Source organism: Sus scrofa, chromosome 13 (assembly GCF_000003025.6).
Source record: "Sus scrofa isolate TJ Tabasco breed Duroc chromosome 13, Sscrofa11.1, whole genome shotgun sequence".
Taxonomy (NCBI): Eukaryota; Metazoa; Chordata; class Mammalia; order Artiodactyla; family Suidae; genus Sus; species Sus scrofa.
Genome location: NC_010455.5, coordinates 160,955,795 through 161,027,883, shown reverse-complemented (window position 1 = coordinate 161,027,883; position 72,089 = coordinate 160,955,795). Strand labels below are relative to the sequence as shown.

General features: G+C 34.4%; 3 protein-coding genes across 3 annotated transcripts; all 3 read left to right on the top strand.

Annotated features, from left to right (window-relative positions):
- LOC106505477 (olfactory receptor 5H2-like) lies at positions 11,022-11,954 on the top strand. The gene has a single exon (XM_013981184.1). The coding sequence runs from the start codon at positions 11,025-11,027 to the stop codon at positions 11,952-11,954; it is 930 nt and encodes a 309-aa protein (XP_013836638.1). The 5' UTR covers positions 11,022-11,024.
- Positions 34,881-35,840, top strand: LOC100513883 (olfactory receptor 5K4-like). The gene has a single exon (XM_021069828.1). It carries the CDS (start codon positions 34,881-34,883, stop codon positions 35,838-35,840), a length of 960 nt encoding a protein of 319 aa, XP_020925487.1.
- Positions 58,065-58,991, top strand: LOC100513311 (olfactory receptor 5K3-like). Its single transcript, XM_003132720.1, has one exon. It carries the CDS (start codon positions 58,065-58,067, stop codon positions 58,989-58,991), a length of 927 nt encoding a protein of 308 aa, XP_003132768.1.

Below are 72,089 nucleotides of genomic sequence, written 5' to 3'. Positions count from 1 at the left end.
TGTGAATAATTATATGCCAATAAATTTGACAACCTAGAAATGGACAACTTTCTAGAGATATACAGCCCACCAAAACTGAATCAAGAAGACGTAGATCAATTGAACAGACCAATCACTGGAAGTGAAACTGAATATGCAATAAAAACACTCTCTCAAACAAAAGTCCAGGACCAGATGGTTTCAGAGAAGAATTCTACCAAACATAAAAAGAAAAACATATACCCATCCTTAAACTTTTCTTAAAGATTAAAGAAGGAATACACTCAAAGACATTATATGAAGCCACCATCACCCTAATACGAAAACCAGACAAAGATACTACCAAAAAGGAAAATTATGGGCAAACATCTTTGATGAATATAGCATAAAAATTCTCAAGAAAATTTTAGCCAACCAAATCCAAAAATACCTAAAAAAGATAATAGAAGAACCAGTGGAATTCATCCCAAGTTCATCAGGATGTTTCAACAACATCATCATATAACATGTTAACAAAAGAAAAGTCCAAAAACAAGAAGATCATCTCAATAGATGCAGAAAAAGCATTTGTCAAGATCCAACATCCATTCATGATAAAAAATCTTACCAAGATGGGTAGAGGGCACATAACAACATAATAAAAGCCATTTCTAATAAACCCACAGCCAACATAATACTCAATGGAGAAAAGCTGAAAGCCTGGAGTTCCCATCGTGGCTAAGTGGTTAATGAATCTGACTAGGAACCATGAGGTTGCAGATTTGATCCCTGGCCTCGCTCAGTTGGTTAGAGATCTGGCATTGCCATGAGCTGTGGTGAAGGTTGCAGGTGTGGCTCAGATCTGGTGCTGCTGTGGCAGTGGTGTAGACCCATAGCTACAGCTCCGTTTGGACCTCTAGCCTGGGAACCTCCATATGCAGTGGGTGCAGCCCTGGAAAAGACCAAAAGACAAAAAAAAAAAAAAAGACAAAAAAAAAAGAAAAGCTGAAATCTGGAAAAAGAAAAAATACTCTCACCACTTTTATTCAACATAGTATTGGAAGTCTTAGCCACAGCACTAGGACAAACAAAAGAAATAAAAGGTGTCCAAACTGGAAGAGAAGAGGTAAAACTGTCACTGTATGCAAATGACATGATACTATATGCAGAAAACCCTAAGGACTCCACACAAAAACTACTCAAAATGATCAATGAATTCAGCAAAGTAGTAGGATACAAGATTAACATCTAGAAATAGGTTGCATTTCTGTATTCTAAAAAAATGAAATATTAGAAAAGGAATATTAAAAATATATTTTATAATCACACCCCAGAAAATTACATGCCTTGGAATAAACCTGACCAAGAAGGTGAAATACCTATATTCTGAAAACTATAAAACATTAATCAAGGATATTAAAGGGGATTCAAAGAAATGGAAAGAAATTCCATGCTACTGGATTGGAAGAATTAATATCATTAAAATGGCTGTACTACCCAAAGCAATCTACAGATTCAGTGCAATCCATATCAAATTACCCATGACATTTTTCACAGAACTAGAACAAACAATGCAAAAATTTATATAGAACCATAAAAGACCCAGAACTGCTAAAGCAATCCTGAGGGGGATAAAAACACTAATCAGGAGACATAACTCTCCCACTTTCAGACAATATCACAAAACTACAGTAATCAAGGCATTGTGGTACTGGAACAAAAACTACATAAAACAATGGAACAAAATAGAGAACCTGTAAATAAACCCAGACACCAATTAAGCTTTGACAAAGTAGGCAAGAATACAAAATGGGAAAAATACAGTTTCTTCAGCAACTAATGCTGGGAAAATTGGTGAGCTGCATGAAGACCAAAGAAACTAGAACACATCCTCACACCATGCAGAAAAGTAAACTTAAAGACTTAACCATAAAACACCACAAAAATCCTAGAAGAGAACATAGGAAAAACATTCTCTGACATCAACCTTACAAATGTCCTCTTAGGTCAGTCTAGAAGGCAATAGAAATAAAAACAAAAATAAACTAATGGATCAAATTAAACTTACAAGCATTTGCACATAAAATGAAACCATAAAAAAGACAACCCATGGAATGGGAGAAAATTTTTGTAAGCACTGCATCTAGCAAGGGCTTAATCTCCAAAATATACAAAGAACTTATTTGAATCCAAAGCAAAACAAATCAACAAACAAAAAAACAAAAGCAAAACCAATTGAAAAATGGGCAAAAGACCTCAATAGACATTTCTACAAAGAAGACATATGTATGGCCAAAAAGCACATGAATAAATGTTCAACATCACTAATTATTAGATAAATGCAAATTAAAACTTCAATGAGGTACAACTACCTCAACTACCTCACACTGGTAAGAATGGCTATCATTAATAAGTCAACAAATGAATGCTGGAGAAGGTGTGGAAAAAAAGGAACCCTTCTACACAATTGGTGGGAGTGTAAATTGGAAAACAGTATGGATGTGCCTCAGATAATTAAATATAAAACTACCATGTGATCCAGCAATCCCACTCCTAGGCATATATCTGGACAAAACTTTCATTGAAAAAGGTAAGTGCACCCCTATGTTCATTGCAGCAGTATTCACAATAGCCAAGACATGGAAACAACTCAAATTTCCATTGACAGATGAATGGATTAAGATGTGGTACATATATACAATGGAATACTACTCACCCATAAAAAGAACAAGATGATGCCATATGCAATGACATGGATGGAACTAGAGATTCTCATACTAAGTGAAGTAAGCCAAAAAGAGGAAGACAAATACCATGTAATATTATTTATATGTGGAATCTAAAATATGACACAGATGAACCTAGCTACAGAACAGAAACAGACTCACAGACATGTGGCTGCCAAGGGGTGGGGTGGGAGTTGGACGGACTGGATCTTTGGGTTTAGCAGAGGCAAGCTATTACATTTAGAATGGATAAGCAATGAGATCCTGCTGTATAGCACAGGAAACTATATCCAATCACTTGTAAGAGAACATGATAGAAGACAATGTGAAAAAATGTGTGTGTGTGTGTGTATATATATATATGTATATATATATATATATATATGTAAAATTAGGTCACTTTTTGTACAGCAGAAATTGCCAGAACATTGTAAATCAAGTATAACATTAAAAAAAAAACTTAAAAGGATGACACAAACAGATGGAAAGATATACCATGCTCTTGGATTGAAAGAATCAATACTGTCAAAATTACTTTACTTCCTAAGGAAATCTACATATTCAATGCAATCCCTATCAAATTACCAATACCATTTTTTTTCACAGAACTAGAACAAAATATTTTACAATTTGTATGGAAAAACAAAAGACCCTGAACAGCCAAATTAATCCTGAGAAAGAAACGTAGAACTGGAAAAATCAGGCTCCTTGGCTTCAGACAACATTACAAAGCTACGGTCTTCGAAAAAGTATGGTACTGACACAAAAAACAGAAACATAGATCAATGAAATAGGATAGAAACACCAGAAGTAAACCCATGCACCTATGGTCAGCTAATCTATGCCAAAGAGGCATGAACATATAATGGAGGAAAGAAGTTCTCTTCAATAAGTGGTATTGGGAAACTAGATATCTTTGAATGAAAGAATGAAATTAGAAAACTATAACAGTATACACAAATAAAAGCTCAAAATGGATGAAAGGCCTGGAGTGCCACAGTGGCTCAGTGGGCTATGAACCCAACCAGCATTCATGAGGATCCTGGTGTAATTCCTGGCTTTGCTCAGTAGGTTAAGGATCCAGCATAGCTCTGATTTCTGGTGTAGGTCACAGATATGGCTTGGATCCATCACTGCTGTGGCTTTGATGCAGGCCAGCAGCTGCAGCTCCAATTTGACCCCTATCCTTGGAACTTCCATGTGGCTCAGGTACAGGCCTAAAAAACAATAAAAAACAAAAAGAAAGAAAATAAACAAAAAAAAACCACCTAAATGTATTTAAGACCTAAATATAAGACTGGATATTATTAAACTCTTTAAAACACAGGCAGAAGGCAGAATATTCTGACATAAACTGTAGCAATTTCTTCTCAGATCCACCTCCTGGAATAATGAAATAAAAGCTAAAGAAATGGGACCTAATTAAACTTAAAATCATTTGCAGAGCAAAGGAAATAAAAAAAGTCAACCACAGAATTGGAGAAAATCTTTGCGAATGAAGCCAATGACAAGGGATTAATCTCCCAAATATACAAAGAACTCATGCAGTTTAATATCAAAAAACCAAACAACCCAATAAAAAATGCATAGAATACCTAAACAGACATTTCTCCAAAGAGGACAGACCAATGGCCAAAAAGCACATAGAAAGATATTCAACATCACTATTATTAGAGAAATGCAAATCAAAACTACAGTGAGGTATTACCTCACACCAATCAGAATGGCCATCACCAAAAATCTACAAACAATAAATGCTGGAGAGGGTATGGTTAAAAGGGATCCCCTCTATACCACTAATGGTGGTAATGTAAATTGGTACAAGCACTATGGAGAACAATATGGAGGTATCCTGATTAACTAAAAATAGAACTATTGTAGATCCTGTAAGCCCAATCCTGGGCATATATTTGAAGAAAACTCTAATTTTAAAATTACATGCACCCCTATGTTCATAGTATAAAAATTTACAATAGCCAAGACAGGGAAACAACATAAGTTTGCATTAACAGATGACTGTCTTAAGGAGTGGTATGTATACACAATAAAATATTATGCATCCATAAAAATGAAATATTGCTATTTTCAGAAACATGAGTGGGTCTACAGAAAAATATATTTAGTGAAATAAGTCAGATGGGGAAAGACAAATATGTGATGTCACTTACATATGGAATCTAATAAAAACAAATAAACTTATTTACAAAGCAGAAAAAGAACAGACTCAAATTTTGAAAACAATCTTACGGTCAACAAAGAGGAAATGTGAAGGGGAGGGATAAACAAGGAGTTTGAGAATAACACATACACACTACTTTATATAAAAAAGATAACCAGCCAATGCATGGAAATAGCCTCAATGTCCATTGACAGAAGAAATGGATAAAAAATATGTGGTACATAAACATAATGTAATATTACTCAGCCATTAAAAGGAAAGAAATAACAGCATTTGCAGCAACACGGATGGACCTAGAAATTATCATGCTAAATGAAGTTAGCCAGACCCTGAGATACCAACATCATATACTACCACTTACATTTGGAATCTAAAAAAGGGACACAATGAACTTCTTTGCAGAACAAATACTGTCTCAAAGACTTTGAAAAACTTATGGTTTCCAAAAGAGACAGGTTGGTGGGTGGGGAGATGGGCTAAGGGTTTGGGATGGAAATGCTATAAAATTGGGTTGTGATGATCATTGTACAACTATAAATAAATTCATTGAGTATTAAAAAAATACACCAGTCCCAAATTACTAAAAAAAGAGAGAGAGAGAGAGAGTGATAACCAACAAGGATCTACTGTATAGCACAGGACACTCTATTCAATATTCTGCAATAACTTCTATAGGAAAAGAATCTATAATAATGCATTATGTGTATATATAACTGAATAATTTTTCTGTACATCTTATACTAATAGAACATTGTAGATCAAATATGCTCCAATAATTTTTTTAAATGAGCAAAAGATTTGAACACTTCCATAGAGAAGATTTAGACACTTCTCTAAACTAGGTATGCATATGTCAAATAAGGACTCAAATATATACTCAATATAATTTGTCACTGGGAATACGCAAATGCAGATTACAATGTGATACCATGACACACCTATTAAAATGACTAAAATTGAAAAGTTTACTCATAATGAAAGCTGCAGTGTAGACCTTTGTACACATACACAGAGAATAAAATGAATTAAAAGATAATTACACAAAAATGAATGGGGAATATATTTAGGTCTAGTTGGGTTAAGTCGAGGCTAATGATGTATATTATACTGCTTACTTCATCCTTCTGCTGAGTTTTCACAGTGACTTCTCTTTGATCTGGGTTGTTTTATCACCTCTTATTTAGCTTTGTTAGCATAATTTTAAGGACACAGGATAATTGATTTACATGTCTATAAAAAATAGGCTGTTTGCTTTCTCCCAGCTACTAATCTAGTTTCAGGTAAAAGTCAAACATTTTTCACCCTCTCATATATCAAAACATATGAAATATCTTCATATAATACTACTTTGACATAATCTTATTTTATTTTTTGTTTTTTTGCCTATTTATGGCTATACCCACGGCATATGGAGGTTCCCAGGCTAGGGGTCGAATCAGAGATATAGTTGCTGGCCTACACCACAGCTGCAGCAATGCCAGATAAGGGATCGAATCTGTAACCTCATTCGTAACCACTGAGCCACAACAGCAACTCCTTATTTTCTCAATTAATGTTCAACAGAAACTTCTCTTAGTAAATGAAGTCAAATATGAACATGTGACCACCATGTTCAGAATCTATTGGAGAGTTTTCCTTTTGGGGTAAAGAAAAAAGTTCCTGACCTAGCCTGCAGCTTCTCTGTGATCCTACCCATGCTGGCCTCCCTTGTCTGTACTGGCTCCTCTTTGCTTCTCTCTCTTCATGCCAGCTCCATTTGCCATTTATTTTGTTTCTTTAATGATCAGGCTCTTTGATAAGCTAGGCCTCAAGTGATAGGAGACCCAGAGAATGGCAACTGTTTGGAGGCATCACTTTGTTAGAAATGAAGTATCTAAGGCCCAATCCTTAAACTAATGGGAAAAAATCCATGTTTTAAGAAAATTTCTAGAAGATTTGCAAGGAATAAAATTTGAGAAACACTGATCTAGGCCACCTCGCAATATAGTCCTTGTTTTTTGTTTTTTTTTTTCCTCTGCTCCTCCCAGTGACCCCTGCTTAGTAAGATTTTTCATCAGTTTTCAGCTTAAGGTGGGAAGTTACTTGTAGGTCTGGAATGGGAGCTAAGATTGCACAAGGAGGAAATTCCTGAAGGGAATCTAGAACTTCGGCCCCAGTAAAATCATGCGTGATTAGCTCAGACAAAACCCCATTGATCAAAGCACTCAGCATTAAAAATTAGAGATAAACTGAAGATTGCATAAGTATGTTAGAAATGTACCTTTGTTGGAAAACGATGCAACTTCAACAGTTAAAATTAGAATTGCATACATCATTCCTCAATGTTTCTGATTTCACAGGCTGTAATGCCCTTTGGAACCACCTCGATTTGCACATGTTCAAATCTATAATACCCAGAGGAAGAGCTTAGTTTTGTCCTAAAGGGAATCTTTGCTGCTATCAGGGAATTTTAAGTCTTCACTCTTTCCTTTTTTGGCAGAAGAAAAAACAGTTGTATAATTAACTCTTGTATTCAAAGCAAATTTACTTAAGATCTTCCTGACCTTTGGAAAGAAAGACTCCAAAATGAATGGGTGTGCAAGGAATTACTACCTGTGTTACTACCATTCTGCTGCTGTTTTATTATTTTCTACTTAGAAAGTCTAAGCCTTTGAAAAGATCACAATTTCTTACAAGATATGGGTAAGAGATAAATTAATTCTATCATATTATTCTTTATGTAAAGTAGTTTAAATGCTGTATAATTTATAATATTTTGGATTGACTTCCAAGATGCCAAAAAAAACACTGGAGGAAAATGTAAAACAAAGGATAAATTATTTATCTTATTTTTGTGACTAAATATAGATAAGTGAAATACCTGTAAGACTGAATTGTTCACCTTAATGAAAATTCATTATCTTTGTGACATAACTAAAAATGACTTTATAATTCTGGTGAACTTGAATATTAAACAGTTTAAAATCGATTTAAAGATTTAAATATCAGGTCCTCAGTACATAAAAAATCTTACAGTTATTCTGATTAAAGATTCATTCTTTTTAATTAATCACAATCTCTGATTAAACTTTTTTTTTTTTTGTCTTTTTGCCATTTCTTGGGCTGCTCCTGTGGCATATAGAGGTTCCCAGGCTAGGGGTCAAATTGGAGCTGTAGCTGCCAGCCTACACCAGAGCCACAGCAACACACAATCCAAGCCGAGTCTGCGACCTACACCACATCTCACGGCAAAGCTGGATCCTTAACCAACTGAGCAAGGCCAGGGGTCGAACCCACAACCTTATGGTTCCTAGTCAGATTCGTTAACCACTGAGCCATGACGGGAACGACTCTCATTAAAATTTCAAGTTACTTATTTCCTCTATTCTTTTTCCAGCTGTAATATTAGTTTTATGAATAATTCAAATATATACATAATACTATATATATATATATATACACATATATATATATATATATATAAATATGTAGAAAATATCCCTCCTCTGCTCTTTCTGGCTATGTGACTTATTAAAGACCCACACAAATATTGAGTTTGAGCATTTTAAATTATCTAGTAATTTGGGGTTGCATGGAAGGGAGCCTAGTGCAAACAAAAGTTCATTCAACAACTGGAATTATTGGCATTTGTTATTATATCACTTGAATTTGGCTGCATCTTTGGCTCAGTTTTATTTCACTAGAAAAACTGATGGAGAAGAAAGTGTTCTCAAGTAAACCCAGAAGAATTTCTAGAGAAAGTCAGCTCTAGTCACTATAGTAACAAATATAAAGCAATTTTTAACTATGGAAAGAACTTTCCAGAAATGCTGGTATGTTTATGAACAAAGTTTCTAAGGTAAATTTCAAAATTAAATCTCTCTTTTATACACAAATTCCCAAGAAAATAAGCTTGGAATTTTGAATAAAATAATAAGATTTCCAGTGTTGACAACTTTTAATGAAAACCAGGTTTAGGACTAGTATTTACCTGCAAACTCTCCCCTTTTTATTTATCAGTCTTTATCTGAAACTACCTGCATCTTTACTGGCTTGTCTCTCCTACACTTATCTCTCTATGTCTCTTTATGCTCTTTCTATTTCCTCCCTCCATCTTTCATCCACCCAAATTTCTGCTTTCCATTACTCCTGCCCTGTTTATCTCCTTAATGCCTTCCTCTCCTAGTCTCATTTCAAAAGTTTGTATTTGAATACTCTACAGGAAAAAAAAAAAGATTTTGGCTATGGCCAGTAAACAAATTCCAATTGTGTAGCATTTTCTTAGATTACTCAAAACATTTCCCTCATGTTGTTTGTTCACCATGCTTCCCACCATTCTCTGATAGCATTTTGTTATAAAATGGAAAGCACTCTTACTAAAAACACTAAAAATCTCTCATTTTCTCACACTCAATGACCTCTGTTCACTACTTGTTCTACCAGAGCATTCATTTCGCAAATTGGTACTGCACTTCATTATGTCCTGTGTCTTTTTTGTCTTTATGTCCACAATGCTCAAATCTCCAGTTACCCTTCTGCTTCTCTTATTACTTTGCTTGGTGTTTTTTCTCTCTTTGGTTAGAGCCGGGAAAATTGTTCTCAACAGAAAACTAGTTGGTTGAATGAGAAGTAACTGTAACAAAGAAATTCTGTGGAGATTGGAGGAATCAGCTGAAAAGTAAGCAGGAGTAGAAGAAAGCAATACAATGAATCAAAGGCCAAAATAAAATCCCTATACCTGCCAAATAAGAGCTCCTATCACTGCAGCTGAACTTTGGATGCCACAGCTCACGCTGAAAATGCAGTTGGTGCAGATGTAGGGTGCATTTCATGGGGTCCTAATATAGATGCCTTGGCTGACTTTGCAACCAAAGCTCTTTTTCCTTGTCCCTTTGTTCTGGATATTACAAATCCAATGTTGGTGTGTTGAACTCTTCAAACCTAGGTCAAGTCTCCTTGCTCTAGGTGCAAGGGTGATGAAAAAGTGAATTTCTGGTTCTTTTGACTTCTAGAGTAAGTGGTAGCCTTTGCCTATACCAAGACTCATGTCATAGAAAAGAGGATCACCCTTTATCTATCTAAAAATGACATGTACTCACTTCAAAATTTCTTAAATAAAACCTCCTCAAGCTTCTCTCCATGCCCTTCTTCTTCTTTTTGCTGTATATACACCTTCCAGTGATTAGCTCATTTATAAGTGTCCCTTTAGCTACCCAAATAATCCCCAACTCACTGTTCCTAATAAGGTCTAAATTCATACTAAGTTATCTCACCTGGATGCTCAGAGGATGCTCTCTCCATGAAGTAGCCAAAGCATTTGAGTTCTCAAAATTGATTTTCGATGACCTTTTGCCTATCACCATGTGTCTCTCATCTTTCCTTCACTGACTATCCCCTTCACATCTAAATCACTGAATCCTAGGGACTCTACATTCTGGTTTGTTTTTATCTCTTTGTCCTCCGCATCACTCCCAATAATGTTATTACCCACTGACTAAGAACTTCACATGCATTTGAGTCAACTAGAAAACATATTTGTAATGAAGATTAGACTTCATCTCACCACCATTAAGTCAATATCTACAGTAATACTTCAAAATCTATATTTTGTACAAAAAGTTTCCCAGACAATTCTTATATATGTATTCTGGTTTGGGAAACACTGGATTAGAGTATCAGCTTTCCAACTATTATTCCTAACTCTGGTTTTCCCTTTTATAGAGTATTTTCTATACTAACAAATTTTTAATTTTAATATCTTGATGACACCTCTAGTCTAAGAGTTTTCAGCAATGCTTATTTCCTGAAAAATAAAGTAAAATATCTTTCAAATGATGTTCATTTTATAATAATTCAAACTTATTTTCCCTAGACTCTAATCCATGTTCCAGATGCAGAATGCTCCCAACACACTCAAGTATCCTTATAAATTTAGCTCATGTTTAGAATGTCCTTCATTTTATTCTAAATCTGTTAATTCACATTTTTTGAACTGAAATACTTGTATTTTCCATTATATCAATCCCCAAAATTAGTCTCCATTGTTATGGCAGTAGTAAATAAAATTAAGGGCTTTCTAATAAGTGTATGGCTTTATTTCAACTATGTATTCCAAAAGTCTTTGTAATGAATATTATTTTTACATTTACTGTATTTCATTTCAGGGACCATTCAGTAACAATATGGATATTAAAAATGCAACATCACTGACTAAGTTTGTTCTCATAGGACTTATCTATCAACCAGAGTGGCATATTCACTTGTTCTTGATGTTCTTGATGTTGTACCTCATCACTACTATGGGAAACCTTGGACTAATTTATCTCATCTGCAATGACCCTCAACTTCACATCCCCATGTACTTTTTCCTTGGGAGTTTAGCCTTTGTGGATGCTTGCATATCAACCACAGTGACTCCCAAGATGCTGGTCAGTTTCCTCACCGAGAGTAAAATGATCTCTCTCTCTGAATGTATGACACAGCTATTTTCCTTTGCATTCAGTGCAACCACAGAATGTTTTCTCTTGGCAACAATGGCATATGATCGCTATGTTGCCATTTGTAAACCACTATTGTATCCAGTGATTATGACCAATAGACTATGCTTCCAACTATTAGGCTTATCTTTTGTCAGTGGCTTTATTCACTCCACAATTCATATAGGTTTTTTATTCAGATTAACTTTCTGTAAGTCTAACAGAATACATCACTTTTACTGTGACATCATGCCATTGTTTAAGATTTCTTGTACTGACCCCTCGGTTAATGTTCTAATGGTTTTTATTTTCTCAGGGTCAATACAAGTATTTACCATTCTTATTGTCCTTGTCTCTTATACATTTGTTCTCTTCACAATCTTAAAAATGAGGTCTATACAAGGCATAAGGAAGGCCTTCTCCACCTGTGGAGCTCATCTCCTATCTGTCTCTTTATACTATGGGCCTCTTCTCTTCAGATATGTGCACCCTGGATCTGAAAAAGCAGATGATCAAGATATGATGGACTCTTTATTTTATACTGTCATAATCCCTTTCTTAAACCCAATTATCTACAGCCTGAGAAATAAGAAAGTCATAGATTCACTGACAAAAATGTTAAAGAGAAATGTTTAGCTCTCATATTGTTATCTGTTGCATTTTTATTAAAATAACATAATTATAAACATTAGATATACTTTCATTTTGGCCAGTACTCCAAGTTTTTTTGCAATCATAATGGCCCTAGTATTTTTAATGACTTAAGGTGTTAGCACTAATATACTCATTAAAATTTGTATATTTGTTCAAAAAATACAAAGAAGTTCAAATATTTAGATAATGATAGAATAATTGAAACAGAAAACAAATGAAAACATTTAAACTCGTATGTTCTTCAATGTAGCTTTATAAAATCATTAAGCACTGAAATAATGCAGTTCCTCTAATAGGACTCGATAATGTTGTCTTTGATAGTAATACAACCTTGCAACCTGGGGATTCATATAATATTTAAATCCATAGTAGGGACAGGTGTGTGTTTGAATGAACAGAACCAAATACCATGAATTCTTCTAGGGATCAAGAGGTTCTTTCATTCCACTCTATTTGTGGTATGATGAATTTAACTTCTTTTGGGGATTCAATAGTCATAACATAGAGAGAAATAAACAGAATTGGGAAAGCAATGAGGAAAAAAAGATAATGGAGTTAAGACAGTGAGGATTATCTGAACAGCAAAAGGATGTCCTTAGCCTAGTGTGTACTATTGAGTAATGAGAAAAGGAGTTGTCTTTCATCATATGTTCTGCCTTGAATGGCACTTTCCAGCTGTGTTTGTATGTTATGGGTAAACTGAAAAACTTCACTGATCCAAAAACCTAGGAGATGAAGCTTCAAAATAATTGGGATGGCATAGAGAAGAAAAGAGAATTAAGAGTACAGAAGAGAAATGGTTAATCATGCTAGTTTTTTTTTTTTTTTTTTTTTTTTTTTTTTTTTTTTTTTTTTTGGTCTTTATGTCCATTTAGGGCCACACCCGAGGCATATGGAGGTTTCCAGGCTAGGGGCCTAATTGGAGCTGTAGCCACCGGCCTATGCCAGAGCCACAGCAACATGAGATCTGAGCTGCATCTGTGACCTACACCACAGCTCACTGCATCGCCGGATCCTTAATCCACTGAGTGAGGCCAGGGACTGAACCTGCAACGTCATGGTTCCTAGTCGGATTCATTTCCGCTGCGCCACGATGGGAACTCCTGCTATATTTTTTTTAAATGAAATGATAAAGAAATTAGTAACATATAAAGTTTTTTGAATGTGTCATTTGCATGATAGCTTAAAATGCATATTACCAAAATTTATATAATGTTAAGATGATATGATGTCATAGAGTCTAGTGGATGGGTGGAGAAAACATGAAAATGGGCAAGGTGTTGGATGTTTTGTGCCATCCCCAAGCTTAAAGGTTAGGCTTCATTTCACTCCATGCTCTCAGTAAGGTGAGTACCCATCTTTAGGTCTCCTGCCTTTCCTTTCCCAACATTGAAATTCAATACACTTTCCTATTGATAGCACTAATATCCTTACCCTAAAAACTACTCACATTTGGGTAGTTAATTTATCTCCTGTGTCCTGCTGTTATTCATGTGTCCTAAACATATCTGACATATTATTTCACATAAATAGAACTACGATTAAATCATATTCCATTTTGATAACACTTTATGGGTTGACATTACTAATAGGTTATGTGCAAATATATGTATATATATATATATTTCTGTGTATGTATTTGTGAATATGTTTATTTGCTCATGTGTATGTCTAGATGATATACTATATATAGCAATATATCTACATATCTATGTCTATATCCATATATCCCTACGTCTCTCCCTCATCGCTGCCTCTCTATCTCTATCCCTATCTCTAACTTTCTCACCCTGATTTGTTTACCCTTGTGTTACTTGGGGTCCTTTTCTTTTTTTTTTGTCTTTTTGTCTTTTTAGGGCTACACCCATGGCATATAGAGGTTCCCAGGCTAGGGGTCTAACTGGAGCTCTAGCCACTGGCCTATGCCACAGCCACAGCAACATCAGATCTGAGCCGCATCTGCAAACTACACCACAGCTCCTTAACCCACTGAGAGAGGCCAGGGATTGAACCCACAACCTCATGATTCCTAGTCAGATCTGTTTCTGCTGCACCATGATGGGAACTCCCCTTGAGGTCCTTTCAAATAAAACCTTTTTTAACTCTGAAGTCTCTTCCTACACAGTTTTCCAGCAGACCCTATGTTGTACCCAACACATGTTCTGGACACCCTTTAGTCTCTCAGGTCCATGTTTTACTAATACAATCTCTCCACAGAGAATCTCCTCACTAGCAAGAGTTTCACCCATTTTTATTTACAGCTGAAATGGTTTCCTTTCTTTCAGATCTGTTTCAAATGTTATAGCATCCATCATGTATTTCCAGGTTATCCTGAAGAGGATAATAATGCTAACTCATTTGAAACATTAACAGTTTATTTATTGTTCTTAGGCCACACTTGGCATTGTGTAATAGTTATTTGATGGCTATAGACATTTAAAGTTTTATAAATTAGATGTCTTAGTGTCTTTTGATCTTTTGCAGTACACAGCACAATGGCTTACATGTGCAAAGTCCTGAATAAGTACTTATGAAATATTAGTAAAATTGAACTAAATCTGAAAGCACAAATACAGAGAATGCAATAAGAGAGAATGACTCATTTTCAATGTTGTAATGAGCCCAGGAAGATTATGGATTGTAGCATGACCACTGCATGCCAGTTCATTTTCTTAAGTTTCTTTCTTGACAACATTTATCATAAAAGTAAATCCCTTTTATTCTTTTTATCAGTAGGATTAGCTCCTGTGATAAACCATGGTTAAATATCAGGGATAAGCTATAGGTTTGATATAAACTTTCATTTGGTTTAAGAGGTGTTTTATTTAAAGTAGATAAGAATGCCATTAATATAATTATTTTACAATATGAAGATCCACTTCAAAGTTTATAGACTATGTCATCTGCCCTCTTTTCATTCCTCTGAGGATCCACCTCAAAACCATTGGAAAGGGAATAATGGATCATAGTACAGCTCCTCTTATGTTCTTCCCTAGGAAAACCTATGTCATTGTATATGTCTGGAGTTTTTTAAAAATAATTTTGTTGCTATATATTTTCAGTGTAATAATGATTTATCCTCAATTGTCTTGATGTTTTCCTTGTTTGTTCATTACTATGACACCAAAACTAGACCAGTAATATAAACAGCTAGTATATTCTTGCCATTGTTTTTTGTTGTTGTTGTTGTTGTTTTCTTTTTTTGTTTTTTTTGTTTGTTTGGTTTTTTTTTTTTTTTTTTTTTGCTTTTTAGGGCTGCAGCCATGTCATATGGAGATTCCCAGGCAGGGGGTTTAATTGGAGCTGTACTGTTGGCCACAGCCACAGCCAAGCAGGATCTGAGCCATGTCTGCAACCTACACCATAGCTCATGGTAATGCTGGATCCTTAACCCACTAAGCAAGACAAGGAATTGAACCTGCATCCTCGTGGATGTTAGATTCATTAACCACTGAGCCACGATGGGAACTCCATCTTCGACCACCTTAGCAGTCTAGTTACCTACTTAATTATTTCCCTTAATCATAAAGTTGACATCAAGCCAAGTTTGTTACCTGTCAAGTCTAACTTTAGGCTGGATGACTATGAAACAGATTGTTAGGGTTCTTTCAGAAGCACGGAATTCCTGTGTAGCCTTCACCTGTATATGTCTGGTCTATACATTCCTTTGCTGTGTTTTATCCTTTAGTGAAGTCTCAACTACTTTATGCTTTCCAGAAATTCACCAAAATTCCCCATCCACTGATACAATCCCATTATCATTTATTATAGATATTTTTGTACTTCTTTTTGTCACTTCAATGGCATATTGAGAAAGGTAAAATATATACACCTGTGATAATTCCTTTAAAAAGAAACTACAAAATTAAATATGTATTATTTAGTGGTTATTTAAGTATGAAGGATGATATAATAATGCTAAGTGTATTCAAGTGTCTGGAACACTGGTGATGTTTGATTAAACAATTACATGGAATTATTAATAATATACACAAAATACACTTTATTACAAAGGTATATTGAATTTCTTAACCTGGCTATTTAAAAAAAAGTCTAGTTCCTCTCTCTTTATACACATGTATATACATACACACATGTTTTATGGTATTGTTCAGAAAATTTCTGACTAAATTTTTCAATATTCAAAGAAACAAAAAAAATAGGATTCAGGAAAAAAATCAATTAAACTAGAACAGTATTTCTAAAGTCTGGTTTGTTGATTGATTATGGCAGAATTCAATAATATTAAGTGTATATTAGATAGGTGTCAAAACCTCTCTGTTCTAGGATTTTTTTTAGTTCTTTTAAAAAAGAGGTTGTCAAACTTTAGTGGGCTTAGAAGCATCTCTAAAGCTTGTTAAGAGACTGACAGGTTCTACGAATAGAGGTTTTGATTCAACAATGTTGGCTTAGGACAATAATGAATAAACTGCTGTTTTGGACTGAAATTGGGGTCCCTCTCAGGTTCATATGTTGAACTCCTAGCTTCTAATGTGGTGGTATTGAGAATAGGGCCTTTTGAAATAATTAGGGTTAGATTTTGTCATCATAGGGTGAGGCCTTCCTGATGAGAGAAAGAAGAGAAAGGAAGGTGCCCCCCCCAAGAGTACTCACCTAGGAAATGCCACGTGAATGCAGTGAGACGATAACTATCAATAAGTCAAAAAGGCTTTGGCCAAGTACTGTGTTGCTGGTACCTCGATTCTGAACTTCTCGTCTTTAAGAATTATAAAAAATAAATTCTGCTATTTAAGCCACTCAGAGAATGAAATTTTGTGGTAGCAGCTGAATAGACTAGGATAACCACTGTTTTAAAATACTAGGTAAAGCAAAATTTTTATAATATCAAAGTGTTTACAAAGAGGAATTTCTACACATCTTCTATTCCTTACATAGACATGCTATGCAAATATTCTAAAAGTTTCCACCCTTGTATTCTACTTCCTTCCCTGTTTGGGATAGGTAGATATATATGTCAATATGGCATCTGTTCAAAGGATGAAGAAATGTGGACCTTTTTTGACTTTATCTTGGAAACCAGACTGAGTGATGATAGCCTCATTGCCTCATTTCAATAAAGCAAATGGGAAGAAAATCTGCCCATTAGAAAAAAAAACTACTGAAGTAGACCAAATTCTATATCATCATTCTTTAAAAAAACTCATATACAATATGTTGAACTTGCTAAAATACTATGATTTTACCCTTTCAAACTAGGTACCTTCTAGGTGAGACATTTGACAGCAATGACTAATAATCTTATCATATTAGATACAAAATATATTCTCTATTTTTACCAAAAAAAAGAGAAATTGCCTATCTGTATTAGAGACTTCAAAATGTTTGAGGTTGTAAGACTGGGCCAAAAAGCAAGAGTCAACTATACATTGCATATAAGAAGCCCACTTTAAATATAAAGACTCAAATAAGTCAAAGGTAAAAGGGTGCAGAAAATATCTTAGGGAAATACTGGAAAAAAACCTGAAATGGCTTTATTTGAAACAATCAAATTGATATATTGATGTTATTGAAAACTCAACACAACAGCAGCAGAAAACATAGTATTTTAAAGTACACAAAATACATCTATCAAGATATAAGTCACTGAGTTGGATATGTTACTTACATGTGTTTTTTTGTTAGAAATATTTCATTGCACTCCAACATCTTTGTAGAATAAATTGGAGAGATATTTTAAAGAAGGCAAGTACATTTTTAATTTGTTATGTCATTTCTTTCTCAAGAAAGAATCTCAAACTCAGTGTTCTCACTGAAAAAAACACTTAGAAAAGACAAATGATTTATACCTCTCCCAAAATTTATTTTTACTAGAGACCAGTTCCTTTAAAACAAGGTAGTAAAGAATACCTAGATACAATAAGTGGTATTCTTTGGAGAAAAACTAAATCTGAATTTACCCATATGCTAAATAGGGATAATAACAGTCTCCAAGAGCTATTGGCAAGGTTAAAGGACATAAGAGAAAGTGGCTTTTAAACAGAAAAAAATCTTTGCACTTTTTTTCTCTAATCACCTTCAGAAAATATTTTTAGTATCATATTGTTTAGTCACCAAGTGTTTGTAGTTTATGAAGTTTTTTTTTGGTTGATTTCTAGTCTTACAGCATTGTGGTTAGAAAAGATGCTTGATACAATTTCAATTTTCTTAAATTTACTGTGGCTTGGTTTGTGGCCCAGAATGTGATCTATCCTAGAGAATGTTCTGAATGCACTAAAATGAATGTGTATTCTGTTGCTCTTGGATGAATATTCTGTAAATATATATTAAGTCCATCTGGTCTAATGCATCATTTAAGGTCTGTATATCCTTTTTGATTTCCTATCTTGATGATCTTTCCATTTCTGTAAGTGGGGTTTTAAAGTCTCCCATATTACGGTGTTGCTGTTGATTTCTCCTTTTATGACTGTTAGCAGTTGCCTTATATGTTAAGTTGCTTCTATGTAGGGTACACATATATTTATAATTGTTAAATCTCCATCTTAAACTGATCATTTGATCATTATATAACATCCTGCTTTGTCTCTTGTAACTGTCTTTATTTTAGTCTCTTTTGTCTGATATGAGCATTGCTATATTGGCTTTCCTTTGAATTCTGTTTGAAAGGAATACCTTCTCCCATTCTCTCAATTTCAGTTTGTATGTGTCTCTAGAACTCAAATGGATCTCTAGCAGATAGCATATATATGGGTCTAGTTTTTGTATTCATTCAGCCAATCTATGTGTTTCAGTTGGAGATTTTAGTCCATTTACAGTTAAGGTAATTTTTTTTGACTTTTTGCCATTTCTTGGGCTGCTCCTACAGCATATGGAGGTTCTCAGGCTAGGGGTTGAATCAGAGCTATAGCAGCTGGCCTATGCCAAAGCCACAGCAACACAGGATCCGAGCCACATCTGCAACCTACACCACAGCTCACAGCAACACTGGACCCTTAACCCACTGAGCAAGACCAGGGATGGAACCCACAACGTCATAATTCCTAGTTGGATATGTTAACCACTGAGCCATGACGGGAACTCCTATAGTTAAGGTAATTATTGATATGCATGTTCTTATTGCCATTTTTTTAATTGCTTTGGATATGTTTTGCTGGTCTTTTTTTTCCCTTCTCTTGTTCTTTTGTGGTTTGATGACTATCTTTAGCATTGTGTTTGGATTTTTTTTTTTTTTTGGTCTTTTGTCTTTTTAGGGCCACACCTGCAGCATATGGAAGTTCCCAGACTAGAGGTTGAATCAGAGCTATTGCTGCCAGCCTACTCCAGAGCCACAGCAATGCCAGATCTGAGCAGCATCTGTTACCTACAGCACAACTCACCTTAACGCCAGATCCTTAACCCAGTGAGCGAGGCCAGGGATTGAACCTGCAACCTCATGGTTCCTAGTCAGATTCATTTCCACTGCACCATGATGGGAACTCTGGATTGCTTTTTCTTACTTGTCTGTATGTCTATTGCAGATTTTTGGTTTGCAGTTACCATGAGGTTTTGATACAGGAGTCTCTCTCTCTCTCTCTCTCTCTCTATCTATATATATCATACAGACCGACAGACATATACAAAAGATTGTAATGAGTTTCTGGTCTCTTAATTGCAAATGCATCTCCAGTATTGTGCATTTGTACCTTCCTCTTCTCATGACTACTGGTTTTGGTATCATATTTGTGTGTGGATGACTTCCTACCTTTAATATATGTTGCCCTTACCAGTGAGCCTTCTCATTTATAATTTTCTTGTTTCTAGTTGTGGCCTTTTCCACCTAGAGAAGTTCCTTTAGAATTTGTTGTAAAACTGGTTTAGTGGTCCTGAATTCTTTTAGCTTTTGTTTGTCTGTAAAGCTTTTGATTTCTTCTTCAAATTTGAACAAGAACCTTGCTGGGTAGAATATTCATGGTTGTAGGTTTTTTCCCTTAATTACTTTAAGGCCACTCCCCTCTGGCCTGCAGAATTTCTGCTGAAAAAGCACCTGTTAACCTTATTGGGGTTCCCTTATATGTTATTTGTTGCTTTTCCCTAGCTGCTTTCAATATTTCTCTGTCTTTAATTTTGGTTAGTTTGACTAATATGTACCCCAGAGTGTTTCTCTTTGATTTTATTCTATATGGTATTCATTGTGCTTCTTGGATTTGAATGAGTGATTCCTTCCCCATGTTAGGGAAGTTTTCATCTATTATCTCAATAAATATTTTCTCCAGCTCTTTCTTGCTTCTCCTTCTCACACTCCTATAATGTGAATGTTGGTGTCCCAGAGTTCTCTAATATTGTCCTCACTTATTTTCATTCTTTTTTTCACTGATTTCTACCAGTATGTCTTCCACTTCACTTAGTTGGTTTTCTCCCACATGTATGCTGCTAATTGTTCATTTGAGTGAATTTTTAATTTACCATATTTTGCATCTATGCTTAATATTTAAATTTTCTATTATTTAATCAGTGTTTCTTATAATTTATTTATCTGTGCCTATTTTGTTCTGAGACTTTGGATCATCTTTATCATTATTACTCTAAAGTCTTTTTTCATGGAATTTGCTCATATCCAATTCACTTAGTTATTTTTTTTCTGGATTTTTGTCTTATTCCTTCATCTTACTCATATTTCTCTGTCTTTTCATTTGTATGCTATTTGTCTCCTTTTTTAGGCTAGAAGCTAGAGCTTCCCTTGTTTCTGGTTTATGCTACCTTGAGGGTAAAGATGATACAGGGGCTTGTTAAAGGCTTCCTGATGGGAGGGACTGGTGCCTGTCCACTGATAGGTAGAGCTGAGTCTTGTCCCTCTGGTTAGTGGGCTTTGTCTCTGAGAGTTATTAGAGGCAGCTGTGTGCCTAAGGAGGACTTTAGGTTGCCTGTTTGCTGATAGGTGAGACTGTGTTCCTACTCTGTTTGTTGTTTTCCCTTGGGAGTCTCGGCCTTCATGGGTAAGGCCATATTTTTTCCAAATGGCAGCCTCCTGGAGTGCTCATGCTTATGATTATTACCTGGGACATCAGTCTCTAATGCCTGGTCCCCACAGTGAGTCATAGACACTCTCTGCTTTCCCCAGAACCTCCAAGCACCCCAGGTACCTCAAACACATATTCCTATGTATTCCTTGCTTTGCCCTGGAACCCAGTACAAATGAAACCCTGTACGCACCCTCCCAAGAGTGGAGTCTCTGTTTTCCCCAGTCCTGTGGAGCATTCTGTGCACAACACCTACTGGCCTTCAATGCTAAATGCTCTGGGAGCTCCTCCTCCAAATGCCAGACACCCAGGCTGTGGAACCTGGGATTTGGAACTCTCACTGCTGTGGGAGAGCCTCTGCAATAAAGTTATTTTCCAGTTGTGGGTCACTCACCTGATAGATATGAAATTGTTTATTTCGTGAAAGAGCACTTTCTACCATCTCAACGTGGCCTATTCTTTGTCTCTGGGTGTAGGATATCTTTTATGGTAGTTTATAATTCATTTTGTTGATGGCTTTTCAGCAGTTAATATTAATTTGGTGTTTCATCATAGGAGATGAGCTTGAGTACTTCTACTCTGCCATCTTGTTTCTAATCTCCAGCAAAAAATTTAAATCCAAAAATACATATTGCCATAGAGTAGTTGTTCTGGTCTCTTGAGTCTATGACTCTTTTAATTCATTCTGAGTTTTGCTCAACTAAATGGTAGAAGAGGAAATCTGTTTTATATAAGCATGAACCTCATGAGATACTAAACATGGGTAAATGTTTCCATTTTATTTTTTGTACAAAATAATACTGCATAATAAGTTATATAAAATAATTGAAAGGAAAACAACCTTCTGTGTATTTAGTTATACCCAAGTAAATTTCATGATAATAAAGGCACAATTAATATTTGTTTCATTTAAATCATATACATAAAGAACATCCTATAATTTTTTTTTGCTTCACCTGAAGACATTGCTGGCTGCAATTAATTATTCTGACAGTGTTACTCTGATTTATTTGTATTATTTTGACTAAAATATAGACACACTTAGGTAAGATTTATTATAATACTAGGCATCTTAATAAACTGTTCAGAAAATTTACAAGTCATGTAAATGAAAAATGAAATTGTGTTGATTCTGGAAGATGAAATAAACTTTGAGGTGTATTCTATGACGATGCCACCTATAAGGTGACTAAGAAACAAAGGATCTCTTAAAAACAATGTAACAAAATCAAGAAACATCAAATGATCACCTATTTCTTATCAGAAACAATAGAGACTTAAAGATAGAACTTCATCTTTAAAGTGATAAAAGAAAAGAAAAGAAAATATGTCAACTGAAACCTCTATACCTGGTGAAAATATAATTCAGGAATAAAAGCACAATAAATATATTTTTAGATAATAGAGACTAAGGGATCTGCTATTAATATCATTGCAAAAAATGTACTTCTTAATGAAGGGAAATGAGTTCAGACAGAGACTTGGACTTCAGGAAGAAGTGAAGATTCCTGAAAATAATAGTTATGTAGATAAATACAAAAGAGTATTTTTCCATTAATTTATTTAAAATAGGATGTTTAGAGCAAAAATATGATTTATATTAGGGATATGAAATAAATATATTTAATATATACAACAATTACACCTTATAGGCCAGGAAGTGTATAAATAGATCCACATAACTGTAAATTGTTCAATTTTGTGATAAATGGTAGAATATTAAAACTTTGAAAAGTGCTAAGAATGTATATTGTAATCCTGAGAGTGGCACCATCATACCATCAGAGAGGTATAGAAAAAAACAGACGTTAAAAACATAAAATAGTAAAATGTTACACATAAGTCCAATCTTGTCAATAATTACATTAAAGTTAAGTGGAGACTAAATACACCAATTAAATTACAGAGATTCTTTCAATAGATTTTCAAAAAGCATGAGAGGATTCTAAAAAGATGGTTGGAACATCAGAAAACTTTCTCCCTACCTAAATAAAAATTGCACTGGCAGAATCTCTATAATAGAAATACTATGGAACTCTTAGGTCTATTGAGAACTTTTAACTTCCATCGGAGGTTTGGATAGCAAATTTGGTTAATTTTGGTGGATTTTAGCTCTTTGCACAGCTATCCATCCTCTACACCATACCCCATGGGAGACAGCTGTCATGTGCTCCTGGAGCTGCTGGCACACATGCTACAAGAGCCAGGGTAGCTGAAATAGCACCTATCATCAAAATATTGGGGGTTTTAACAGAAATTTCTGATCACTAATTCTGATCACAGAGCTGTAGACAAAGAAGAAAGAACCATTTTTGTTGTTATTCCTATCATTGTTGCAAACCGCCTCCCCCTACCCCGATTGAAGTGACTATGAGGGGATTTAATGAGATGGCACCATTTCCCCTTCATTAACTTTTCTGTTTTCCCCCACTTTGGGTCCAAACACCAAAGGCTAGTATATCCAAAAGCAACTACATGTATGGGAAAAATAAGAATGTTACCATTCACACCTAAGGAAACATTCAGGCTCAGGGAAAAAAAACCTGAATAGACCCTAAGTTTATACCTCAGGCTGATCCTTAGCAAAGAGACAACCTACAACAATTAAAAAATAAGAACAAAAACAAAACCCCAAAACCAACAACAGCAAACCCTAGAGAAGATGAAAGTTTAATTTCCAAAAATAGTACATTATTAGATCCAAATGTCCATTGTCTAACAAAAAATCTCAATCTCCAAACATACAAAGAAATATGTAATTATGACACTTTCAAAGAAAAAAGATAAGTCAACAGAAACTGTCCCTGAAATAGACCTGATAGCAGATTTACCATATAAAGACTTTTTTTTTTCTTTTTAGGGATACACCTACAACATACGGAAGTTCACAGGCTAAGAGTCAAATTGGATCTGCCACTGCAGGCCTATGTCACAGCCACAACAATGCCAATCCATATCTGTGAATCTACGTCACAGCTTTCAGCAATGCCAGATCCTTAACCCACTGAGCAAGGCCAGGGGTCAAATCTGCACCCTCACAGAGACTATGTCAGGTTCTTAACCCACTAATCCACAATGAGAACTCTGAGATAAAGACTAAAATAATTATCTTAAAGATGCTTAATGAACTATAGGAAGATGTAGAATAAGGCAAGAAAATGATGTATAAGCAAAATAGGAATATTAATACAAATAAACCTAAAAATAAATCGAAAATAAATTCTAGAGTTAAAAAACACAATAATCGATATTCACAAATAGGACTCAAAGCCACATTTGAACAGGCAGAAGAAAGAAATAGTGAACTTGAAAATAGGACAGTGGAAATTATCAAGTCTGAGGAATAGAAAGGAAAACACTTGAGAAATGTGAATAGAGCTTAACGGATCAATGATTTACCATCAAGAAAATCAACATACACGTGTGGAAATTCCAGAAGGAGATGGACAGAAAAGGCCATAGAGAAAATGTAAAGAAAAAATGGCTGAAGACTTCTGATAATTGATTTAAAAAAAACAAAACATGAATATAAACATCCCAGAAGCTCAACAAACTCCAAGTTGGATTACCTCAAAGAGTTAACCCATAGACACACATTAAAACTCCCAAAAATCAAAGACAAAGAGATAATTTATGTGAGGTGAACATCATAACCCCTTAACTACACAAACTAAAGACAGAATTTGGAAAGCAGCAAGGGAGAAGTGACTCATCACATAGAAGGGATCCTCAATAATATTATCAGCATATTTTTCATTAGGAAATTTGGAGGTGAGATGGCAGTGGGCCATTATATTCAAACTGAAAAAAAGAAGGATAAAAACTGTTAACCAATAATCCTGTATCTGATGAATTTCTTCAAAAGTGAGGGAGAAAGTAAACCATTCTAAGATAAATAAAAACTGAGGGAGTTCATTACCACTATACCTGTTGTGCAAGAAATGCTAAATTGATTCCTGTAGGTTGAGGTAAAAGAACACTTATATGGTAACTTCATAAGCTCTATGAAAAAATAAAGATCTCAGTAAAGGTAAATGCATAGGCAATTACAAAAGCTTTTATTATTGTTACCATGATGTGTAACTTCACTTTTTGTTTTCTACATGATTTAGAGACTAATATATTAAAATTACTATTCTAAAAGCTAGTATTATTATAACCTGACAATCTCACGTTTTGTTTTCTACATAATTTAAGGGACTAATGAATTTTAAAATTATTAGTTTATGTTTTTGGACACATAATGCATAACAATGTAATTTTGTGACATCACCACCAAAAAAAAGTGGGGATGGAGCTCCTGGAGAAGCAAAGTTTTGTGTGTCATTAAAGTTGAAATCCTGTGAAATTGGATTTTTATGAACATTATACAACTACAGATGTGATAAATTCATTTGAGTGATAAAAAAGTAAAGTTAAACTTGTATAAATTCAAATAAGATAGCTATAATTTTAGGATGTTAAATGTAATCTCAATGGTAGCTACAAAGAAAATAAAAATATATATGGACAAGGAAATGAATAGAGAATTTAAGCATTTCATTACAAAAAAATCAACGGGCTACAAAAGACAATAATGTAAGAAATGAGAAAAAGAAAATCATAAGGAATATAAAAACAAATAGAAAAATGACAGAAGAAAGACCTTCCTATCAGTAATTATTTTTAATGTAAATAAGTTAAATTCTCCAATTGAAAGACAAAGATTGACAAAATGCTAAAATCACATGATCTAAAATGTGCTGTCTGCAAGAGATTTACTTTAAATGTAAAAATAACAAGTTTAAAGTGAAAAGATGGCTCTTAGCTAGCTTGGGTTGTTACAGTGAAATATCGTAAATTGAATGGTTTATCTACAACAGAAAATTATTTGTCATCATTATTAAGTTTGAAAATCAAAGAACATGGTGCTATCATGGTAAGGCTCTGGTGAGAGGCTGTGTCATGGTTTGTAGATGACTGCCTTTTCACTGCATCTTCACATGATGGAGAAGGGAGACAGGAATGAAGCTCTCTCCTATTCCTCTTATAAGGGCATTAATTGCATTCATGAGAGATACACTTTCACAATTTATCTTCCATAGGCCTCACCTCCTAAAACACATTGGGGGTTAGGATTTAAGAATATGAGTCTTGGGGAACATAAACATTCAGTTCATAACATTGGGAGACTATACATCTGTATGTTATGGACAATTCATCCATAACAGAGGGGTCCCTTGCCCCACCAAAATCAATTTTCTTTTCAATTAAAAAATCTATCTATTCTATCCATAATTCCAAAAGTCTTGTCATTCCACCATCAAGTCTAAACAGTAAAGTCCAGAGTCTCATCTAAATATCATTTAAATCAGGATGTGAGAGCGATCTGGCTGTGACAACTATCACCCCACTAATTGCCAGGGTTGATTCAGCTGATCTGGCTGGGTAGGTGGGTGTCCCCTTTCTCTTTAACTGCTCCATGTGAGTCCCTCCTGAAGCTGCCTGCTCAGTTGAAGAGGATGACCAGCTCTGATAGAGAAGGACCATTCTTTGGTCAAGGGTGTATGAGTAGCTGTACTCCCCTGCTAGAACCCCCAAATGAGCTCTCAAGAGTTAGTTTTTTGAAAATATAACTAAAAGTAACAAGTTTCTAGGCTCCCAAGAAGAAAAGAGAGAGAACCCAAATAAACAAAAAAGAAATAATTTAGAAATTTATATGGAAATACAGACTATGAAAGCCAAAACAGTTCTGAGAAAGAGAACAGAGCTGGAGGTATCATGTTCCCTGACTTCAGACTATACCATGAAACTACAATTGTCAAAGCAATATGACACTGGTGCCAAAACAGACACAGATCGAAGGAACAGGATGGAGAGTGGAAATAAACCCATGCACTTATGATCAATTAATCTGCACCAAAGGAATTAAGAATACAAAGTAGAGAAAAGAGATTATCTTCAGTAAGTGGTGCTGGGGAAGTTAGACAGCTATGCCTAAAAGAACAAAATTAGAACATTTTCTCACATCATGTATAAAAATAAACTCACAATGGATTAAAAGCCTAAATATAAGATAGGAAACCATAAATCTCTTAGAAGAAAACAGGCAGGACACTCTTTGATATAAACTAAAGCAATAATTTGGGTGTGTGTTTCCAAAGGCAAAGGAATCAAAAGCAAAGTAAAAATAAACAATGGGGCCTATTTAAACTTAAAAGCTTTTGCACAGCAAAGGAAACCATCAGCAAAACAAAAAGACAACCTATGGAATGGGGGAAAGTATTTGCAAATGATACAACTGATAAAGAGTTAATATACAAAATATGTAAATAAATCATATAATTCATTTTCAAAAAACCAAACAACCCAATTAAAAAATGGGCAGAAGATCTGAAGAGACATTTTATATATAAGACCTACAGATGGCCCATAGACATATGAAAAGATGTTCAACAGAACTAATCAGAGATTCAAATCAAAACCATATGAGATATCTTCCCATACCTTGCAGAATATCTATCATCAAAAAGTGTACAAATAATAAATGTTGGTGAGGATGTGGAGAAAAGGGAACACTAGTATGCTGTTAGTGGGTGTAAACTGGTGTAGACACTGTAGAAAATACTATGAAAATTTATTAAAAAAACTAAAATTAGAAACAGAAGTTGATCCCTCAATTCCACTTCTGTACATTTCCAAAAAAAAGGAAAATACTAATTAAAAAAGATATACGCACCTCAAACTTTTTAGCAGTATTATTTACAATAGCCAAGATATGGAAAAAACCTAAGCATTCATCAACCTTTAAAAGATAAATGAATAAAAGATGTGGTATGTGTCTGTAAACACATACAAATACTCATACACAATGGAATATTACTCAGCCATAAAAAGGAATGAATTTTTGCCATTTGCAGCAATATGGATGGACATGGAGGATATTATGTTCAGTGAAATAAGTCAGACAAAAATACCATACATTACCACTTATATGTGGAATCTAATAAATAAAACAAATGAATATAACAAAACAGAAATAGACTAAAAAACAGAGAGCCATGTCTTAGATCTGGAGTTGCTGCGGCTGTGGTATAGGCCAACAATTGCATCTCTGATTGGATGCCTAGCTTGGGAACTTCCATATGCTGCCAGTGTGACCTTTAAACAGCAAAAACAAACAACAAAAAAGCAAAAACAAACAAACTAAAACCAAAACAAACAAACAAAAAAACAAAAAATGCACAGCATATGTTTAAGCCTATAAGACAGAATCCCATACTTTTAGGCTCTTATCCATAACTTACTACATGACTGATTTTTCAGAAACTCATTGAACATTTCCTATAGGCCATCTATTTCCAGGTGATGGAGTATGCAGGTTAATTGTATAGAAATAAGCCTATTCTGCACTTCCTTTGCAGTAAAATAAGTTTCTTAATCATAACCAATCCTATACAGAATACCATTCTGGTTTATAAGGCATTTTATGATTCTGCAGGCAGTGATGCTATCAGAAACTTCATGAGCAGGAATGGTAAATCCATATCCAGAACATGTTTCTGTTCTAAAGAGGATAAATCCATGTTCCCTCAATTATGGAAGCGATCCAAGGTAATCTTCGACAGGTGGCTAGGTAGTACTTAGGGAATATACTAGGACTAGTACCTAGCCAAATCAAAGGCTCAGCAAAATTCTAATTTTATATATTAGACATGCATCAGTACTCTTAGGTCAGTCTTTGTAAGAGGAGGCCATGCTGTTAAGTAAATATAGCTAAAATCACTGTCATCAGAGATAAATGGGCACTTTGCTCCTGATAACACTGAGAAAACAGTGGGTATCCAGAAAAAGAAGTTAATATCCACAGAGCTTGTCATTTTGTCATTTGGTCTACCATCATTATTAAGAGCTTCCCCTAAAATAAATGCCATTTGGTGATCATTCACCTGGAAAATTATCTTTACTCTTCCATCCTGAGTGATCTATAAAAGGTAACAATTCCCAGATCTCCTTATCTCCAAGCATATGTTCCTATCCTTTCCAAAAAGCTTATCATATAGCAAAGTATTTTGTAGAAAAGGACATAAATTTATTCCCAAAGTATAGAAGTTTCTGCTGTGAATTCCTTATTGTTGTTTTCAGAGGCTGTGCAGCACTGGATTTCCTGAATCAAGAACCTAAGTGGTAGAGCAGCTGGTACTACAAACTAGACTTGCTTTGGTGTCTTCTTTAGTTCTGGCCCCCACTTGGAGCTGGCTGACTTATAAATGGCTCTGTCACTGAGTCAAAGTAGCACACAGATGTTGTATAGGTAAACTCCAAAATAAAGAAAAATTTATCAAGCATAGTACCACTTTTAGGTGGTAGACGATGTGAGGTACAGTAATTGTTTTTCACCTTGAAAGGGATATCTCATTATGCTCCAGACAATCAAACTCCATAAACTGCAATGTTATATCAGGACTCTAAATTATAGGGGGGTTATCTTCTACTTTCTAGTACACATATGTTTTATATAAAGGCATCTGAAGTAATTGCTATTACTGCTCCTTAGTTACAGTTAGCAAGAGGCTGTGAATATTATAGACCATCATGATATTTGGTGAAATGTCAAAATGATCAAGATCTGGAGTTCCCATTATGGTGCATCAGAAACAAATCTGACTAGTATCCATGAGGATGTGGGTTCGCATGTGGGTTCGCCTCCCTCAGTAGGTCAGGTATCCTACGTTGCTGTGAGCTGTGGTGTAGGCTGCAGATACAGCTCGGATCCTGCATGGCTGTGGCTGTGGTGTAGGCCAGCAGCTGTAGCTCCAATTTTACCCATAGCCTGAGAACTTACATATGCTGTGGGTATGGCCCAGAGAACAACAACAGAAAAAAAAATATCAAGGTCTTTTCAGACCTCATGGTGGCAGAAAGAAGGATAACTGATATATCTCCGAGACAGAATGTAAAGGTATATGTTGGGCCTGCTAAGTTAAAAGAAGTTGATTTTGTTTTTCTTACAAATTGAAATGGAGAGGTGGCACTAGTTAGATCAAGTTCATACTCAGTACCAGGAGCAATGTCGATTTGGTTCATTCAAGTTAGTACCTCTGGAACAGCAACTAAAATGGAAGACACTACCTGATTTACAGTAGATCACAGTTATTGTCCAAAAATCCATTACATTTATATACAGACCAAACAAGTAAGTTAAAATGGTGTATCTGATAGGGATCACCATTCTTACAAATCATTGATAGTGCCATTAATATATGCAATTGAGATATGGATTTGTAATTACATCTGGTTTACTACATTGATAAAGAGAAGGAATTTAAGGGTCTTCTACTTAGACTTTCCTTCCATGTTTCTCACGCCATGAATCACAGGAACAACATAGGTATTCTTCTAATTGTCAAGGACATCCACTACAGTTACATATTTAATAACTGGGGAAATAACCACAGGGTATATTGATGGGCCAACTGGGACACTGTAAGTCATATCTGAGCTAAGGTAGCACCTGTCACATGACCACTGTAAATCCCTTCTTTGATTATTGGGTCATACTGGCATTTTTGGTCTTCAGGCATTAAAGTCAATTTAGATCCAGTGTCTAGCAATCCCTTAAATGTCAATTTTTGTTTTTCTCCAGTGCAATCATTCAAGTAAGTGGCCAAAGTTTGCTTTTGGAAAGTACTGGAGGACATTTGATGGTATATACATATGTGGGAATGCTGCAAGTTCCTTCCACAAGGAGGAAAACCACCCCTTAAATCAAGGCATATGAGTTAACTTAGGTTTATAAAATGGGTGTGAAGATATAACTTTCTACTCTAGAAGCTCAAGTCAGGTGTTTTGCTACCTTAAGTCATTTCTATTATAAGACTGTTACATAGATCAAGTAGTATGTTATTAAGTTACCTGCTCTCCTTGGTCTAACACCCTTAGAATTAATGCTCATACATGTTCTATGGATTTCTACTGATAAATATTATCAGTCTCACAATTTTTTTTCAAGTTTTAGATATTTCCTCCTGGGTATACCTATAGCCCTGTAATATGCTGAAGTATGTATCAGAGGGTGGTCAATAGCATCAACTCATATAGTTAAGTTAATTAAAATAAATGACAGATGTGTTTTGAATTTGGTGATTAGGAGAGAAGTCATTATCTTGGTGAGAGAACAGTGTCAGCAAAATGGAGGGTATCATAAGCAGAACCAGTTATAATGCAAACCTCTCAGCTCCTCCGACTCCTAGAATGCACCCAGACTCTGGTTTACTTTGGCAACCGTGGTTTACTATCTATTCCTTAAATATACCTTATCCTTTAAAACTCCCATGCCTTTAACCTTCAGCCATGCTGTTTCTTCCTTCTATGATATCTTATCATACAATTTTCTGCTTACTGAAGTCTAGTTTTACTTCAAGAATCATAGGAATGTCATTTCATTGTTAAGTCTTCCCTTAGTCTTCTAAGCTGTGTTCTTCTTGTGTTCTCATAAACTTTATTATAGTTCTATTTTTATTTTAACTCAGTCTGAGCTTCTGCATATACAGTTGTATAAGTAATTTTGCTCTCTACATCAGTAGCTCAATGAAGGCCGGATTATTTCTTATTTATCTATATAGCTTCCTTCCCAACCCCACTCCCAATGTGGGTAACTGTTTACAAAACATCTGAGTGACTTGTCTATTATTTTTGACTTGTTTGTTATTAACATACTATAAATATTGAATTTAATTTAATGGAAATTTTTGCAACTAATTCAATAAACATTCTTTGAGAGCCTACATCATCTAGAACTCTGAGAGGTTTGCAATGTGGAAGATCAAAAATAAAATTAATCCATCTGAGAATAAATAACACTTTCACATGAAGAACAGCTGGAAGAATATACAAGAGAAGCATGATTAAGAGCTCTTTGTATTATAAAGACAATAAGTATTTTGCAAATCAGAAATTTGAAAATATCTTAATGAAGAGAAACAGATATATAAAGATTGAACAGGATTTGGATAGAGGAATAGGGCAGAGAGGGCATTTTAAGTGAGGAGCACATCCAAAGTAAATATTCTGAATTTAGGTTTTAACTCTAGTGCACCAAAGAATACGTAAGTGATAGGTATTTCTTTGGAGATGGATTTTAAGGTGAATGGCGAATGGCAGAAAATAGAATCATAGGTAATAGAAGTATTCTAATGAAGCCATTGGAATACTATGATAAAGGACAAAGATTTGGTTTAGAGAGTAATGAGGATAAAAAACATTTCCAGTCCATAGGAACAGATCTACAGAGAAAAAAGGATTCATACAGAAGATTGAAAAGTTCTCTGATGATGCACAAGTGAAACCAAAGAACACAATTTTAGCTTTGTTCAGATGATAAGTCTGTTGGATTTGGTCAGATTCATCAAAGGGAGTGAAGAAAAATGCAACTCTTCCTGATCATACCATGTTTTTGCCTTTTTTTCTGCAAATCCAAATCTCTCTTCAAATCTTGGTTTAACACTCACTTCCTCTATTATTTAACCAATATGAATTTTTATTCTTTCCACTATAGTTTTCAAGTAAAGAAGATGAGAAAGAGAGAAAGGGATATCAAGTGTGTGAAAAAGCACCATGATCCTTAAGCTGGCTTTTGTGATGTCCCTTTGTTTTAACCTCAGAATCTCAAAGGACATCTATACTTAATTGACACTCTTTGGTTTACTAGTGTTTGGGGCTCCATGTCTCTCAGGTTTGGAGTCTCTGCAGAAATACTTGATGCAGATGCCAAGGAAATCCCTTTAGAATCGATAGAAAACTTTTAACTTTGCTCCAAGGCTAACATAATTACTGTCACTGACTTATAGGTAGAGTGTTCTAAATTTTCATAATTTATTCCCATATGCTTTAAAGACCAAGGTTTATTTTATGAATTTAACTAAAAACAATATCAGCTGGGAAATCAGCTACTATAAAAGGTTTGCAAGCGAATTAGAAATATGAGGATTTCTAATTTATTTAAAATGGTAAAATGCAGAAATATGCATTTTCCCAAAACATGTCAGCATTTTCAATTGGTTACTCATTTTGTCTAATTAATAATATTCCTGGTTTGTCTCTAAATTGAAGACACTGTGGAAGGTCATAATGAAACACCATACAAGTGGATCATTCTTACCTATTCTGAGTACAAATGTAACATTGTCTTATGAGTAAACATACAGGTAAGGCTATAAATGTAAAATAGTTCTTTGAGGTAAAGCAAATTGATTTCTAATTTAGTTGAATAATCTATATTTCAAACTGGGTAAGATAAAATTAAATTTTATTCATTATTATTCTGATCCTTTATTTTTTCTATAAAACATGATTATTGAAAACTAAACCACAGTCCACATGATAAAAAGTTTTTAGTTGACTGACCATCATGTATTGCTAAAATAATAAAAATTGTCTTAGTTTTACAGAGGTTTTCCAAAACACTCTATTTCTGGAAGATTTTTTAAAACTGTGGTAGGCCTAAAATATAAAAGGCAAACATATTTTCCTCATTTCATGACAACCATCCAATGATAAAACTCCAGAAAACTTCATGATGTTATGTGAACAGAAATAGTATATTAAATTCAGTACAGAAAAGGATAATGGATATAAAAAAAGCTAACTAAAGTGAATTTTTAAAATAAACTTTAAATAACTTTTTCTCTAACACTGTTTAACTGAAAAATACTGAAGCCAAAGACTTTTAGCAATTTCTGCAAGAAAACAAAAATGATTTTGGCATTCTTTAAAACTTATGTTTCTTGTGATGTTAACTGTACTTAGCTATAGCAAGTATATAATTAATTTGGGTGATCTTTGATTCCAATAAATATATAGTGCATTTGAGGAAAGAATGAGTTTATAAACCTAAACAATTATATAATAACAAATAGCTTCCATAGGATTCACCAAAATTGAGGACATTAGTTTCTATAGAACAGATGTAAGAAAGTACAAGATGGATATTTATTGTGAGGAATATAAATACTTTGAATGGAGACAAGGTGACAAAATCTCATAATGTTAGACATGCATGCAGGACACCTAAAACTAGAGAAAAAAATACTCGTATAAATAATTTAGAGCAATAACTTCTTGGGGAAATGTGTCATAGCAATATAGGAGTAGTATCCAGAATGTGTTGAAATATATATTAAAACAATATCAAGATTAGCCTATTAAGAAAATTTAAAAATTGTCTATGTTCTTACTCTGTCTTAAGTGACTAAAACTGTCTTTAAAATATCCCTGGGTAAAGGGATATCAAGGTAGGGAAACTTTTTTTTAGGGCCACACCCACAGCATATGGAAGTTCCCAGGCTAGGGATCAAATTGGACCTCTAGCTGCCAGCCTACACCACAGCCATACCAAGGCAGGATCTGAGCCAGATCTGTGATCTACACCAGAGCTCACATCAATGCCAGATCCCTGATCTACCAAAAGAGGCCAGGAATTGAACCTGCATCCTCATGGATACTAGTCAGATTAATTTCCTCTGTGCCACAAAAGGAACTCCTTGGATATTTTTAGAAATTATACATTTAGACATTTAGACATTTAAAATGTCTGATGTATTTGATTTTTAAATACCACAGCAGTCACATAGGATTGTATTTAAAACATCATTTCCTTAAGAAAAAGACACCATAAAATTTTATTGTGTCTTTGAATTTTGTAAATGTCACATTATATATACTGACCAGGAATTGATATATCAGTACTGGGTAATTGATACAGAAAATCTTTTCTGTCTTGGCAATTTATATAGGTATTTCCAGACTATCCCTTTGTACACAATTTGTGATACTTTTGTTCTTGCAGAATACATAGAATGATTAAAAATGAGCTTGTTTCTTTTTGTATGAAGGGAAGTTAGAGGGGAGAATTAGATATATTCTAATTGAGAATCTCCTTTTTTCTACAATTTCTATGTCAGCTAATAACCCAGGAATGGATAAGGAAAACCAGTCCTTGACAACTGAGTTTATCCTTGTAGGATTTACAGATCACCCAGTGCTGAAAACCCTTCTGTTTCTGGTATTCCTTACCATCTATCTGATCACCATGGTGGGAAACCTTGGTCTGGTGGCACTGATATTTACAGAGCATCATCTTCACACACCAATGTACATCTTTCTGGGTAACCTCGCTCTCATGGGTTCTTGTTGTTCCAGTGCCATCACCCCCAAGATGATAGAGAATTTCTTTTCTAAAGACAGAAAAATTTCCCTGTACGAATGCATGGCACAATTTTATTTTCTCTGCCTAGCTGAAACTGCAGACTGCTTTTTCCTAGCAGCAATGGCCTATGATCGCTATATAGCCATCTGCAACCCACTGCAGTACCACACCATGATGTCAAAGAAACTGTGTGTTCAGATGACCACAGGGATCTACATAGCTAGTAACCTGCATTCTATGATTCATGTAGGACTTCTGTTAAGGCTAACTTTCTGCAGATCTAGTCAAATTGATCACTTTTTTTGTGATGTTCTTCCACTCTATAGACTGTCCTGTACCAACCCTTATATTAATGAACTAATGATATATATTTTTTCAATGCCAATTCAAATCTTCACCATTGCCACTGTCTTGATCTCTTATGTTTGTATTCTTTTCACTGTTTTCAAAATGAAATCCAAAGAAGGGAGAGGTAAAGCATTTTCTACTTGTGCATCTCATTTTCTATCTGTCTCGATATTCTACATTTGTCTTCTCATGTATATTCGACCATTTGAAGAAGGGGATAAAGATATACCGGTGGCAATTTTTTACACAATAGTAATTCCTTTACTAAACCCTTTTATTTATAGCTTGAGAAACAAGGAGGTGATAAATGTTCTGAAAAAAATTATGAGGAATTATAATATTCTTAAATTTCATCTTCTATGGAAAACTAACTTTAATTGATTAAAATGGTCTATTATAAGGGGCACAGAAAATGAGAAATATGTTCTTATGTAAAATACTAAGTTTTAAATAATTACACTATGTTGTTTAAAAGATATATGAATGAAATTTCATAACTGGCTGGCAAATTTAATCCAAATTCAACAGTATCAGAGTAAATCAGAAGAAAACTCAGTGACAGTTTTCATTACTAAATCTTTGAACTGTTTCAGACTAGTCTTTTAAACATTAGTAAAACTACATAGCATCAAAATTTAAGTGCTTAAATGTATAGAAGAGTTGGCCTTAACCTTGTCTAGTTAATGGAAGACATTGTATCTTATTCTATATAGAATGTTTGAAACATTTAAAATTGTCTGGCAGGGAACAGAAATAGTCTTTATTCATAAAACTCATCTGAAGACACAAGTATATTGGTTTGAGAGAGAGAGAGACTAGAAGCAGCTAAATAACTGCAGTAATCTTTATTTAATGTAATGAAGTTTTATCTGAATAAGACTCCAAAAAAGGGGAAAAACAGAAAAATGAGGAAAAACGGAATTAGAAGGAATACAAACACATACACACACTTATACACACGTCAATTTTATAGAAGAATTAACAATGAATTATAAAAAGTTGGCTATAGTATATCAAAATAAATTTTAACCTGAAGTATGATTAAGGTCATTTAACTTTCTGAAGGCATCATGTTTTGTATCATGGAATACAGAATAGAAACTTACATAGTAAATACTCAATAAGCATTTTAAAACCACATTAATAAAGGTGATATTTATTTTTAATATTTTTGAGAAATACTGAAATATATATATATATGTATATATATATTTAATATACACATACATACATACATATTTGTCTTTTCTATGGCTACACCTGTGGCACATGGAGATTCCCAGGCTAGGGGTCCAATTGGAGCTGTAGCTGCCGGCCTACACCAGAGCCACAGCAACGTGGGATCTGAGCCATGTCTGTGACCCACATCACAGCTCACAACAATGCCAGATCCTTATTCCACTGAGGAAGGCCAGGGAGTGAACTAACAACCTCATGGTTCCTAGTCGGATTTGTTAACCACTGAGCCACAATGGGAACTCCTATTTTCTTTCTTTACTGGCAATGTTTACTTATATAAATTATCTGTTCACCAATCCTTTCAGTCTTTTTTTCTCTCATTTATTTTTACTACTGTTTATCAAGAAAAGATAATAAAATGATGTGGCTATTAGTGGCAATTAAGTTCTCTGTGTGTTAATTGTATTTTCAAATTGGTTTGTGTTACTTATAATTGATAAAAATATAATTTGATATAATTTGACATTTTCAGGGTCATTAATTTCTGTCTTATATGGTCTTTCATGCATTTTTATTTAGAACTTCTATTCTTAATATGAGATCTACTATTAACCACTTTTTCTGATTCTCTTTCTTCTAACTCTCTCCTCCTCCTCTACAACCTCAGTCTCCTTGTTTTCCTCCTCTTTTTTTGATAGTTTAAATTTTTACACTTTACCTTGATTATCCCTGGGATTTATTTAATATATAGCCTGAATTGAAGATGTAAATTTATTTGGCTTATTTAACCAAAAATAATATGCAACTTAATTTAAATCAAATAAACATTTAAGAGGACTTCTTTGGGAATGTGTCAGTATAATTCCATATTTGCATGGAAAAATTATAATCAATAAGCAAACAGGCTTGATGTATTAAATATTAAAATATATAATGATGTTCAAATTATAGAAACAATTTGGCTTTAAATCAAAAATCAGCATACAGATCAATGGAAATAAATGAAATTGTCCAGAAGTGAACTCCCACGTAGAACATCACAAATCAACCAGGAAAGAAAAGGTTGTTTAAAGAATCATCCTAAGCCAATTGTCTATTTATGTTCCATTGTGTTAATTTGTAAGTCCTCTCTCATTCAAAGATATTCCATAAACTTATTTTGTATTTTTTCCCATCTTAAATTTTTACACATAAAAATTTTACTCAAATGGAATTCATTTCAGAATGTTGCAAGGTGAAAATTAAAGTTCTTTTTTATTGCTAACCAACATTTATTAACTAATTCTTTTTATGCCTCCTTTTTGTTCATACACACACACACACACACATGCATACATGAAAAGGTCTATTTCTAGCTTATCTAGTATGCACAACAGAAACTGACAGTTCTAGAGTTCAGTTCAAGATGGCAAAGCAGGAAAATGTGAACCACGTCTCCCTTCATGAACACATAGAAAACACATCTACATGTGGAGTAATTCTCACAGAAAACAATCTGGAGACCAGCAGAATTCTTGAATAACCAAGGCTGTAAGAAAGATCCACATGGAATGGGGTAGGAAGTGAAGAGATCAGGAATGGCACCCCTAGGAAGGGATACAGAAGAAGAGGGGGATTCCACTGGTGGAGTAAACTTCTTCCCTGGAAAGTGAGTGGATCAAACCACATACTGCATACTCTATCCCTGGCATACAACACGGGGAAAAGGAATCCTCCTAGGTGTTCTGAAAAGCAGTAGAAATAAAAATGAAGGATGTAAGAATTCTAGACTCTGCTTATGAAGAGCATGCCTACACATTCTTGCTCCCAAAAGGTAGAGGAAGATTTCCCATTACTCCCTAGAGCTGAGCACCTGTTCCATCCATGTTTACACCATGGCATAGCTGGGACAAGGGTTATGCCACACTGGGTCAAGGGCTTCTGTGGCTGATGGGAAAACTCATTTGTGAGAGATGGAGAAAGCTTAAACCTCAAATACATCTAAAAGTGGTGGGGGCAGCCATTACTGGTGCTTATGGAGACAATTCATCAAGGTGGTCTGTGACTGAGGCCAAAAATGCCTCAGTCCATGCCAGACCCAAGCAGAGTACTTCCTATAGCCCCTCTAGCTCCAGAACTGCTTCCTCTCATGCTGGGAGGAAGAAGATTCCACACAAATGGGAGAGAGCTGCCTCACACTGATGCTTATACCTTCTGTTCCAGCTATTAGGGACCTGCCCCACACCCAAGATTGGCATGGGTCACTGAGAAGAGAAGGTCCTGGCTCACACCTGCCTCTGGCTCTAGCTCCCTCCATTTCTAGCCCTACCTGCTATGAAGGTGACAGCAACCAATAAACTATGAGAAGATGAGACTTATGCTCATGTCAGATTCAGCTCTCCCACCAAAGCCACTGGGTACAGGTGGATTGTATAGGCATGCTCCCATAAAAGGATGCCACTTTAAAAAAAAAATAAGAAGTTTCAAATAATTTCACAGAAGCAGAGAAATTTAAGCAAAATGAGGAGAAAAAAATTGTTTGAATTAAAATAACAAGAAACAACCATATATATATATGGACTGCTATACTAAAACCTCATGGTAACCACAAACAAAAGATATAATAGAAAAATAGATATAACACAAACAAGAAAAAGAATCCAAATACAACATAAAATATAGTCATCAAATCACAGGAGAAGAGAACAAAGAAGATGGAAGATACAAAGCCAGAGGAAAGAAAACGGCAATAAATGCATGTGTATTGATAATTACCTTGAATGTAAATGGATGAAATGTTTCATGAAAAAGGCACATACTGGCTGAATGGACACAAAACAAAACCCATATGTATGCTGTCTACAAGAGACCGACTTCAGACCTAGGGACTCATAGATACTGAAAGTGAGGGGATGTAAGAAAATATTCCATGAAAATGGAAATCAAAAGAATGCTATAGTAGCAATACTCACAGAAGACCAAACAGACTTTAAAATAAAGACTATTATAAGAGACAAAGAAAGACAGTACCTAATGACCAAGGGATCAAGCCAAGAAGAAGACATAGCAATTGTAAATATATATGCAGCCAACACAGGAGCACCTCCATATATAAGGCAAATGTTAAGACATAAAAAGAGAAATAGAAAAATAACACAATAATATTGAGGGACTTAAACATATAACATACATCAATGGAAAGATTATCCATACAGAAAATCAGTAAAAAAACACAGGCCTTAAATGACACATTAGACCAGATAGACTTAATTGATATTTATAGAGCATTTCATCTGAAAGCAACAGAGTACAAATTATTTTCAATTAGACATCAAACATTCTCTAGGATAGACTGTCTGCTGGGCAACAAAGCAAGCCAAGGTAAATTTAAGAAAAACTGAAATCTTACTAAGTATCTTTTCCAATCATACCACTATGTGATTAGAAATCAAGTACTAGGGGAAAAAACTGCAAAAAAAAAAAAAAATACACCAACACATGGATTCTAAACAATATGCTACTAAACAACCAAAGGAAAATTGAGGAATTCAAAGAGTAAATTAAAAAAGTAGATAGAAATGAAAAGGAAAAACCTGATAATTCAAAATCTGTGGAATTCAGCAAAAGAAATTCAAAGGAGGAAGTCTATAGCAATGAAATCTTACATTAGGAAATGAAGAAAACCTCAAAAAAATATAATCTTACACATAAACTAGCAAAAGAAGAAAAAAGAAAACCCAAAGTTAGTAAAACAAGTAAACATATAAAGGTCAGAGCATAAATAAATTTGAGACTAAGAAAAGAGTTCTAAGATGGTGGAGTAGCAGGATTTAAGGCTCACCTACTCCCACAAATACATTGAAAATACAAATACATGTGGAACTATTCACACAGAAAATTTGCAAAAAACTGACAAAATACCTCAAGATTATGATAGGGCAAGAAAAAATTCACAAAACTAGATAGGACATGAGAAAGAACAAAGAAGGCCAAGAGAAAAGTAAGTGACAGGAAAGGAGATGGGACCTGCTTTTCCAGGAGGGACTTGGAAAGAGGAATAATTCCTGCACCCAAGGAATTTCCCTCACCGGTGATGAGATTAGCCAAAAATAAAAGAGACACTCTAGAAAAATGGTGCAAAGCAATTAAAAAGGAGGCAGTCCTCCACAAACTATTAGTGCTAAGGGTAGCAGGCAACCATAGGCAGGTACCAGCAGGTGCTGGGAGCTAAAACTTTGCCTTAGAGATCAGACCAAAAGAGGGAGCTGGGGCCAGCTATATGGGGGAAAATGGGGTTGACCATGCAGAAACAGCTTGGAGGGACTAGAGTATAGGGTAACCACAACGGAGAATAACTAAGTGGAGGCAAACCAGTTGGGATTAGAGATTAGATGCCATTGTTTGGGGAGGGGGGAGGAAAGGAAAAGGGCAGGATCCACCATTACAGCTTTGTTCCCTGCACCCACTTTCTCAAGCTACAGGACACTGCCTGCATCAGCTCAGGAAACCACCTGGCAGTGGCTGGGGAGCAGCCCTGCCTATAGGACTACAGACTTCTTGGAGCAGGTGCACTAACTGCCTATAGGAACAGCATAAGTTCCTGGTTCCTACCAGTGGCCCCAGCATTAGTTGAACACAACCTGTGCCAGAAGAGCAGCCAGAAGTGCAGCCAGAAGCAGTGGCACCCATCCCCTGAGAGATCAGGTAAAACACAGGCAACTTGGCTCTGCCCAGAGTATCTGCAGAGGCTCATGGAATCAGCGCACAATCACTGCCAGAAGAACTACTAGTGGCAGCACCTAATCCCACAAGAGGCTGCCGGTGCCCATTCCCTGTCAATCAGGGAAAATGCAGATTCCTTGGCTATGCCCAGAGAACCTGAAGAGGTTCTAGACAGCAGGACAGTGCCAGAAGAGCTGCTGATATCAGACCATTCCCTGTGAGCTGCTGGGAGGAGCACCCATTCCTGTGAGAAGTCTGCCAGTGCCTGCTCCCTGATGGAGCTATAGGCTGACCCACTGGAGAAAAGCACAAGACACAATGCCCCTGCAAGTGGCCCTGAGAAGGATCAGGTCAGAGGCATTTTCTCCATGCCAAGGGAGCCAGGGGAGGCCCATTAACCCACATTCTGATCCAGAGGGCTTCAGAAAGCACTCCTATCAGCAGCAAGGCAGAGGGAGCGACTGCCAGAAACACACATACTTCAGCTACATAAAGAGCCTGTGAGCAACAATTAGGCAGAACCCCCCTGCCCCTGAGGCTTTATAGAGAGATCCTTAGAGTGGCTAAGCAAGGGGAGTGCTGGCAGAACAGCAGTACATGCTCCTATATCTACAGAGAATAGTCTCTAGAGCCTTCCAAGCAAAGGGAGAGGTGCCAAGAAGAACTGCTGACCCTGCAAGCTATAAAAAATAGCTCTCAAAACTACCTGCTAGCAGGAGGGCCTTTAGGAGACACTGTTACCACTGCAGGCTACAAAAGCAAACTGTAAATGGTTAAATACTGCCAACTGCCTCACAGACCATATCCCTATCCTTAGCAGTCACCCAGCTACAGGAGAAGTATGATACTGTTGTTCCCAAAACATGCTCTGGATACAAGAGTAGCAATACTCATATAAGACAAAATAGATTTTAAAATAAAGAAGGTCACAAATGACACAGAAAGACATTACATAATGATCAAAGGATAAATACAAGAAGAAATAATCATTATAAATATATACGCACCCAATATAGGAACAGCACAATATATATGACAACTACTTACAGCTATAAAAGGGGAAATTGACAGTAACACAATAATAGTGGGGGACTTTAACACCTCACTTCTAGCAATGGACATATCACCCATACAGAAAATCAATGAGGAAATACAAGTCTTAAATGATACATGAGACCAAACAGACATAACTGATTTCTACAGAACATTTGAACCCAAAGTGGCAGAATTTACTTTCCTCTCAAGTGCACACGGAACATTCTCCAGGATATACCATATCTTTGGCCACAGATCAAGACTTGGTAATTTTTTTAAAAAAATTGAAAGTATTTCAAGCATCCTCTCTGATCACAATGCTATGAGGTTAGAAATTAACTACAAAAAAACAGCAAAAAAATTGTTGGAAGCAAAACAATATGCTACCAAACAACCCATGAGTCACTTAAAATATCAAAGAGGAAATTAGAAGATACATACAGAAAAATGGCAATAAAGACAAAACAATCCAAAACCTATGGGACACAGCAAAAAAAGTTCTGAGAGGGAAGTTTGTATCAATGCAATATTATCTCAGGAAAGAAGCAAAAACTCAAATGAACAACATAACATTACAACTTAAACATAAAGAGAAGAAAGAACAATGCCCAAAATTAGTAGAAAGAAAGAAATCATAAAGATTAAGAAGAAATTAATCACATAGAGACAAAGAAAATAGTTGAGAAGATCAATGAAACAAGAAGATAGTTCTTTGAAAAGATGAACAAAATTGATAACTGTTAGACTCATCAAGAAAAAAAGGGAGAGGGTTCCAATTGACTAAATTAGAAATGAAAAAGGGGAAGTTACAATGGACACTGAAGAAATAAAAAGGATCATAAGAGACTACTATGAGCAACTCTATGCCAATAAAATGGACAACCTAGAAGAAATGGACATATTCTTACAAAGGTACAACCTACCAAGACTGAACCAGGAAAAAACAGAATATATGAATAGATAAATTACAAATGCTGAAATTGAAACTATGGTTAAAAAACCCAAAACACAAGTCCAGGACCTAATGGCTTCACAGCTGAGTTTTACCAAACATTCAGAGAAGAATTAACACCTTCTCTGGGGAGGGAGGAACACTCCCAAGCTCATTCTACGAAGACACCATTATTCTGATACTAAAATCAGACAAAGATACCACAAAAAAATACAGGCCAATATCACTGATGAACATAGATGCAAAAATCCTCAACAAAATATTAGCAAACCAAACACAAATCGATATTAAAAGATTATATACCATGATCAAGTAGGATTTATCCAAGTGATGAAAGGATTATTCAATATTCACAAATCTATCAATGTGATACACATCAACAAACTGAAAAATAAAAACCATATCATCTCAATAGAAGCAGAAAAAGCTTTTGACAAAATAAAACACCTAATCTTGATAAAAATTCTCCAGAATGTGGGCATAGAGGGTGACTACTATGAGAAACCCACAGTTAACATCACTCTCAATGGTGAAAAACTGAAAGTATTTCCACTAAAATAAGGAGCAAGACAAGGATGTCCTCTTTAATGTTATTCAACATAGTTTTGGAAGTCCTAGCCACAGCAATCAGAGAGGAAAAATAAATAAAAGGAATCCAAATTGGAAAAGAAGTAAAACTATCAGAGTTTGCAGATGACATGATACTACACCTAGAAAATCCTAAAAACACTACCAGAAAACTATTAGAGCTCATAAATGAATTTGGTAAAGTCACTGGATACAAAATTAATACACAAAAAATTATTACATTTCTATATACTAACAATGAAAGATCGATAAGACACATTAGGGAAACCATCCCATTTACCATTGCACCAAAAATAATAAAATACCTAGGAGAAAACCTACCTAAAGAGACAAAAAACTTGCACTCTGAGAACAATAAGGCACTGATGAAAGAAATCGAGGAGAAAAATAGCTGGAAAAACATACCATGTTATTGGGTTGGAAGAACCAATATAGTCAAAATGACAACACTATCCAATGACTTCTACAGATTCAGTGCAATCCCTATCAAATTACCAATGATATTATTTACAGAACTAAAAAAATACTTAATATTTGTATGGAAACACCTCGAATAGACAAAGCTATATTCAAAAGCAAAAATGGAATTGGAGGAATTAGGCTCACCGATTTCAGACTCTACTACAAAGCTACAGTCATCAAAAAATTATGGTACTGGCCAAAAAACAGAAATATAGATCAATGGAACAGGACAGAAAGCCCAGAAATAGACCCAAATACCTATGGTCAAGTAATCTATGACAAAGGAGGCAAGAATGTGGAGGGAAGATAGTCTAGTCAATAAAAGGTGCTGGGAAAACTGGACAATGACATGCACAGAGAATAAATTTAGAACATTTTCTAATGTCATACAAAAAAATAAAACTTGAAATGGTTGAAAGACCTAAATGTAAGGCCAGATACTATGAAAACTCCTACAGGAAAACAAGCAGAATGCTCTTTGACATAAATCACAGCAGCATCTTGTTTGACCCACCTCCTAGAATAAAGACAGTAAAGACACAAATAAAACAATGGGACCTAATTAAACTCAAAAGCTTTTGCACAGCAAAGGAAATTATTTTAAAAAGTGAAAAAAACAACCCACAGAATGGGAGAAAATTTTCGCAAATAATCAATAAAAGTTTAATCTCCAAAATATACAAAGAACTCACAAAACAAAACAAAAAAACAACGCAATCGAAAAATGGGCATAGAGGAAAGGAAGAAGGGAGAAAAGAAGGAAGTGGGAAGGAAGAAGGGAGAGAGGGGAAGAGAGACAGAAGAAAAAAAAACAAGAAAAAGTTCGGGGAAGGATCAGGATGGCAGAAGAATAAGACGTTGTGCTTACCTTCTCCCACAAACACATCAAAAAACACATCTACATGTAGAACTAGTCACACAGAACATCTATGTAACACTGGCAGAAGAACTTACACCTCCAAAAAGGGCAAGAAACCCTTGACATAATTGGATAGACCAAAAGAAAAACAAGAGGAGAGAAAAGGAATCAGGATTGGACTAGCATTCATGAGATAGAGCATGAAAGAGAAACAGAAATACCAAAAACCATAAGAGAATACTATGACTAACAAATTTGACAACCTAGAAGAAACAGATAACTTTGTATTTCTGCAGTATCCATTGAGATTTCTCCTTTTTCATTTCTTATTTTGTTATTTGGGTTTTTCTCTCCTCTTTGATAAGTCTGGCCAGAGGTTTGTCAATTTTACCTTTTTGAAGAACCAGCTCTTGGCTTTATTGATTTTTTTTATTATTTTTCAAATCTCTATTTCGTTGATTTCCTCTCTGATCTTTATTATTTCCTTCCTTATGCTGACTTTAGGGGGCTTTTTTCTTCTTTTTCTAATTCATTTAGTTGGTGGGCTAAGTTCTCAATTTGAGATATTTCTTCTTTTTTGAGGAAGGCATGTATTGCTGCGAATTTCCCTGTAAGCCTGCTTTTGCATCATCCCATAGATTTTGAATGTCTGTCTCTTCTTTATCATTTTTTCTTGAAGTATTTTTTAATTTCCCACTTGATTTCCTCATTGACCCTTTGGTTTTTTAGTAGCATGTTGTTTAGTCTCAATGTAGTTAATTTTTTCTCATTTATTTTCATGAGGTTGATTTCTAGTTTCATGCAATTGTGGTCAGAGAAGATACCTGAAATAATTCCCTTACTCTTAAATTTGTTGAGGTTAGTTTTGTGATCCAGTATGTGATCAATCCTTGAGAATGTTCCATGTGCACTTGAGAAGAAAGCATATTCTTATTTTTTGGATGAAATGTTCTGAACTGTAAATTAAGTCTAAATTTTCTATGTGTAATTTAGGATCTCTGAGTCCTTATTGATTTTCTGTCTACAGGATATTTCCATTCATGTGAATTGGGTGTTAAAATCTCCTGCAATGATTGTATTTCCATTGATGTCTTCATTTATGTCTGTTTTTATTTGTTCATATTTGTATCTGGGTGCTCCTATATTTGGGGTATATATATTGATGATCAAAATATCTTCTTAAATGGATCCTTTTATAATTAAATAGTGTCCTTCTTTATGGCCTTCCTTTTAAGGTGTATTTTGTCTGCTATGAGTACTGCAACAACTGCCTTCCTGTTTTGTCCATTGGCATGAAATATCTCTTCTCATTCCCTCTCTTTCAATCTATATGTGTTTTTTACCCTAAGGTGAGTTTCTTGTAGGCAGCAAATTGTAGTCTTTTGCTTTTTCATCCAATCTTCCACTTTGCATCTTTTGATTTAAGCATTCGGTCCATTGACATATAAGGTAATTATTGATAAATATGCATTTATTGCCATTTTAAACCTTGTTTTTCAGTTGATTGTGTTTCTCCTTTCTTCCATTTTTTTTTAGTTGGATGATTTCCATTTATATTATGCTTATATAACTTTATTTTTAGTTTTCATGAATATAATGGTTGGTTTTGATTTGAAGTTTCCCTGTTTAACTTTCAACATAAATCAATCAATGTTATATACCACATTAACAAGAGAAAAGTAAAATACCACATGACCATCTCAATGGATGCAGAGAAAGCATTTGAATCCAACACCCATCCATGATAAAAATTCTTAACAAAATGGTTATTGAGGGAACATAACTTAACATAATAATAAGCTATTTATAATAAATCCATAGCAAATATAATATTCAATGGCGAAAAGCTGACAGCCTTCCCAGTAAAATCTGGAACAAGACAAGGATGAGCACTCTCACCACTTTTATTCAACATAGTATTGAAAGTTCTAGCTGCAGCAATCAGACAAACAAGAGAAATAAAAGCTATACAAATTGGAAGACAAGAGATAAAAGAGTCATTGTATGCAGATTATATGATACTATATATAGAAAACCCTAAGGACTCCGCATAAAAACTACTTGTACTGATCAACTAATTCAGCAAAATAGCAGAATACAATATTAACTTTCACAAATTGGTCGCATTTCTATAGACTAACAATGAAATATTATAAAAGGAATACAAAAATACAGTACCTTTTAAAATTGCAATCAAAAAATTAAATACATGGGAATAAACCTCACCAAGGAGGTGAAAGCTGTATATTTTGAGAACTGTAAAATATTAATGAAAGAAATTAAAGAGGATTCAAAGAAATGGAAAGACATTCTATGCTCCTGGGCCCAAAGCAATCTACAGGTTCAACACAATCCCTACCAAATTGCCCATGTCATTTTTCGCAGAACTAGAAGAAACAAAACAAAAATTCATATGAGACCGCAAGAGATCCAGAATTGCCAAAGCAATCCTGAGGAACAAAAATCAAGCAGGAGGCATCTCTCTCCCAGATTTCAGGCAATATTACAGAGCCACAGTAATTAAGAGAGTGGGGTACAGGTACTAAAACAGACATACAGACCAATGAAACAGAATAGAGAACCCAAAAATTAACCCAGACACCCATGGTCAATTAAACTTTGACAAAGGAGGAAAGACTATAAAATGGGAAAAACACAGTCTTTTCAGCAAGTGGTGCTGGGAAAACAGGACAGCCACATATAAATCATGAACACAAATAAACTCAAAATGGCTTCGAGAAATCAGCATAAGGCAAGACACCATCAAACTCCTAGAGGAGAACCTAGGCAAAACATTCTCTGACATCAACCTTACAAATGTTTTTCAGGGCAGTCTCCCAAAGCAACAGAAATAAGTGCAAAAATAAACCAATGGGACCTCATCAAATCGATAAGCTTCTGCACAGCAAAGGAAACCATAAAAAAAAGACAACTTACAAAATGGGAGAAAATGGTTTCAAATAATGCAACTGACAAGGGCTTAATCTCTAAAATATACAAACAATTTATACCACTCAACAGCAAAAAAGCAAACAATCCAATGGAAAAATGGGCAAAAGACCTGAATAGACATTTCTCTAAAGAAGATATGCAGATGGACATCAAGCACATGAAAAAATGCTCAACATCACTGATTATTTTAGAAATACAAATCAAGACTACTATGAGGACCACCTCACCCCAGTCAGAATGGCCATCATTAAGTCCACGAATAACAAATGCTGGAGTGGGTGTGGAGAAAAGGGAACCCATCTGCACTCTTGTTAGGAATGTAAAGTGGTACAACTACTATGGAAAACAATATGGAGGTACCTTAGAAAACTATGCATAGAGCTACCATATTACCCCACAATCTCACTCTTGGGCATATATCCAGACAAAAATTTCCTTGAAAAAGACACACACCCATATTTTCATTGCAGCACTATTCGCAATAGCCAAAACATGGAAACAACCTAAATGTCCATCAAGAGATGAATGGATTTGGAAGATTTGGTATATATACACCATGGAGTACTACTCAGCCATAAAAAAACACAAAATAATGCCATTTACAGCAACATGGATGGAAAAAGAGATTCTTACACTAAGTGAAATGTCACAAAGATAATGACAAATACCAGATGATATCACTTATATCTGGAATAATACATGGCACAAATGAAACTTTCCACAGAAAAGAAACTCATGTACTTGGAGAACAGACTTGTGGTTGCCAACGGGGAGGTGGAGGGAGTGGGATGGACTAGATATCTGGGGTTAATAGATGCTAACTATTGTCTTTGGAATGGATAAGCAATCAGATCCTGCTGTATAGCCCTGGGAACTGTATCTAGTCATATATGATGGAGCACGATGGCGGATAATGTGAGAAAAATAATGTATACATGTATGTGTGACTGGGTCACATTGCTGTATGTAGAAAATTGACAGAACACTGTAAACTAGCTATAATTGAAAATGAAAATCATTTAGGAAAAAAAAAGAGGAAAAATGGGCAGTAGACCTAAATAGTCATTTCTCCAAAGAAGACATACAGATCATTAGCAGGTACATGAAAACAATGCTCAACATCTCTAATTATTAGAGAAATGCAAATCAAACAACAAGGTGGTACCAACTCACACCAGTTAAAGTTGCCATTATTAATGAGTCAGCGATGAACAAATTCTGTTCAGGATATGAAGAAAAGGGAACCCTCCTTCACTGCTGGTTGGGATGTAAATTGGTATAACCACTTGGATACAGTATGGAAGTACCTCAGAAAACTAAATATAGAACTATCATATGACCCAGCAATCCCACTTCTAGGCATATATCTGGACAAATCTTTCATTAAAAAAGTTACATGCAGCTGTATGTTCATCACAGCACTATTCACAATAGTCAAGACATGAAAACAGCCTAAATGCCCATCAACAGATGAAAAGATTAGTAAGAAGTGGTACGTATGTACAATAGCATACACTAAGCCATAAAAAATACAAAATAATGCCATTTGTAGCAACATGGAAACAATAGAGACTCTCATATTTAGCTAATTAAGTCTTAAAGAGAAAGAAAAACACCATATGATATCACTTAGAAGTGGCGCCTACAATATGGCACAAATGATCTATCAAAAAAACAAAAACAGGAGTTCCTTTCATGGCTCAGTGGTTAATAAATCCTGCTAAGAACCATGAGGTTGTGGGTTCAATCTCTGGCCTCGCTCAGTGGGTTAAGGATCTGGCATTGCATTGGGTTGTGGTGTAGGTCATGGACATGGCTCATATCTTGTGGAGCTGTAGCTCCGGTGTAGGCCTGGCAGCTATAGCTCCAATTAGACCCCTAGCCTGGGAACCTCCATATGCCATGGGTGCTGCCCTAGAAAAGACAAAAAGATAGATAGATAGACAGATAGATAGATAGACAGACAGACAGACAGACAGACAGACACAAACAGATCATGGACATGGAGGACAGACTTGTGTTTGCCACGGGGGAGGGAGAGGGAGTGGGATGGATTGGGAGTCTGGGGTTAGTAGATGGAAAGTATTGCATTTCTAGTGGATGGGCAATGGAACCCTGTTTTACAGCACAGGGAAATATATAATCACTTGTGATGGAACATGTTGGCGGATAATATGAGAAAAAGAAGGTGTAAATATATATGTGTGTGTGCATGGACAACTGGGTCACTGTGTAGTACAGCAGAAATTGACAGAACATTGTAAGTCAATTATAATTTAAAAATTTTAAAAAACAAAGTAGAAGAAACTATAAAAAATAGAGACTAAGAAAACACAAAAGATTAATGAAACTAAAAGCCGATTCTTTGAAAAGATTAACAAAATTGATAAATGTTTAGCCAGACTTATGAACAAAAAGACATGACCAGAATCAATAAAACTAGGAATGAGGGGAGTTCCGGTCATGGCGCAGTGGTTAACGAATCCAACTAGGAATCATAAGGTTGCGGGTTCGGTCCCTGCCCTTGCTCAGTGGGTTAACGATCCGGCGTTGCCTTGAGCTGTGGTGTAGGTTGCAGACACAGCTCGGATCCTGCGTTGCTGTGGCTCTGGCATAGACCAGTGGCTACAGCTCCGATTCGACCCCTAGCCTGGGAACCTCCATATGCTACGTGAGTGGCCCAAAGAAATAGCAAAAAGACAAAAAAAAAAAAAAAAAAAAAAAAAACTAGAAATGAAAAAAGAATACTACATAAAAGAATACTACAAGAAGCTAGATGCCAATAAGTTGGACAGACTAGAAATATTGGACAAATTCTTACAAAGGTACAACTTTCCAAGACTGAACCATGAAAAATAGCAAAATGAATAGATCAATCACAAATACTAAAATTGAATATCTGATGGAAAAAAACTCCTAACAAACCAAAGTCTATCACAGGATAAATCTATTAAAAATTTTGAGAAGGAGTTCCCATCATGGCGCAGTGGTTAACGAATCTGACTAGGAACCGCAAGGTAGTGCATTTGATTCCTGACCTAGCTCAGTGGGTTAAGGATCTGGCATTGCTGTGAGTTATGGTGTAGGTCACAGACACAGCTTGGATCTTGCATTGCTGTGGCTGTGTTATAGGCTGGCAGCTGTAGCTCCAATTCAACCCCTAGCCTGGGAACCTCCATAAGCTGCAGGTGTGGCCCTAAAAAAATCAGAGAATTAAGTCCACCCTTCTAAAACTATTCCAAAAAAAAGCAGATGGAACACTTCCCAACTCATTCTACAAGGTCACCATTACCCTAATACCAAAACCACACAAAGATATAACAACAACAACAAAAATGACAGGCTGATATCACCGATGAACATAGAAAAATCCTCAACAAATCACTAACAAACTAAATTCAACAATACATTAAAGTATCATACACCATGATCAAGTGGGATTCACCCAATGGATGCCAGGTTCTTCACCACCTGCAATACAATCAGTTTGATAAACATTAACAAACTGAAGAATAGAAACCAACTGAATGGATATGGAACAACATTTTGATAAAACTCAAAATGTTTTTAAATAAAAATTCTAATAAGATAGGCATAGAGGGAACATATCTCAATATAATAAAGGCCAAACATGACAAATCCACAACTTAATACCACAATCAATGATTAAAGCTAAAAGCATCTTCTAAGATCAGGAATAAGACAAGGAAGTCCACTCTAAAGAAGTCCACTCTCACCACTTTTATTCAGCATATTTTTGGAAGTCCTAGCAATAGCAAAAAGAGAAGAAAAAGAAATAAAAGATATCCAAATGTGAAAAGAAGCAAAACTGTCCCTGTTTGCAGATTACATGAATCCATACATAGAAAATCCCAAAGATTCTACCAGAAAACTGTTAAATATCATCAATGAATTTGATAAAGTTGTAGGATACATAATTAGTAAACAGAGATTTCTTGCATTACTATACACTAAAAACAAAATATCAGAAAGGGAAATTAAGGAAAAAATCTCATTCACTATAGCACCAAAAAGAAATAAAGTACCTAGGAATAAACCTACCTAGGGAGGCAAAAGACCTGCACACTGAGAAGTAAGTTGCTAATGAAAGAAACTGAAGATGATACAAGCAGATGGGAAGATATAATATGTTCTTGGATTGTAAGAAACAATGTCTTCAAAATAATTATACTACTCAAGCCAATCTACAAATTCAATGCAATCCCTCTCAAATTACCAGTGGCATTTTTTTCACAAAATTAGAGCAAAAAATGTTAAAATACGTATGGAAACAAAAAAAGATCCCAGATAACCAAAGCAATCCTGGGATAGGGTCAGAGGGATTTGGAGGATTTGGGTTCTCTGACTTCAGACTGTATTACAAATCTTCATTAATCAAAACAGTATAGTACTTGCACAAAAACAGAAATATAGATCAAAGGAGAGGACAGAAAAGTCAAGAAAAAAGGAAGGAAGAATATACAATGTAGAATAGACAAGGTCTTCTATAAGTGTTTCTGGGAAAACTGGACAACTACATGTAATAAAATGAAATCAGAACATTCACTACCACCATACACAACAATTAAACTCAAAATCAATTAAAGACCCAAATGTAGAACCGTATACTACAAAAATCCTAGTGGAAAACACAAGCAGATCACATTTGACATAAATCACACCAATGTCTATTTGTATCCATCCCCTTGAATAGTGGAAGTAAAAATAAAAATAAACAAATGTGAGCTATTTAAACTTAAAATCTTTTGCATAGAAAAGAAAACCAGTGGTAAAATAAATGGAAAACCTACAGAATGGGAGAAAATATTTGCAAATGATGCAACCAATTACACAAACAACTCATTCAGCTCAGTATCAAAAAAACACAACCAAATCAAAAAATGGGCAGAAGACCTAAATAAACATTTCTCCAAAGAAGACATACATATAGCCATTAGGCACATGAAAGGTTGCTCAACATTTCTAATTATTAGAGCAATGCAAATCAAAACTCCAGTGAGGTATCATCTCACACTGGTCACAACAGTCACCCACAAAAAGTTTTAAAATAATAAATGCTGGAGATGGTATGGAGGAAAAGGAACTCTGCTACACTGTGGGATTGTAAATTGGTATTGATACTTTGGAGAGCAGTATGGAGGTTCCTTTAAAAACTAAAAGTAGGTGAGTCCCTGGTGGCCTAGTGGTTAGATCTAGTGTTGTCACGGCTGTGGTGCGGATTTGATCCCTAGCCCATTAACTTCTGCATGCCATGTGCAAAAACAAAAAAAATTAAAAATAGAACTACCAAAATATCCTACAATCCCACCCATGGACATATATCTTAAGAAAACCATAACTTGAAAAGATATATTCACCACAATGTTCACTGCAGCACTACTTATGATATCATATCAAAGACATGAAAACAACCTAAATGCCCATCAACAGATGAAGAGATAAAAAAGATACACAAACACACACTCGATGGCATGTTACTTAGCCATGAAAAAGAATGAAATAATGCTATTTGTAGCAACATTGATAGACCTAGAGATTTTCATACTGAGGTAAGCCAGAGAGTTAAAGGCAAATATAAGATATTGCTTATATGTGGAATCTGAAAAATGATACAAATGAATTTATATACAAAGCAGAAATAGACCCACAGACATAGGAAAAAAAATTATAGTTACCAAAGGGGAAAGAGAGAGGGGAAGGGTAAATTAGGAGCTTAGGATTTAGCATATACACAATAACATATGTAAAATAGATAACAAGGACCTACTGTATAGCACAGCAAACTATACTCAATATTTTGACTTTTGAGAGGGAAGTTTATGGTGAAATAGGACTTCCTCAAGAAACATGAAAAATCTCAAATATATATTTTTTAATAACCTATAAGGGAAAAGAATCTGAAAGTGTGTGTATATATATAAAATATACATTAAAATATATATATTAATGAACATTTATTCATTATATTTATGAATAAACTATTCATTATATACAATTATATTACAAATATAATACATTCATATATTGTAGAAGTATATATTAGTAACCTAACTATATATTATGAATATAATAAATGAATAAAAGTCATATTTATAAATATAAATGTATTATTCATTATATTTATTTTTTTATTGATCGGACAAAACATGTTGAACACTACAAAGTTCCACATATTGTTCAAGGTGTTGAAAACACAGAATGAACACAACAAACAAATCACTCCCCTAGCTGGGTAGTAGGTGACTAATTATAAATGTAATAAACATATATAGTATATTGAAGAGTATTAATAAAATGAAGGGAAAAAACAAAGGAAGATAAAGGCAGCTGAGGTAAACTGAAAAGAAAGGAGAACCATCTCAGTTACTCATATGTGGGATTAAAAATGATATGAGAGTTTCCAATAAGGTTTCTGCAACACGCTGGGACAAACCAATTCACAGATGACCCTGTGATGAGCCTAGTGTACATTTTCTCTCCTTTAAAAATCTAATAATCTTTCATAAACCATACCACTTCCTCCACTAACAATTCAAAGTAACAGGCTACTCTTTCCTGATCATTTCACATTTATGTAGAATAAACCGAATTTTTAAATTAGATCGGTTACATAATAAACAGCAAAGTGATCATCAAATGACCTAGGTGACCGTAGTGAAGGTAACTTGTTTTAACCTCATGTCAGAAGGCATTTTTACATGTTTTTGTGGACTGAATTTCCCCAAAGAAATATATGGATGTCAGTGCAGGAAATCCCTTAAGATTGACGGAAGATTTTAATTTTGCATCATAAAAAAAGTAATTATTGACTCTCACCATTTGTACTTTCCTATATTTTCATTGTTTTAATCCCAAGTGTTTTAGATCAAGGCTTATATTATGAAGTTTTTTGGGTCCTAATACCGTAAGCAAACATGAGGTGCAACAAAACACTTCTCAGTGAGTGTAGTTAAGAGTATTCTAATTGATTTTTAATTTAATATTAACAACCAGTAAAAATTATTTACTGAAATATTTTTTAATGATTTTTCAAACTTTAATTTTTTCTGAAATCTGAAGGCTATGGTAAGCTAGGATAAGACTCAAACTTCAATTCATGCTGACTTTTTCTGATTAATATAGACTTCAAAATAAACAGGTAAGGACACAAAGTTACTCTGCTAAATATTTCAGGCACTTACAGTGAATATTTTTTCTAACTTTGCTAAATAATTAAGTGGTTTTTATTTAATGTTTTGAAATGAAAAAAAGAAATACAATTTTTAGTTCTGGCCTGTACTTTGATATTATAATAAAGGAAAAATAAAACAATTTTGATTATAGAATTTATATGATTATATGCATGTTTAAGTATGTCCTAGAGAACCACTAAAAATGGTAGAAGATGGCCTTTCAAAGAAAATCAAATGTTGCTCTCAAAAACTGCACTAAGATGTAAAGCATTTCTCTTTTTCTTTCTTTTAGGGCCCCAACCACGGCATACGGAAGTTCCCAGGTTAGAGGCTGTATCAGAGCTATAGCGGCTGGCCTATGCCACAGCAAAGCCAGATCTAGGATGCATTTGTGACAGACACCACAGCTCACAGCAATGACAGATCTTTAACTCACTGAAAGAGACCAGGTATCAAACCTGCACCTTCATGGATACTAGTCTGGCTATGTATCACTAAGCCACTGTGGGAACTCCTGGTATTTGCTTCTTCTAAGTGTTAGAAAAAACTAAAGCATAAAGGCAAGCTTACTTTTATTCATTACCATTTAATTTACTGTGATTACTTCAATATTACACAATTTCCTTACAAATGGACAAATAGTAGATGAGTCAATTGAGATAAAGATACCTAATTTTTAAAATTTATTTTTATATATACATATATGCGTAAGATTGAAATACATTTTGTATATAATATTGTGTAAGTTTAAGATACACAACATATTGACTTGAGGCATTTGTATTTGGCAATATGTTTACCAATGTAACATTAGTTAGCACTCTATCACATCACATAAATGTCATTTCTTTTTGTGGTGAGAATAACTGAGATGTACACTCATAGAAATTTTAATGATTATAAAATTATTTTTGTCTACACTCTATTATGCATTAGAACTTCAGGACTTATTTATCAGTTGCAAGTTTGTACTCTTAAACTACGTTTCTCTTATTCCCACAATACAATTTTCTGGTAACCACAACTTTATATTGTTTTCATGAGTTTCACTATTTAGATAAACAAAATACCATACTTTATTTCTCTTTTCCTGTCTGACTTATGAACTTAACATAATGTCCTCAAGTCCCATCCATGTTGTTACAAATGGCAGGATATTCCTTTCCAAAGTTAAAAAATATTACATTGTATTTATGTAACATACATTCTTAATAAATTCATTCTCTAATGGACATCTAGGTATTCCTGTATCTTGACTATTGTGAAAGGTGCTGAATTTAATACTGGAGTACATATATTTCTTTTGATAATTTGTTTTCATTTTCTTTGAGTATATAGTCAAAAGTGAGATTTAGGGATCATATTAAAGTTTTATTTTTAATTTTTTAAGAAACATCAGCATTGTTATATGTACAGATGAAACAATTCACATTCCCACCAAGAGTGTAAAAGCATTCCCTTTTCTGCACATCCTTGCCAGCTCGTAATCACTTGTGTTCTTGATGACAGGCATTCCTATAGGTGTAAATTGATATCACTTTGTGCTTTTGATTTGCATTTCTCTACTAATTAGTGATGTTGAACATATTTTCATGTGCTTGTTGAAATTTTATTGTTTTTGGAAAAATGTCTTTTAGTTCCTATGCATACAGCTATAAAAATACGTAACATAGATTATACATACGGCCTCCTAGATTGTGTTTGGTGTAGAAAACATGTTTGAGAATAGAAAAATGGATATCAGTGTATTCTGAGGCATTTAGTTAAAACTATATTAGTATTATATATACATTATATATAATATATCATAAATTATAATATTATATGTTGTATATTATGCTTTGCATAAAGAATGGAAGGATTTAAATATCTGGGCAAAAATAAACAGGAATAATGGCATGATAGGTGTTTATAGAAATGTGTGTTTCACTGGGGAAAAAGATAAAGATGATAATCAATGCATATTTTATTCCTTAGCTCTCTAAGTTTACTTTTTAAAATTGAATCATGCTCTAACTAGTCATTAATTATTTTCACATAATTTCAAAGACATAAATTTACTATTTTGAATGTATGCTATTTTCAAGTATTCACACCACTGGGAGTATACATGAAAACACCTTGTGAAAATTCAATAAAATATATATAATAAAGGAAAATTGATTTAAAAGTTTTAATTTAAAAACTGAAACTAAATATATTTGGTAACACTGAAAAAATATAGGTACTCCAGACTTGTACACTACGCTAACAAAAATTCATAAAGACAAACCATTTTCACTGTGTACATCTTCCCTAGAATTACCAAAATAGTCTCACAAATCTTGAGGTTAAGAGTTGAGGTCATAAGAGCTGACATGTTAAGGAAATAAATGTCTGCCAGGAGTTGATGTACCTGTACTACAGAAACAGGAGGAAAAGACTAAAGAAAAATCTCTTTTTATAAAAATAAAAATTGAAAAGGAAAATTATACACATTCTACTAATGAGATCCTGCTGTGTAGCACTGGGAACTATGTCACGGAGCATCATAATGTGAGAAAAAAGAACATATACATGTATGTGTAACTGGGTTACCATACTGCACAGTAGAAAAAATAAATAAATAAATAAATAAATTATAAACATTCTAAATTAAAATCTTATATCTTTCCATAATTCATGTCTCAACAGATAAGAAAGAGATGACTGGGAATAACCAATCCTTGACCACTGAGTTTACCCTCACAGGATTTACAGATCACCCAGACCTGAGGACTATTTTGTTTCTTGTGTTCCTTACCATCTATCTGATCACCATGGTGGGAAATCTTGGTCTGGTGGCATTGATATTCATAGAGCGTCGTCTTCACACACCAATGTACATCTTTCTGGGTAACCTCGCTCTGATGGATTCCTGTTGTTCCAGTTCCATTACCCCCAAGATGTTACAGAACTTCTTCTCTAAGGACAGCATAATTTCCCTGTATGAATGCATGGCACAATTTTATTTTCTCTGCCTAGCTGAAAGTGCAGATTGCTTTCTCCTGGCAGCAATGGCCTATGATCGCTATGTAGCCATCTGCAATCCACTGCAGTACCACACCAGGATGTCAAAGAAACTCTGTATTCAGATGACCACAGGAGCCTACCTAGCTGGAAACCTGCATTCCGTTATTCATGTTGGGCTTCTGTTTAGGTTGACTTTCTGTGGGTCTCATCAAATCAATCACTTTTTTTGTGATGTTCTTCCATTATATAGACTCTCCTGTGTTGACCCTTATATCAATGAACTGATGATATTAATTTTGGCAGGGTTCATTCAAATCTTCACTATTACCACAGTAATAATCTCTTATCTTTTCATCCTTTTCATAATTTTCACAATGAAATCCAACAAGGGAAGAAGGAAAGCCTTATCTACTTGTGCATCCCACTTTCTCTCTGTCTCAATATTCTATGGTTCTCTTATCTTCATGTATGTTAGACCAAATTCAGTTAAAGAAGAAGAAAAAGAAAAACCTGTTGCTGTTTTTTATACTATAGTGATTCCATTGTTAAACCCTTTTATTTATAGCCTAAGAAATAAGGAAGTAATGACTGTTATGAAAAAAATGATGAAGATTTCCTAACATTCTGAAACAAATACCATGACATGTAGACAACTTTTTTCAAATTGATTAAACTTTTTTCAAAATTAAGGAATACTGATAAAATGGAATCTGGCCACTTTGTGTATAAAATACCTAATTATTAAGACACAATAGCGTATGTGTCAAACACACTTAGAAAAGAAAGATTCTGCTAAAATATATGCCAAATTCTAAGCTATGAGATTCCACTGGGGGTGAGCTAAATATTTAATCTTAAAGTCACAAATATGTGTTATGGTGTTTTGACATACACTAGTAACTATTTGTTTCAGAGTATAATGAGGTACAATTTTCAACAAATCCAAAAAACTCTAGAAAGAGAAGTCCTAACATGCAAAGGGAGCTTATTGTTAAGACTTTTGGCAAATCTCTGGGATCCCAAGATATAAATTTAGAGAGTCCCCACAGTTTTAGTTCCTAAATATCAATCTTTTCTTTTTCAATTTTTTTTATTATCTAAGTATAGTGTGTTTACAATATTATATTACTTTTAGTTGTTTAGCACTGTGATTCAGTATTTTTACAGAGTATAGTCCACTGAAATTTATTACAAGAAAATGGTTATAATTATCTGGTCTATATCAAATGCTAATCCAGTCTGAAGCAATTGTGTGTGACAGAAGTAAAGCCTATATTTCAATTAGATTATCAATTTTGATTGTTCAAGAGAATGTCTGAATATGAATTCATGCGGAATACGTATTCTCTGATCAAGAACATTTTCCTCTTTAATGTTAGATATTTTCTCTAAGTTCTCTGAAACAGAGTCTCTGTACACTGGCAATTTATCAACTGTAGTTGATAATGATGTTAGGTATATTGACATCTCTAAAGATACAATATTTGTGTTTGGTTATCCATTTACATTACAGTGTAATTCCTTAATATATTGTCAATAAACCATTTTTCTGACATTACTACTTTCTTGCTTGTTATTAGGAATACCACTAACCTGGACTGATTCTAATGTAAAACAATGATATATGCATAGCATTAACCAAAACCTTGAGGTGTTGATCAAGCAAAAATGAGGTAAAAATTAGTAAAAATTCTAAATACCTAAGCAAAAGTGTTTATTGATCCTTACATGTGCAAATATAAAGGAAAAATTTACTGAGAACCTACCTATTATCCAGTATAACTGGTTACACACTAGTTAGATCTTTCACATATTTTACCTAGCAATCAGTTACAGGTGATTTTTGCTTCTCCTCAGTAAAAAATCTCATACTTGAGTTCATAGTAAGGAGCTTTTCCAAGTTAATCCAGGTTCTAGGATTTATCAAGAATTTGAATCAATACTATCTTTTCCCCTTGCTAGGGAGTTCAGAACACAAAGATGTTTGTCAGCTGGGGGTATTCAGTTATTAAGGAGCATTAGAAGTAACCTGTGCCTTAAAAATGGAGGAATTTTCATATTTAGAGAAAAATAGGACTGAATACAACCAAAGTCAATGTTTATGGAAATCAGTATGGCACTGGGAATGGGGATGAGGGAGGTAAACCATGGGACAGAGTCAGACAGCCGACAAAACCACTGGTGAGAGCTGCTGGTAAATGTGGGGAAAAGTAGGGAAGCAGGTTGGGTTACTGAGAATCTTAAAAGCCACCCTAAGGAATCTGATTTTATCTTAGAGCCATCAGCTATGCCTTCAAGGAGCAGAGTAGTATGATTTTATCTTTCATAAATCTGACCTTGAAACTGATTGTAAAGAGAGCCAAAGCAAGGACTTCAGTCATTCATACAGTAGATGATAACAGACTGGAGAAGAGGAGAGGAGAGTACAGATATGAGCAACATATAAAGAAAAAAATAGTAAGTTGTAAAAACTGTTGAATAATAAAATGAAGGCCTGTCATATTTCTGTGAGTTTCAAACAAGTCATAACTGATTTCATATCACTAACACTTTAAAAAGCACCTGGCATACTTGGCCATTCAATAAACATCTCCTTTATTAGGTTTTTAATAGAATTACATACATTAATATGTTAATAGGCTAATTATTTTATTTCTAATGAATTAATAAATAAATCCATTTAAAATTATTGGTTTTATTTTCTAGCATTATAAATACTGATAGATAGAATCCAGACAAACAAAGCTCTTTAGGTTCCTAACATATTTTATGAGCAAACAGGTACCTTTAGGAAGTTACTCTCATGGCTCAGCGGAAACAAATCTGACTAGCATCCATGAGGAAGCAAGTTCAACCCCCGGCCCTGCTCAGTGGGTTAAGGATCCAGCAATGCCATGAGCTGTGGTATAGGTCACAGATGTGGCTCAGATCCCACATTGCTGTAACTATACTGTAGGCCAGTGGTTATAGCTCTGATTTGAACCCTAGCCTGAGAAACTCCATATGCCACAGGTGTGGCCCTAAAAAAGACAAAAAACAAAAACAAAAACAAAAACAACCCCCCCAGGTATCTATAGCACAAAAATTTTGAGACTCTGAATTACATGGATGCTGTGTGTTCTGTATTCACTCTCTATTTTAGTGAACATGTTTAGTTACTAGACTTGGGTGCATTGATTTTTGTCTCCTTTTCTAATGGGGCCAAATTTTTGTTACATGTTTTTGCACAATTCAAACATAAACCTTAGTGACAGTGAATCCCAGAAGTCTATAAGGGGAGGATGATATGACTTATTTGGAGACAATGAGACAATTTGGGTGATCTTCTAAAAGTTTCTGGGGAATATATGTCCTTTATTTTAAAAGACATCCACAAAATAATTACTGTTTCTCCCTCTGAATGTCATGGTGTCTGGATATGAAATCTTGCACTGTTTTGCCATCAAGAAGGAAACCAATATCGAGATGAAATAAATATACAGTGAAGGATATCACTATGATAATCACAGAGAAAAGACCAAGGATCACTAGAATAAATGCTCCCTCTGGTTGTAAAAGTCAATAAACCTTCTTAGTGTTTACGTTTGTTTGGAAAAGATGCTTTACTTGAAACAGAATAAATACTAATATATTAATGTCTCTTGCCTAATTTTTATAGTTATACTATCTCATAAATTATCTTTAGACATTCTTTAGCATACAAATAAATTTTCAGCATTATTCATTTAATGATTCAGCACATCTATTAAATCTTTTATTTTTTGGTACTAAATTTTAATTCCCATCTATTTTCCCATTCCCTTTATATTACCTGAAAATATCTCTGATATCATGTATGAATAAACCTCAGTCATCCTAGTATACTATCCATATTTTAATTAGGCATTTTTCCTTCAAGCTTCTAGGCTGTCATCACATGCTTCCATTGGACTGCTTCTTTTCCTCCGTTGTGTCATTTACCATAATCCACTTATCCTGAAAAGTTCATCTGACCTGACATTTGCAATAAAGAATCTTTTTTCTTCCACATCTCCATTCGCTTCCTTCACTATGTTTCTATATAGCACTTTTATTATACTTTTTTAATATCATAGGCTGGATTGCCTTTTAATTACCAACATAAGTGTCATTCTCCCTACTAGATTAAGAGCTTCTTATCAGGAACCATTTGTAAAATATAAGTGTTTTCCCTGTGGTGATTCTACACACCATCTCTTCTAGCACATTTTATATTGTAAATATTTCATTAAGTTTAAACAGAACTGATAATTTAAATATCAATTCAGTGTATACTGTGAATCTAGCTCTGTTTGTTGTAAGGAGCCCAAAATGCCTGTGACATGATCCGTCACTTATATTAAGCTAATACTTTTACAATCAACACATAAAAATTAACACATGATAAAGTGAGAAATGTATTATAGCAGGTAATTATTAGGACAATAAGGAGAAGCAAAATCAATTTAATTTAAAGGATCTAGGGATACCCCCATGGAGGTCTTATTTGAGAATAAGAAGGAGTAGATTGGGATGAAAATAGAGGCTGAAAAGGGTGTTTCTGTTGAAGGAAATGTTATGAGTAAATTAATGAAGCAAGTGCACAAAGGAATAGTGAAGGAATAAACATGGCCAAGGGTCATGTCCTGAGGTAATAAGAAGAAATCAAGGTCACATGTAAAATATAGACAGACAGTAGAGCACCTGGAATACCAAAATCCAAAAATGGATTTGTCTGAAAACTATGAAGGACAATTTCAAATTATTGAGCAGGAGTGTATAATTTTTTTTCTTTCATATGAAAACAATTCCTTGATTATTGATTATTGTAAATTGACATGTATTACCAAGGTCATAAATACAGAATGAACATAGTGGAAAAAGGCTTTCCCTTCTAATCCTATGTGCTAATGGTGGGAGCAGGGAAGAGAGTGACTAGATATAAATGTACTAATAAATAAATATGTAGAGTATGCTGAAAAGTGATTAGTGGAATGAAGTGGACAAAAACAAAGTAAAAAAAGACAGAGGCAGCTGGGGAAATCTGAAGAGTAAGGAGAACAATCTAGGTAATCCATATATTATACTAACTAATATCAGAATTTCCAATGATATCTTGCAAAAATCAACTCACTGGTGGCACTGTGATAAACCTATCACAATTTCTAGTCTGCTCACAAAATTTTAAATCTCTTCCATAAACCATGTTAATTACTCCAGTTAAAAAAATTATTTCCTGTTCAGATGGCTATCATGCTGAATAATACAGAACTTTAAAATGAGTTCAGTTACATAATAATCAGCGAGTGATAATCAAATATTCTTCAGTACCTTAGTAAGGTAATTTGCTCTGACCTCATCATCTCACAGGGCATCCTTATGTGCATTGGAAACTTAATCTACAGAAATATACTGATGTCAGTGCAGGGATATTCCTTAGGATTTCATGGAAATTTTAACTTCTTATTTTAAGGAAATAATTATCAACTCTAACTATTTGTTTTTGCCCATATTTTCATTATTTTAATTCCAACTGGTTTGGAGACTAAGGTTTATATTCTGAAATTCTATGAGATTCAACACCATAAAGCAAACACGAGGTGTTACAAAACTTTTTTCAGCGAAATCTAGGTAAGGGAAGTATTCCAATTTTTTAATTTTAATATTAGCATCCATTGATATTTATTTATCTAAAGTATTTTGCTGTTGTTAGTTTTCAACTACTCAGTAATATTTCTACCTCTTTTCAAAGTGAAGGATATGGAAAAACTAGAATGATATACAAACTGCAAAGTTCTCTGAACTTGCTTGACTACCAGTTAGACTTACAACACACGTATGAACAAAAAGTGTATGAAATAATTCAGGAACTTGATTAATGGAAAAATTAAGTGGTTAACATTTAATATTTTAAACAAATAAAATGTTTAGCCAGGGTCTTTATCTTAATGTTATGGAAAATAAAACATATTCAACATGGAATTCATATAAGACAAATCACTCAATATTCCTAGTAAATCATTAAATGATAAAAGATAGCCACTTAAAATTGTTCTCAAAAACATATTCATATTTAAAGGTTTTTCTTGTTTCTAAATTTTAGGAAAGTATAAAAGTAACCTTACTTTTATTTATTAGCTTTGAATCTACTGTGATATACTTCAGAAAAATCTTAATTTCCTTAGAAACATAAAAATATATCAGTCAACTCAATAAGAGATACATACATTTTTCTAATACATACATTACTGAAATATATTTGATATATAAAACTGCATAAGTGTAAGGTTTTATTACATGTTGATTTGATACAATGGTAAATGGTAATATAGTTGCAATTGCAGCATTAGTTAGCAACCTATCACATCATGTAACTGTCATTTCTTTCTTGTAGTGGGAATAATTGGGATCTAGTCTCTTAACAGTTTTGATGAATATAGTTAACATATTATTTATATTCACCACAGTGTTCATGAGATCTTCCTGACTTGTCTACTAGTTGCAAGTATGTACCCACAAACACTATCTCTATTTCCCCACCCCCAGTGCTCCTGGTAACCACTATTTAATCTATTTTTATGAGTCTGGCTTTTTCAGATGCACAGCTTTTGTCTTCTTCTGACTTATCACACTTATCACAATGTCTCCAGGGTCAATCCATTTTGTTGCAAATGGTTGCATATCCTTTTTTCTCAAGGCTGAATGTCATTCACTTTTATCCATTCATCTTTTGGTGGTACTTTGGTGTTGTTATATCTTGGCTACTATACATAATTGTGCTACAACAGGAGTCCATATAACCCTATGATAATTTGTTTTCATTTACTTTGAGTATATACATAGAAGTCTAATTGCAGGATCACATGATAGTTCTAATTTTAATTATTTCAGGAAACTCCATATTGGCATGTACCATGACTGAACCAATTTATATTCCCACTAAGAGTTCTCCCCACATTCTCTATAATCCACATTCTAGACAATACTATTACGGTAACTCTTGTCTCCTTGATGACAGTCGTTCTGACATGTGTGAGGTAATATCTCATGGTTTTGATTTGCATTTCTCTAATGATTAGTGATGTTGAAGATCTTTTCATGTTTCTGTTGGCCATCTGGATGTCTTTTGTAAAAACATCTATTTAGTTCCTCTGTACATTTTTTAATATGAATGTTTGTGATTTTTTTCATTGAGTTGTATGTGTTCTTAGATATTTTGGATATTAACCTTATTTTTTTAAATGATGAGTTTTGATAATTCTTTTAGTAGAATATTTTTCAAAATTAACAGACTCGGAATTCCCATAGTGGTTAGTGAACCTGAGTAGCATCCATGAGGATTCAGGTTTGATCCCTGGCCTCACTTAGTGGGGTTAAGGATCTGGCATTGCCATGAGCTGTGACGTAGGTCACAGATGTGGCTCAGATCCCACATTTCTGTGGCTCAGGCATAGGCCAGCAGCTACAGATCCGATTAGACCCGTAGCCTTGGAACCACCATATGCCGCAGGTACAGCCCTAAAAGGACCAAAAAAAAAAAAATTAACAGACTCACATTGTGGAAGTAGTCACCAAACATCAACAAAAGGATCACCAAAGAAGTCATTAAGGATCATTGGTCAGACCCTGAAAATAAGTTTACCCAGCCCAGGTCAGTGGGATATAGGTAGGACTGGGATCAATATGCTTATCCCCCATACCACTGTACAGCTATTATAAGAAGTATAAGTTATAGCTAAATGTCTAATATGCAATAAAGAAATTATGTGTACATAGGGAAAAAATGCAATGTACGTTAGCTATAAGCCATTGTAGATTGTGTTGGGTATATAAGACATGCTGGAAAGTCTAGAAAGTGGAAATTAATATGGCCAGAGGCATTTAGTTAGCTTTATTAAGTAGTATTATATATAAACTATGCTTTGGAAAAAGGAAAAAGGTATAGATATTTGAGCAAAATTCAACAGGAATTTTGAAGAGAGTCAATGTTTATGAAAATGGGTATGACACTGGGAAAGGGACAAAGAGGCGATAATAAAATGAATATTTTATTTATCTCTCTGAGTTTATTGTCTTTAAAATTGAGCAGTACTCTCATTAATCCTTAGTAGTCTTCAAATAATTTTTAAGATATAAATTAAACATATCTATTTATGATATTTTAAAACATTCACCCCATTGGGAGAGTATATGAGAAGATTCTGTTCAATGAAAAAAATGTGTGTGTGTGTGTATATATATATATATATATATATATATGATTTTAAATTTATTTTAAGGATCTCCAATATAAAAATTGAAACTAAAATTGTATGGGCACAGTGAAGCAAATATGAGTATTTAGACTTATACACTGTAATTGTATAAATTCATAAAGATAAACCTTTGCCAATGTAGGCATCCCCTCTGTAATTATCAAAATAGCCTTTTGTGAATTTTGAGTTTCAGATTTAAGGTCATAGAAACTGACATGTTATGGGAATGATTGTCCTCTAGGAGTTTGTGTGCTTATATCACAACACAGTAGGAGTTTGCCCAAGTTCATCTAAGTCATTGGACTGAGATAGAATGTGAATCAATATTGCCTTTTCCCTCACAAGCATAGGAGTTTGGAAAGTGGAGATCTTTGTAACCTAGGACATTTAGAGCTTAAATAGCATTAGAAGTAAGTATGCCTTTAAATATGGGGAATATTAAATATTTTTAATATTTGGAGGAAAAACAGGAATGGGTATGACCGGAGTCAATGTTTATGGAAATGAGTGTGGAACTAAGAATGGGGATGAGAGAGGTGAATCATGGGATGGAGTCAGAAAGCTGGTGGTGAATATGAGGGGAAAAAAATAAAAGTAGAAGAGGACCAAATTACTGAGGATCTTAAATGCCACCCTAAGGAATCTGAATCTATCTTAGAAACATCAAATATTGATGTCTTCCTGGAGCAGAGAAATATGATTGTACATTTTAGGAAACTGATCTTGCAGTTGATTGTTAAGAGACCTGAAGCAAGGAGAGTAACTTCAATCATTTGTACATTATATGAAGAGACCTGAAACTGAAGGGAGACCTGAAACTCTAAAAAGGGAGCACACTCTACATAGTAAGTTGAACCTGTTAGAAAATATTATATAATTAAGGCCTATGTTCTTCCCTTAGAAAACATGTCATAAGTGATTTAATATTACCAATAATTAATAAGACTGACATATTTGGCCATTCAATAAACATTCCTCTATTAAATATTTTTTCTCATTTGCAATGGGTCCCTGTTTTTGTCCTTTAATCTACTGATTTGGTGCTTTATATAAATATCTTTTTGAAAGTAAAATTAAACTTTTATTATTAGAATAAATTTCACATGGTTATAATGTATGTCATTTTGATATGTCTGTATTTGGTTTGGTAGTCTTTTATTGAACACATTGCAAGTATATTTGTAACACAATTGATCAATAGTTTTCTCATGATATATGTCTGGTTTGGTTCTCAGAATAATTTTGGCCTCATTGAACTAATAGAGACATATTTCTTCCCCTTAATATTTCAAGAGTTTGTAAAGCATTGGTGTCCAATCCTCTTAAATGTTTTTGGAATTCAACACCAAAGCCCTTTAGGCTTGGGCATTTTTATTTGGATTATTTTCTAAAATACAAATTCAATCTCTATTATGATTTTCTATTTCTTCCTAAATCAATTTTGGTAATTTGTATATTTCAAGTTATGTGTACATTTTATCATAGTGGTCTACTTTGTTGACATAGAATTATTCATAGCAGTAAACAATTTATTTTCTATAAACTGACAGAATAAATGACTGACATTTCGTAATTTTATAATTTAAGTTCTTTCTTTCATTGGTCAGCTAAGGGTTTGTCAGTTTTGTTAATCTTTCAAAGGACAAACTTGCATATGTTAATATTTCCTATTGCTCTTGCATTCTTTGTCCATTAACACATTCTCTAACATTTATTATTTCTTTTTCATTTTTGCTTTGGTCTTAGTTTGCTCTTCTATTCCTTAGTGGAAAGAGTACTTTTAATCATTGCTTTAGTTCCATTCAACAAATTTAGGTTTATTTTCTCTTAATTTCTATTATCTAAGAGGATTTTCTACTTTTCCTGTGATTTTTTTTTTGTGAACCAAATTTATTACTTAGGTATAATCTCTCTCTCACCCTAAGGAATCTGAATCACACTTGCAGGTATATGGAGGTTCCTAGGCTAGGTGTCAAATCAGAGCTACAGCTGCTGGCCTAGGCCACAGCCACATCAACATGGGATCTGAGCTGTCTCTGTGACCTACACCAGAGCTCATGGCAATGCCAGACCCTTAACCCACTGAAAGAGGCCAGGGATCAAACCCGCAACCTCATGGTTCCTAGTTGGATTTGTTTATGCTGTGCCATAACAGGAACCCCTCCACATATTTTTGAGCTTCTCAGGTTTTTTTTTTTTTTTTTTTTTTTTTTTTTTTTTTAGGGCTGCCCCTGCGGCATACGGAGGTTCCCAGGCTAGGGGTCTAATCGGAGCTGTAGCTGCTGGTCTCTGCCACAGCCACAGCAATGCCAGATCAGAGACGTTTCTGTGAGCTGCACCACAGCTCATGGCAATGCTGGATCCTTAACCCACTGAGCAAGGCCAGGGATCACACCCAAAACCTCATGGTTCCTAGTTGGATTCATTTCCACTGTGCCACGAGGGGAACTCCTTGAGCTTCTCAAGTTTTGGAACCGTTTTTATTATAAATGGATGCTGGAATTTTTGAAATGGTATAATTTGCTTTGATTATTTGAAATGATCAAATGAGACTTCATTTTAATATTCTTATTTTTTTCTATTATAGTTGATTTACAATATTCTGTCAACTATTGCGATACAGCAAAGTGAGCCACATACACACACACACATATTATTTTTCTCATGTTAGCCTCCATCGTGTTCCATCACAAGTGACTAGATATAGTTCTCTGTGCTATACAGGAGGTTCTCATTGCTTCTCCATTCCAAATGCAACAATGTGCATCTATTAACCCCAAATTCCCAGTCCAACTCACAACTCCCCTTTGGCAACTACATGTCTGTTCTCCAGGTCCATGCGTCTATTTCTTTTCTGTAGATAGGTTCATTTGTGCCATATATTAGATTCCAGATATAAGTGATATCATGTGGTATTTGTCTTTCTCTTTCTGACTTAGTTCACTTAATATGAGAGTCTCTAGTTTCATCCATGTTGCTGCAAATGGCATTATTTTATTCTTTCTTATGGCTGAGTAGTATTCCAAGGTGTATATATACCACATCTTCTTAATCCATTCATGTGTCAGTGGACATTTAGGTTGTATCCATTCCTTGGCTATTGTGAATAGTGCTGCAATGAACATACAGGTGCATTTATTTTTTTCAAGGAAAGTTTTGTCCAGATATATGCCCAAGAGTGTGATTGTTGGTCACATGATCTACATTTACTTTCCCGAGGTACTCCCATATCCTTTTTCCACAGCAGTTTTACCAATTTTCATTCCCATCAACAGTGAAAGAGGGTACCCTTTTCTCCACACACTCTCCAGCATTTACTTGTTGATTTGTTAATGATGGCCATTCTCACTTGTGTGAGGTGGCACCTCATAGCAGTTTTGGTTTACATTTCTCTAATAATTAGTGATGTTGAGCATTTTTTCATTTGTGAAATGTACTTTTGCCCCTCTATCTTCAATTCAAATGGCCTAAGTGGAAAGCAGGGTTTCAGTTGGGCATCCCTGTCATATGTATACCTCAAGAATTTACAATTCTTTTAATTATAATAGTTTTACTTATGAAAAAATATTCTAAGAATCACCTAGAATAATGAATACTTGCTGAACTTTTAAAAATATTTTAGAGAGTGAAAACAAAGCAATATCATAGATTGTCAAAATATGCAAAAGATATAAGAAACTAAATAAATATATATGAATAAACACAAACTACTTAAAAGTTCAGAATATAATAAAGAGATAATTTCAAAATCAATAAGCATATGATTATGTTTGTAAAGCCATCCTTTTACTGAGAATGAGTGGATCTTGATTCACATCTTATCCCAAAATATGTATACTATGCCCTAAAAATGTAACAATCAATACCAAGTATAAATAGTAGAAGAACTACTCTTGAGAAAAGAAAGATATATTACCAAAAAACCAAATCTAGAAATTATATAAATATAATAAATGATGTATATTATTCTCCTGACCATCACCTGTTTGACCTCAACCCATTCCCAATTTCCTCACCTGTGTGATGTTTTACACACAGTGAACACTATAAACTCTATTTGTGAGAATCCTTTACAAATGGCTTCTGGCAGTATTTGGAAAATGTGATGCATTGATAATTAACTTGAGAGTGGCAGGAAAGAAACCATAATATTTCTCCCCACTTTCACTATTACAGGCAGTATCTCCAGTACAGGCTGCATCTCCTTACTAAACCCAGCTCCTGCAGAAAAGCTGCTCATGTGGTTCTATGAACACCAATTATGCCTGGAGAAGTTTCCTACCCTTAGTAATCTCTGGGTTGCCTTACTATTCCCTATTTGACTTTTTGCTTTTATAACCCCTTGGGACTCTACTAAACTAAATTTTCTTTTTAACTAAAATGCAATATCTGTTTTCCTGAGTTGATCCTCTTACAATGACTATGTAAAATGTCAATACTTTTACAAAAAAATTAAACAAACAAAACAGCAGAGATAACACCCAAATAAAAAATAAAAGATATTTAAGATCTCTTAAAGATGGAAAGGAAAAAATTACCACTTTTACTGCATAAGGAGCTTTTATAAATTCATTATAAAAATGCAAATATTTGAATAGAAGGAGCAGTAGACAAAAAACAAATTATATGTTCAATAAGTTTAAAAATCTGTATTTAACATTGTAAATTTAAATTCATAAAATTAAAACAATGAGGTTTTATTTTACTTTCAGTGGGTGATACAGAAGAAGAACTATTCAATTGGCATGTATTAAAAAAAGAGTCACTTTGTTAGGAGAATAATGGAGCAGGTACACTGCCCAAATTTCTACAATCTTTGAAGAGGACAATTCAACAAAATAGATCAAAACCCTTCCTAACACTGGACTGATCCAGACAGTCATACTGTAATGTAACAGAGATCAAGAATATTTTTAACTATTATTTAGTAGCTTGTTTATAATTTTTAAATGGAATTAAGCAAAAATATTCACCAAAAAGATGTACATAAAGCTTCATTGACACACAGAAAACATCTAGAAAAAAAAAACTAGAGAAAGGAATCAAAGAATGTCACAGAACTGAACTAATCCAGAGCTGTGAGCTACTCCACAGCTTCAGCAATGCTAGATCCTTTCATCCACTGTGCCAGGCCTAGGATCACACCCACACTTCCACAGTGACCCGAGCCACTGCAGTAAAAATTCTTATCCCATTGCAGCAACTCCAAAGGCAATATTGAGAAAGAAGTTGATACTACAATAATCAAAGAGTATGAAAATGGTATAAAAGCAGATACAAAGATCAATGGCACAGAAAAGAGGGTTCAGAAACAAACCAATGCATATACAGTTAATTAATTTACAACAAATTTATCCAAAAATATAGTGGGGAAAGAACAGTCTTTTAAAAAAAGGGGGAAACTGGAAAGCCACATGCAAAAGAATGAAAGAAAATCACTTTCTTATACCATATACAAAAATTAAC

What these genes read in the sequence shown, in the direction of transcription:
- LOC106505477 (XM_013981184.1), top strand. Translation starts at nt 11,025, where the DNA reads ATGGATATTAAAAATGCAACATCACTGACTAAGTTTGTTCTCATAGGA.
- LOC100513883 (XM_021069828.1), top strand. Translation starts at nt 34,881, where the DNA reads ATGGATAAGGAAAACCAGTCCTTGACAACTGAGTTTATCCTTGTAGGA.
- LOC100513311 (XM_003132720.1), top strand. Translation starts at nt 58,065, where the DNA reads ATGACTGGGAATAACCAATCCTTGACCACTGAGTTTACCCTCACAGGA.